Source organism: Panthera uncia, chromosome F1, assembly GCF_023721935.1.
Source record: "Panthera uncia isolate 11264 chromosome F1, Puncia_PCG_1.0, whole genome shotgun sequence".
NCBI lineage: Eukaryota > Metazoa > Chordata > Mammalia > Carnivora > Felidae > Panthera > Panthera uncia.
Window position 1 is genome coordinate 35,144,131 of NC_064813.1, and position 72,089 is coordinate 35,216,219.

At 34.5% G+C, this 72,089-nt stretch overlaps 1 protein-coding gene across 1 annotated transcript; it reads right to left on the minus strand.

Annotated features, from left to right (window-relative positions):
- Positions 1–271: 271 nt before the first annotated feature.
- Positions 272–47,214, minus strand: ZBTB41 (zinc finger and BTB domain containing 41). The gene is made up of 11 exons (XM_049634296.1): positions 47,129–47,214; positions 45,233–46,486; positions 36,774–36,981; positions 35,982–36,051; positions 33,759–33,906; positions 30,151–30,280; positions 26,118–26,213; positions 24,346–24,452; positions 22,560–22,665; positions 16,745–16,833; positions 272–4,873 (listed from the first exon to the last, which is right to left on the minus strand). The coding sequence occupies exons 2-11, from the start codon at positions 46,353–46,355 to the stop codon at positions 4,218–4,220; spliced, it is 2,733 nt and encodes a 910-aa protein (XP_049490253.1). The 5' UTR covers positions 46,356–46,486; positions 47,129–47,214; the 3' UTR covers positions 272–4,217.
- Positions 47,215–72,089: the final 24,875 nt, after the last annotated feature.

The window sequence follows — 72,089 nt, forward strand, 5'->3', positions numbered from 1 at the left end:
GGAGGAGAAGACAGAGAGGCAGACACACTAATCATTTTATTTTATTTGTCAGATTCCTCTAATAAGCATCTAGAGACAGGCCCTGGAGTGGCTTCACAGTAACTATAAAGGCCACAAAAGAGTTAAAAAAACAAAAACAAAAACAAAAATAAATGTTCACACTATTACTTAGTGCCATTTTCCTAATCATAAAGTAATCTAAAAAAAGTATTGCCTGACCAGCAGGCAGCACAAACATAAAACCCATAACAACAACAACAACAACAACAACAACAACAAAATCAAAATCATTTATTAACCAGTACAATCTAGCCAGCAGAATCAATTTTAAGCAACTACAACACATTGAAAAGGCACAAAGTATTCAATTCAGAAAAGACTGGGTATAAAAAGGACACTGTCGAAGAGCTAAGCTTTAAATCTGACTTTTCATCAGCGATATGTTAGAATGATCTGGTAGGAAGAGAACTCAAACTTATAAACATACCAGTTTAACTGTGTTTTTGTTTGCGATTAAAGACTGAAAAGCAATGAATGATATTTAATTACTTATTAGCCCTTAACAGTTACAGTCACTCTGCAAAGATGTTTGACACTTTTAAAGTTGACAGAAATTAGTGTACCTATATCATGACCTACAATCACTTAAAAGGAAGTCACTTAATAAAGCACCAGTTTAAAACCCTATTTTTGCTACTCTTTTTCTCCCAGCAAAAACAACTAAATTACTTAAAAGTATGCAAAGATCATTACCTTTACAGTTTGTTGGTTAAATCTTGCTGGCATGAAGAACAAACCCTAACCTTAAATGGTATTTTAGGCTGCAAAATATAGGTGGGGTTTCTTATAAAAATAACTTCAACTTGTCTTAAAAAAAAATTCTAAGGCAAAATTATTTTAATAGTGTAGTGTAAAAAATAAGCTTATTATTTAGCATTTAATAGTGTCCACTTAAAACATAACATTCAATTAACTGAACTGAGGAAAACTGAGTATTCTTACTTGTAATTGGTTTGTCAGTATGACTATTCCCAGAGTATTTTCTTCTGTTTTTATTTTTATACATATAAACACAAACACTTAATCTTAGTATTCAAACTAATGATTTTTCTTTTTAAATCCATAATCCTAGGACTTCAACTGTGCTTCTTTGGACAAATATTTATTCGAACAACAAAGAATTTTAATTCTTTTAAACTATTTTAATACCTACTAAAAATCTTTGGTGCATTTAAGGAAAAACTGATTAGGTTAACACATTTCTACACTTGATAAATTATTCAATTTACATATTAAGTGCTAACTGCTATCAGCTAAAAAATTAATTTAAAACAATAAATTATGCTCATAAAATAAAAAATTCTGAATGAGGCTAAACTTAGTTGCAAGATTCAAAAATTTAAGTACAGTTACAAAATTAATGGATTTTAGAGTTAATGGAACACTTGTCCAAATACTCCAAATTAAATATTACAAAAGTTTAACTGAAAAGAGTAGGCCTCATTTCATATTTTTTGTGCCAACTTCAACAACTTATATACATTCAGTTTGCCCAAATCCATGAGGTTTTCACAATTTAAAATGTCCTATATTCTAATTTTGGAAATTAGAGGCAGCAGATTTGTTTGTCCACCCACTGAGATAATTTCTTCACAAGAATTATACTATCTACTTCTCAGACTGTTTAAAATTACATGAGAAAATGTAGTGCCTGGCACACAGTAAGCATTTATTAATGCTAGCTTTCTTTCCCTATTAGTAGCTCTGCCATTTTTAATGCTGAGAGCTTAAGTGAGTCCTTTGTCTTAACCTCGGATTCTTTATCTCTAAAATGGGAACACAGCATGTCTTTTCTCTTTCAGATTTGGTTATGAGGTTAAACGAGAGAACTGTGAAAGCATTTTATAAAAGAGTAAACCAGTATTCAAGTTTATCTACAATAATAACTAAATATAGTTCTATTTCACTTTATGTAAGAGATGTATTCCAGAAAAGTTTCGTTCTGTAAACCAACTCCTATGATCAAATTATGTATTTATAGAATTAGGAAATTATTATTAAAAGAATCCTAAATACCTTCAAAAAAGCAAAGTATTCTTTTCAATGTGAAAATGCAACACCCTATTTCTTTCTTGCTACCAAGCATATAATATACCATACACAGACACATATATACCATTGCCTTTTTAGAAGTCCAAACTTTTCTACAACGGTTTATATGTAAGGCAGGGCATACTTTTAGGTATTACTTCATTTCACTATAGTAAGTTTTTGAGTTGAAGGTCTTGTTTTCATGAGAGGAATCAAAAAACATAAAGACATATTTTTAAAAGTCAATTTGAAAGACTAACAGACTAATAGTACCTCATACAGTCAAGTTTTATCACATAAGTACCCCAGATATAACATTTTCACACAAAAGTAAAAGTGTTTTGAAAAGAATACATTAATTATATCTACTGGTCCTAGACTAATTACAACCAAACCTTGATAACTGAGGCAAAACTCGGGTTGGTTTTGTTACTTATATGAGCTACTTTGGTTAACTGCCTCAATCTCAACATTTTTTTCTTTTATTTCCACTAATATGATGTGAGTGTTCCTGTAAAGTACCTTCATTTCTTAAGTGCTTCAGCAAACAAGTTTCCCCATTAGTAAGTGGTTAAATTTTATTCATTAAAACTTCATTATTTTATTTGTGATTTTTTTCACAAGGGCTGGGCCAGACTTTACAGTTTACACAAAAAAAGTGCTTAAAGCAATTAGGAGTGTAAACAAAACTGAAATAGAAAAATCTTAAAATTGCTATTTTCCAGTAGTTTACATACAAATGACATGCTAATAATAAATCAACCCTGCCTATTCTAATCATTCAAGCAGCTCCTAGGAAATATCATCCTAGTTTAAGTTTAAATGGACTTGAAAATATGGAAAGTGCACATCTTGAAAGGTATTTTGTAATTTTGACTGACTTTTTCCTCAATTTTTATCAGTGAGGTTTTTGCTCTAACTGCTATTTCCTCTCACCAAGTCCTCAACTTTTGTCTCCTAGAAAAATAAAAATCAAGGATAATTACAGGCCTTAGGCTTATTGAAAAGCAAAATAAAGATCTAGATTACATGTAAATCTGTATACAAGTAGTGGTTCCCTTTAATTAAAGTAAACATGGAGTTTAGTTGGGACATAAATTTTATAATTTGGCACCTTTCCTAACAGTTACATACGTAATACGTAGGTTCTGTTTCCCAGAATTTCACTTAGCCAAAGTAAATGAGACCAAAAGTAGCTTATAAATTAAATTTCACTGATTAGTTATAATTGCCCCTCCTTTAGTGAAATGAAGATATATGCTATTATGTGCTGTTATTGTTTCTAAATAAATGACAAAATATAAAAGGTGAACTTACCTTGAAAGTTATCTAGTTAAAACGGTCATAATTTGCTTTCAATACCTTTTCAACTTTGTATAATATAACACCTGCACATATGTTTGCATTTTGTATTCATGGTAACTGAAGCACTGGCAAAAACCAATCCTTTGAATAATTATTTCAATTCTGCGTTTCATTTAACAAGCTAATCTTACATTAAGTTAGCTTTCTGGCTTTGAGTTTATCAAAAGACCAAAGGATTAATAATAACCTGAAATTACGGCCAGATAAAAAAACAACACAAAAATATCCAAGATTTCCCTACAAATTTAGATCTAACTTCAAATTTTAAAAATGCAGAAGAAATGATAATGAATCTTAAGTTAGGATAAGAAGAGTTGCAATTATCAGTGTACTCTTATAGTCTTTCTGAAAGGCTACATGGTCCTTAAGCTTCTCTGGAAGATGTGGAAGGGAGAAAAGAGGATTGAAACTAAAGAAGAATAAAAACGTCCACTGATGATTAAAAACAAAAACAAAAACAAAACCATAAAGTCAACAGCTAGTAATATTGAAAAGTTTGAGGAACCATTAAAAATTAAGCACTAAGTTATCTTTAAAAATCACAAAAATGTTCATTTCAAATATTATACCTCAAAATGTGTCCAAATATTCGTATGTTCAGTAAACAGAAATACATATTTTTCTTGATTTGAAATGGTTCTGAGGACTTGAGAAACTAGAGAAAAATGAAAAAATAGCAGCCTTACTAATTTAAAAGCCATCAGTCTAGGCTACCATTAGCACATAACAATCAAGAAAGTCTGTGGAATGTTTAGATTTACTCATGAATGATGCTCATTATTAGAAATACTTTGTACAGCAGTAGCATTATCAAGGCCTAGTAGTGTTCCAAGATAAGACTGTTCTCTAGGGTCTAGCATTTGTTCAGGTCGTACTGGATGAACGATATTTGCAGGTTGAGGAGTAAGAGTATATTTTTCCAGAAAAGCTAAATCAGCTGCTCGGGGATAATCAGTTGATTGTGGCTGTGGTGACAAGATCTCATGAGAAGATGGTGGGAGCGTGGTTGTATGACGCACCAGATCACTCTGAGTGTCAGGCATCTGAACTGGAACCAATGTTACTGGAACACACACTTCAGCAGACACATTCTGTAACATAGTCTTGGCTTCTGACTGATAAACTTTGGGCTGGTCCATATATTGTTTTGTTTCTGTTTGAAAGATTTTATCATCAGATGAGTACTCTACTGGCAAGGATACAAGTTTTTCCTCAGAAGTACTTAGAGGATCGTCTGGAGATTTTATGCCATGAACATGGTCAATGTGGTATTTCAGCTTGTCTTTCCGCTTAAATGTTGCATTACAGTGCTGACAGTTGAAAGGTCGGGCATCAGAATGGATAACCAGGTGTTTTGTTAAAGTTTTCTTAATTCTAAAAGATTGATTGCAAATTTGACACTTGTATGGTTTTTCACCTGTTATGAACAAAAATGAAATTAAGGTAAAATGCATTCAGTTGGGAAGACAATGATTTAAAGTAGCAAATTTTCCACACGAATACTTACAAGAACTTAACAAAAGCAGTGATATTATATGCTATCACAAAATGGAGACAGTACAGGAAGCCAGTAAAGACAATGGGCTCAAACATTAAAAAGATCCAGGTTTGAATTCTAGCTGTACACACACTTACCAGCCAAACCTTGAGCAAGACACCCAACTTCTAAGCATAGTTTCTTCACCAGTAATATGCAACAATAGTGCCTACCTCAGAGATGGTGAATGGATTGAACAAGAAAACAAATAGTGCTGAGAACTGTAGCTGGCATAAGATAAGTACATGATGGACTCACAGACTATTATTATTGCTTGTTTTTATTCCCACTATAGCCCCTAAAAAAGGTATAAAACAGAAACATCCGATTTCCTCCCACCCAAGAAGGATTAAAATTAAAACAGCAACTCTGATTAACTGAGTTCTTAGAATCAAACTAAGAAGTAGTGATACTTAATGTCTGGCCTGAGGTCAACGTAAGGAGAGTTGATCAGGATAAAGAACAAGGAACCCGAACTAGTTTTCAGTCCCTCCTGATCAGGTTTCTACGCTGTAGTTTTGTTGTTTTCCTTTTTGTTTTTAATATGAAACATCATAAATTCCTAGGTTAGCCAGTGTGGTAGGCAGAATAATGACCTCCCAAAGAGGAAGTCTAGGAAGCTGTAAATATGTTACTTTCCATAGCAACAGGGACTTTGCAGATTAAAGATCTAGAAATGGGGAGATTAGCTGGATTATCCAGCATGGCCCAATTTAAACACAGGAGTCTTCAAAAGCAGAAGATAACGGAAGAAGAATGCATCAGAGAGATGCAACAAGAGGAGAACTCAACCCCTTCACTGTTGGCTTTGAAAATGGGAAAAGGCGCCAGGACCCAAGAAATGTGGTGGCCTCTAGAAGCTGGGAAAGGCTCTCAGCTTACCACAAGTAATAAAACTAGAACCTGGGTCCTGGTCCTACAGCTCAAAGACGGTTTTATCATAACCCAACTGAGCAGGAAAGAGATTCTTCTATAGAACCTCCAGAAAGAAACGCAGCCCTACCAACATCTAGATTTTAGCCCATGTCAGATTTCTCACGAACAGAGATCTAAGATCATACACAATTGTATTACTTAAGCCACTAAGGTTATGGTAATTTACTACAGCAGCAAGAGAAAACAAACCCAGACATACAATTGCACAACAAACACAAGGCATATATTTTAAAACTAAATGGAAAGATTTTATATTAATTGTTACATGGGTTTGTTGATATCACTGTTTTATCTTTCCATTTAAAAGAAAGCCAGTTCTCCTAGAAAATTAAGAGAATTGCACCTTCAAGTTGAGCCACTAATACCAAACAATTAACTATTCATTAAATATTATTAATTGTTATTTTGTGGCCCACAGGAACTTTCAAATCCCAGTACAGAAAATGTATACAGGCTGGGATGCTGGTTCCTGGACTATTACATTTCTACTTGTTTTTGAACTAGTATCATGACTGATGTCACTAAAGAGGAAGTAAAACATGAAGTAAAACATTTATAAAGGGTTAAAATTCTTGAAAAGATAGTATTTGCAACTGTGTGTAGAACACACTGTATCCAACATTTGATTTCACCTGAAATGCCTACAATGAGGGACAATATGAAAAAGGTTATAAAAGAATGTTCTGAAAAAAAATTACACTTCTAAAATGCAAGAACTTTCTATAATTCCTGGCATTAAAACCAGTCATGCCAGGAGTGTTCTATAATTAAAAAAAAAAAAAAAAAAAAAAAAGAAACTCTAGCATAGCATTACGAACACCACCAACAAGCACAGAATTTAGTTTTAAAGATAAAAGTATTGGTTTTAAGTATTCTCCTTTGGCACAGCATTAGCCATGATAGTTTCTTAAGCACATTCATTAAAAGCTTTTATAGATGATGTAAAGTCATAGTCAATCAGTTCCAGTGTCCCACAAATACTGTTAGGAAGCTGGGACTCAGGCATATTTCTCTGAGAAGTTTCTGTGATCATTTTAAACAAATTTCATTTTTCCACAGAAAAAATCAATTTATGTTTATAAGACAAAGATCCACAAAGGAAATGTTGATATTATTATATTTAAAAAGTAAATATGGGGTGCTTATAGATACACAGTGAGAAGGGTCAATACTGTGGACTTAATGAAAAGAGGAATACTTATTGAAGAAACATTCTACAGCAAGGCAAGGCTTTCTGTAGCAAAATTATCTATTTGATAACAATGAACTCAAGTTGGGTGAATCTCAGGATCACAAATCAGAGACCTAAGGAAACAAAGGAAAGGTCTCCTGCAAGATGCACAGAAAGGAGTCTATTTTTTAAGAGTGGAAATAGATAAAACAATGCTCAAAGAAATGTAATCTCTTTCTCAGCTAAAATCATAGTAACCTATGAGTCTTTAGAATTAAAAAATGTCTTCCAATAGATGAGTTATGTTTAGATATTAAAAATTAGTATATGAAAATATAACGAGAACTTGCATTCAAATTTGATGGAGTAGTTTATATCATAACTATGTCTCTTGCTAGTGAAGAGGAAAAGATAAAAGATTTTTTAAAATTCAAAGAATCTACTCTTTGGAGGCACTGAAGCACAAACAAGGCAGCCAGGACATAAGGGGCCAAGATTCTGGAGGCACAGGAAGGTATGGACATGTGCTCTTTCCTCAGTGTACTTTCAGATTTAGTGACAATTAATAAATAAAGAAATTCTCTGGGTATGGGGAAAAATAAATAAAATAAATTCCCTGGGTAGGGGAAATAAGAGGTCAAGTGGCAGCCGAGGGCCTGATGGCATTCCACTGGAATGGGAAGATAAAAGCTAGAGTTTGGGACTACCCAGGATTTAAGGGGTCAAGAGCCTGGAAAGGAAAGAACAACAGAGAAATGAACAAAAATACTGACATTTGCCAGCTCTCAAGATGAACATCTGCTGGATAAGACAGCTAGAAACCAGAGGCTGGATACTGAAGGGATGAAAAGATATTTTAGCAAACCCAAGGATACTGGGGAGATGAAGATTAGAGTTTAAGTCTCACCACAATAATGATGAACTAGGAGAAAGGTAGATCAGAAATAGATAAGAGGTGACCCATGCCATCTCATTCTATCTGCTTGTGAGAAGAAAATTAAATACATCTGAGAAAGAATACAACTTCAAGAACCTCTACAATTTTTCATTCACAAAATCGAAGGTTCATTTCAAAACGATCAGGCATGTCAAGAAACAGAACCAAATGACCAAATGTTGAGAGATGGGGGGAAAAAGATAATAGATAGCCCTAAAGGTGAAGAGAAATTACATAAGACTGAAATATTAACATGAATATGATTAATATATTCAAGAAAACACAGGAAAAGAGAATTTCACCATGGAATTGGAACTATGGGAAAAAGAAAATTCTGGAACAGATAACTGAATAATTCAGTAGATTGATTTAATAGCATATTAGACACCACAGAAGAAATAATTAGTACAATGGAAAATAGATTAATAGGAATTATCTATGTAGAAGCACAAAGAGAAATAGATTGAAAATATACAAAAGCATGATATTCATATGTATATATATATATACACACACAGACACATATATATATGACAAAGTAACATACCTAACATAAATAAACTGGAATCCTAGAAAGAGGAGAGTTTTAAGATTTACCCTATACAAAAGAAAAGACATCTCAAGTCACAGACCCAGTAAGTTCTACAAACCTCACAAAATACAAAAAAAACAAAGCAAAAAAACCACACATCTGTGCACACTATAATAAAACTACTAAAAATTAAAGAGAAAAAAGCAGCCAATTAAAAAGAGACATTTCATTTAAATGAGCAACAATAAGACTAACAGTATACTTTTCAACAACAAAAGAGGTTCAAGGAGGAAAAAAATCACATATTTACAATGTTGAAAGAAAATTAGCTGCTAATATAAATTACATAGTCAGGAAAAATATTCTCCATAAAGTAAAATAAAAACATTTTCAGACAGTTGAAACCTAAGAGAACCTGGTGCTTGCAGATACGCTCGAAAGGAGTCCGCAAGTGGAAGGAAAATGATTCCAGGAGGAACAATGTGAATGCAGGAAGCAGTAAACAGTAAAGGGCACATATATGGTTAAAAATAAATAATATGGGTTTTTTTAAAATTTTTTTTTTTTTAACGTTTATTTATTTTTGAGACAGAGGGAGACAGAGCATGAATGGGGGGAGGGTCAGAGAGAGGGAGACACAGAATCCGAAACAGGCTCCAGGCTCTGAGCTGTCAGCACAGAGCCCGATGCAGGGCTCGGACTCACGAACTGTGAGATCATGACCTGAGCCGAAGTTGGCCACTTAACCGACTGAGCCACCCAGGTGCCCTAATAATATGGGTTATTTAAAACAAACCAAAAAATAATGTCTTATGTGGTTTAAAGTATATGTAAAATTAAAATACATACAATGCATAAAAGGTGAGAGGTAAGGGTGTTGTAAGGTTTTTTTGCGTTGTCTAGAAATTGATAAAGAATTAACTTAAGGTCGACTAATAATTTATGGATACACATAGCAATCTTTAGGGTGATTACTAACGAACAATGAAAGAACATACAACTGACAAGCACCGAGGTGAAAATGTGTAATAAAAATCCTTTGTGATTTCAAGGAATTGAAGACAAGAGAAAGAAAGCATCAAGGAAGAGATGGGACGAATAGCATGATGATAGATTTAAATCCAAATAAATGAGATATCACGTAAAATTTAAATGACTAAGTATCTCAGTTAAAAGAGATTATCATAATAGATGATAAAATGATGCTCCAAAGACATACATCTTAAATACAAGTCCACGGAAGGACTGAAAGTAAAAAGATAGAAAAAACATATATAAACATTATCCAAAAGAGACCTGGTAAATCTTTATCCCAACATAAAGAGGAATATTTTGACCACGGGACAGAAAGATACGACAATCCGTACATATCTAATAACACAGCCTCAAAATATATACAGCAAAAAATTAAAGAACTCAAGATGAAAAAGTATAATTTTCAATCAATAGGTTAATAGATTTTAACATAGATCTCTCAGTAACTTATAGAATAAGCACACACAAAAAAAATCAGTAAGAATGTAGAATATTCGAATAATAAAACATGTTCTCTGGCAAAAGTAGAATTAAGCTAGACATGAGTAACATACAAATAGTTAGAAAACCCTCGAATATTTAGGAATTCAGCAATACAATTTGAAATAAGCCATAAATGAGAGAATTAATCTGAACAGACATTAGGAAATATTTTTAACTTATTTATAATGGAAACATGAAACATAAAGTGTGGGACTGAAAGCAATGTTTGGAAGGCAACTTAGGACATTAAAGTACATAAATAAAAAAAAGAAATGCTACAATTTAATAAGTTAGGCATCGATATAAAAAAACTAGGGAAAGAGCAATTTAACCCAAATAAAATAGAAATACAAAAAAAGCAGAAATGAAATAAAAAACATGTCTAAACAAAGGAAATATCAAAAAATCCTATAGTCATTGAAAAGATACATAATATGATACCTTGAATTCGGTGGATAGATTTCATATTTTAGATTAAATAGAGTTCTTTAAAAATAAAAAAAAATGACAGATCTGTAACTATTAAAGAATCTTTTTTTTTTTTTTTTTTTTTTAGTTTTATTTATTTTAAGAGACAGAGTGAGAGCAGGGGAGGGGCAGAAAAAGAGGGAGAGAGAAAATCCCAAGCAGGCTTCATACCATCAGTCTGGAGCCCAATGCGGACTTGACCTCATGAATCATGAGATCATGATCTGAGCTGAAATCAAGAGTCGAACGCTTAACCAACTGAGCCACCCAGGCACCCCAAGAATCTCTGACTTAAATCTCTTCATAGAAAATAAGTTCAGAGGGATTTATCAGTGAATTCCTCCAAATACTAATGAGGAAATAATGCCAACTTTACATAAACTCATCCACTTCATTTAAAAAGATGTATTATTTCTCAAATTATTTTTTTAATGCCAGCAGAGTCATAATAACGAAACCTGTCAGCGATATTATGAGGGGAAAAAAAGGAGTATGTCTAAACAACATAGCCAAAAAGAAAAAAAGAAACAAAATATAAGCAAATTAAATTCAACTATATAGTAACAGGATAATACACGACCAATCTGTGTTTATTTCAGGAATGTAAGATTTAATATTAAAAAAATCAATCAATGTAATTTGTCACATTAACAAAGGAAAAAGATCTGATCACCTCAATAAATATAGGAAAAAATCTAACACCTATCCATGACACTGTAAATAAATCAGGAATAGATGGTAATTTCTTTTTTTAACATTTATCTATTTGGGGGAAAGCCTACACAGGGGAGAGGCACAGAGAAGGGGACAGTGGATCCAAAGTGGGCTCTGCACTGACAGGCTGACAGCAGTGAGCCCGATGTGGGGCTCAAATTCATGAACCCCAAGATCATGACCTGAGCCAGTCGGACCCTTAACCGACTGAGCCACCCTGGTGCCCGTGGATAGATGATAATTTGTTTACCTGTTAAACAGTATCTACAAAATATACAGAAAACATCATATTTAATTATGAAATACTGAAAGCTTTTCCCTGGAGATTGAGAATAAGACAAGGACGTCCACTATCAGTATTTCTATTCATACACCACTGATGTCAACCAAAGCAATAAGGCAGAGAGGGAGAGAAAAGGATTCAGAAAGGGAGAAATTAAATTGTCACTATTCACAGATGGCCAGCTTGTATCCTTGGAAAATCCAAAGAACTTAAACTATAGCAAAGTCATTGCATAAAAAGTCAATATACCAACTCAACTGCATTTCTATACATCAAAAACAAATACAAATAAATACAATTTATAATTTTGTACAAAAACATCAAACATCTATATATAAATCTCATGAAGATGTTTAAGATATCTGCACTAAAAACTGTAACATCTTTTTTTTTTTTTTTTTTTTAAAGTAGGCTCCACGCTCAATGTGGGGCTTGAAGTCATGACCCCGAGATCAAGAGTTGATGCTCCACCGGCTGAGCCAGCCAGGTACCCCCCAAAACTACAATATCAAGAAAAGTAAAAGGACTTAAGTTAGGGTAGGGATTGTTCATGGATTGATGATTCAATATAATAGAGATAATCAATTAGGAAAAAACTGACTATGTATTCACTGACATTCCAATAAAATTCCCAGCAGATTTTTATGTTTAGAAATTAATTAAGTTGTTTCAAAATCTATCTAAAAACATAAAGGAACAAGACTAACAAAGACACCAAAACAGAACAAAGTTGGGTAAGTTACATCACCATATATCAAAAGCCATAACAATTTAAGTGGTACAGCAACAATGGAGCAAGGATATACAGACAATGCAGTATAAAGAACAGAGCCCAGAGACAAACCACACACACAGCATCATTTAATTTAAAACAAATATGCCAATGAAATGCTATAAAGAATGGATAATCTTTCCAATAAATGGTTCTTGGTTATAGAAAGCCACATGTAAAAAGAAAAAAATAAATAAAAGGAAAACAAGTGAAAAAAGAACTTTGATCTTTACCTAACAACCTAAGAAGAAACAAGTAAATTAGAGAAGGTTCATAATCTAAATATGTAAGTTAAAATAGAAGGCAACAGAAATATTAACGACCTGGGAATAGGCAAAAGTTTCTTAAAAAGGATATAGCAAGAACCTAACCAGAAGGAAAAAAAAACCCAAAAACGAAAAAACAAAAACAACCTGATATGTGACTTACATAAAACTCAGAAACTTCAGTCACTGAAAGACACCATTACTAGAGCTCAGAGGCAAGTCACAGAGCGTAATATATCTGAAATTTAGATATCCAACAACGGACTCATCTCCAGAATATAGCTAGAACTCTTATAATAAATCAATTAGAAAAAGACAGGAGCGCCTGGATGGCTCAGTCAGTTAAATGTCCGACTTTGTCTCAGGTCATGATCTCACAGTTTGTGAGTTCAAGCCCTGTGTCGGGCTCTGTGCTGACAGCTCAGAGACTGGAGCCTGCTTCAGATTCTGTAACTCCCTCTCTCTCTGCTCCTTCCCTGCTCACGCTCTGTGTCTCTCTCTCAAAAATAAACAAACATTAAAAAAAAAAGACAGACAATCCAGTTTAAGAAAATCAGCAAAATAATTAATCAGGTGCTCCACGAAAGAGGATATTCAAATGACCAATAAGTATATGGGAAGGTGCTTAATATCATTACTTACCACAAAGATGCAAATTAAATTAAAGCCACATTGAGATAGTGCTACATATTCATCAGAATAACTTTTAAAAAAAGGCAGTATCAAGTGTTGGTGAAAACCTGGAGCAACTGGAATTCTCATAAGCCACATACTTACTGGTAGGACTGCAAATTGGCACAATTACCTTGGAAAACTGTTCGGTAGTGTCTACTAAGTAGAACATACGCATCCTATCGGCTAACAATCCCATGGCCGGGCATATACACAAGAGAAATAAATGCATTTGTGTATGAAAAATCATGAACAGGAATTTCCAAAGCAGCTTTATTCATAATAGATCCAAGTAAATACAAACCAAATGTCCATTAAAGTTCAAGGGATAAATAAATTGTGTGGTATATTCATATGAAAATGAAAAGAAACAAACCACTTCCATGGATGAATCTCATGGACATCATACTGAGTGAAATAAACCAGACAAAAAAGAGTACATACTATATGATTCCATTCATATGAAGTTCAAACAGGCAAAACTAATTAGTGGTGATATAAGTCACAATAATGATTATTTTGCAAGGAGGTTACTCCTTGCAGCCAGAGAGGATACTTCTGCAATTCTGGTACTGTCCTATATACCAATCTGAGTGGTGGTTACGTGGATGTATTCATTTACAAAAATTCATTGAGCAGTTCATTAAATTTTGGATACTTTACATACAGCGTAAACAATTCTGCCAAGTCTAGGGGCACCTGGGTGGCTCAGTCGGTTAAGCGTCCAACTTTGGCTCAGGTCCTGATCTCACGGTTCATGGGCTCAAGCCCCGTGCTGGGCTTTGTGCTGACAGCTGGAGTCTGGAGCCTGCTTCAGATTCTGTATCCCCCCCCACCTCTGTCCCTCCCATGCTCACACTCTCTCTCTCAAAAATGAACATTAAAAAAAAAAAATTCTGCCAACTCTAAAGTCAAGTCCTAAATTTATCAGCCTTAATGCCTGTTTAAAATAAATGCACTACATTTCAACAAGACTACTGCTGAAGCACAGATGTTATCACTACTCTGAGAATTACAACAAACAAAACACATAATGGATGAGAATAAGCCCTTTACAGAAGAAAATCTTACATCTGTATTCCAACCAATTTCTCTAATTCATTCAACAAATATTTATTAAGCATCTACTATTTGCAAGTTTGGGAATAGGCACTAATCATATCTACTCATTTGAACCAATTAAATATACTGACCTGTTGAAAACTGGAACCAATCCATTAGTTACACCTTGTCTAGAGAAAGAATATACTAATACAAAAATGTCTACATGGAGTCTAGTTAAGGGGATTCGAAAAATAAGAATTTAGCAATTTAGATAATGTACTAAAGGCATCCCGGCTAGAGAAAAATAATCTGGGGAGCAAAATTATTCTGGTCCCAAAAGAGATACCCATCTTTACATGGGTAAAGATGACTCAGTATCCCTCACCATTTCCTTGAGAATCTATTCCATAAAGTTACTACCTTAGTCTAGAACTACATTTAGTAGTTTTTCTAATCAACAAATTTAGCAACTCTACTTCCTTGATTAGAGAAAAAGGATACCGTGGCCAGTACACTCTTCATTTTCTACAGGGTGAATAATAAGCTGACATTCTGGTGAATCTATTTCCAATGGTAATTATGAAGAACTCCTAAGAATACTTATAATCTTTGTGTACAGATGTAAAAATGATTTTCTGGACCTATAAATCTCAGGAATGGACTTGGGAACATGGCAACCAGTTCATGGAACAGCCACACTGTGAAGTCCTGTCTGGGTAGCCTTCTGATCACTTTAGATTAAGAGCTAGCAAACTACAGCCCAAAAGCCAAACATAGCCTCTTGCCTGTTTCTGCAAATAAAATTTTATTGGAATGCGGTCATGTTAATTTGAACCTACATGGCTATAGTTGCTTCCATGCAACAAAAGCACAGTTGAGTGGTTATGAGAGAGACTGTCTGGCCCACAAAGCCTTAAATATTTATTATCTAGCCCTCTACCAAAAAAGTTTGCTGACCTCTGCTTTAGGTGATTTCTCATTCTCATTTCATAACTGCCATAATCTTCGTCTTATTCTATAATAGAGCTCATACTCTATTTAAAAAGTGAAAATCCCAAGCAGTCTTCATACTATTTTTGAAAGAGAGACAGCGCGAGCAGAGTAGGGGCAGAGAGACAGAGGCAGACACAGACTCTGAAACAGGCTCCAGGCTCTGAGCTGTCAGCACAGAGCCCGACGCGGGGCTCAAACTCACAAAACTGTGAGATCATGACCTGAGGCGAAGTTGACGCTTAACCGACTGAACCACCCAGGCGCCCCTCACGTCCTCAGTTTTCAACGTGAGAACGACTTGTCCCAAATTCCAACCAAGATATTCAGAAATGGAAATTCTACATTATCATTGGTCATCGACAAATTACTATAAGTGGATGTTTTCAAAAAACTTCATGCAACTATAAAGCCAGTCCTTATTATATAAGTTTCTCCTCTAAAATAATTCCTGCAGTTTTATAATTCTTAAATCATCAATGGTTGAATTAACTTTCTGTAAGTTCATCATTTCTTTTAAATCATGAGTTTATTAAGTTTGTTATTTATAACTAATATGGAAGGTATCATTAGTATAGTTTCCTCATTTTGTCCTACTTATGTATCCCCAAATTGTGACTTTTTCTTTTGTAGGGAGCCGTAAATTTTTTTAACAGCAGCACTTTATAAGTAATAAATTCTTTACTGCAATTCTTTGCTATTGAAATTGCCCAAATTGTTATTTCTCATTCTGATATTTATGAAATCAGTTATTTTTCTCTTCTACAACAGTAGCTTGACAAAATCCAAATAAATATAAAACAAAGCAGCCATAAATGCATAAGTAAGTTCCTTTTTTAAAAAGGAAAGCTTTAAAAATTGTCAATTTATGTGGGAAGTCAAACAAGGAGTAAGATAACGTATAAGAAAGAATCCAACATAGTCTGTATTTCAAAATATGGTAGCATTACCAAGGGGGAAAAAAGATTTAGGAAATGATATCTTCTGGGAAGCAGCTGAAGCAAATCATTCTACTATAACTACCTATAAATCACAACTCACTAAGTGAAAAGGAAAGTATACAACAGTAACTTGGTAAGCAAGACAATCAAATCATACCGATTTTTTGTTTTAAAAGACAAAAAAAAAGAAATGTCTTCTGAGAGTTACACAGATATAGAAGAACCAAAAACCTCCAGAAAAGGGGAAAATTAGAGCTAGAAGTTGAGTAAATTCCCTATGGGAAAAAATTTTCCCAAATTCTACAAAATAATATTCAAAAGTACTGAAGCTTACAGAGAATCAAAGTGCAGAATATTGTTCATTCATGACATCACCTTTAACATAATAAATAAAAATCGTACGGGGAAAAGGCAAAAAATTTAACCAAGAACAACAAAATTTAAATGTCCATATTTTATCCTGAATAATTACACAAAGATATATGTAAAGTACCTATTAACTTTTACCTGAATGCGTCCGAAAATGCATTTCCAGACTTGATTTGCCTTTAAAAATTTTCTTACAAACATCACATTGATGAAACGTTGCTTTGTATCTAAGAAAAATAAAAAGGGTTGAGTTTTCAATATAACTTTAATAACACAATAAAAATATGTTACATCATGTACAAAAATTATACATAGAATTCTCACATTAATAAAGCATAGAACTCCAAAGGAATGTGGAATTACTTTTAAAGTACCAAACTGGTGGCTCAGTCGGTTAAGTGTCTGACTTCGGCTCAGGTCATGATCTCAGGGTCTGTGAGTTTGAGCCCATTAGGCTCCGTGCGGTCAGTGCAGAGCCTGCTCAGATCCTGTCTCCCTCTTTCTCTGCCCCTCCCCACTCGTTCATTTTCTCTTTCTCAAAAATAAGTAAACATTAAAATTAAATTAAAAAAAAAATGTACCAACCTTACCTCTGGTTCTTCCTCCTCCAGTTATATTCAGTGAATGAATCTATACAAAGAGGTCCTTCGACTTTTAACTTTAAAACCCTTTCTTTTAAGATTTAAATCACTGAACTTCTGTATTATTATTATTTGCTATTAAAAATATCAAAGGAAAAATTACTAGGACAGAAACAGATCAATGATGAGCTAAAGGAAGAAAAAAGGAGTTGAACAAAGTGGTGTAGTGGTAATTTAGGGGTGATAGAACTATTCCGTATCTTGACTGTGGTAATGATTACATGACTGCATGCATTTATCAAAATGTGCAAAACTACAGACTAAAAAAAACCATTTTTCTGTCTGTAAAGCATACCTTAATTTAAAAAATAGACGCTAAGTCTGACTGAAAAAAAACTGCAGTACTCTCAAAAATGTTCATTCATCAAAAAGGTGACACTGCTCTAAACTGGTTCACTTTATAACAAATATAATAAGTATCATAAACTTGAACTTAAAAATAAATTTTATACCTAAATCAAAAAAGAATGAGATACCAGTACTTTTATTTTTATTACGAATTAATAGACATAAAAAGCTGCAAATTACTCAAAACCTAACTTATCAGGCAGTAAAGTGTAGTGCCTAAGAATACGCTTTGTGAGTTAAACAATCCTAGACTCCAATTTAATTGTGAGGATTAAGATATGTGTAAAATGATTAGCATTTAAGTTATAGTTATTAAAAGTCTATCATCTCACCCTGGAAGTAATTTATATCTAATTGAACACATGGCAAAATAATTAACTCAAACAGAGGCTACTATAATGTTCTGTAAGACAGTTTGCTCTTAACATCTGGGTTTTACTGGAATATTTAGCATATTGTTACAATATTCAATAGCAATAGTATGCCTAACATTTCAAATGCTATTCACACTTTTCAATTCATTCAACTCAACATTTAAAGAGTGGCTACAAAAACTCTATGCAAGGTCCTGTCTTCTAGAAACTTACTTCTACCTGATGAAACAAACATTTAGAAAGATAATGGGAGGGGTGCCTGGGTGGCTCAGTCAGTTGAACATCCAACTTTGGCTCAGGTCACGATCTCGCGTTCATGGGTTCGAGCCCTGCACTGGGCTCTGTGCTGACAGCTCAGAGCCTGGAGCCTGCTTTGGATTCTGTGTCTCCCTCTCTCTCTGCCCCCACCCCTGCTCGCACTTTGTCTCTCTGTGTGTCCCAAAAAACAAAAACAAAACAACACAAAAAGTTTAAAAAAAAATTTTTTTTTTAAAGATAACAGAGTGTCACTGATAAACTTAGCAAAAGACCTGTAATCAACATACTTGGTTTGTCCTATTCCATTGATATCCCTGGTAAATACAAATAGAGATATAAACAGGATCACCATAGGCACATACAGAAAGAAGCAGTGGTACCCAACCTGGGGCAATTTTGTCCCCGTGGGGCATTTAGTAATGTCGGAAGACATTTTCGTTTTTTCACAACTGGAGGTAAGTCGGTGCTACTGCCAGCTAGTGGATAGAAGCCAGGAATACTGATGAATAAACCTACACTACACAGGGCAGCTCCCCAACAAAGATAATTATCTGGCCCCAAATGCCTATAGTGTTGTGGCTAAGAAATTTAGATCTATAAAAGGGAAGAAGAAACATTATAAAATAATGGGTGGGAGGAGGGGTGCTAACCTTCATCACTCCCCACATTCTTTCCTTGGATAATCTGCTTTTATATATTCACATATAAATCTTGATAAACGCTCAGACTTCACTTCTGAGATTTAGACTTCTATTTACCTGTCACATTTTATGTTTGAGTTTCTATTAGGCATCTCAAACTCAATACACACCAAACAATTCATTGTCTCCTTCTGTAAATTTAATCCAACTTCTGTATTCTCTATCTCAATGGCTGGTTTATCAACCACCCACTTGAAAACAGGAATTCCTTGAAAACAGGAATTATCCATGACTGCTACCATTCTTTCAATTAAAAAAACTAAGTATTTTTCAAATAAGTATCTGCTACTGTTTATTACTAATTCTATTCCCTAGTTTAGGCCCTCACCATCTTTTTCCTAAATTCTAACAGCCTTCTAACTGGCTGATTTACTTGTCTTAATTTATCCACCACAAATCCAGCCTCCACCCATCAATAAGAGTAATCTACCCCAAAAGAAATCCAACTGTGTCACCTTCTTGTTTAAAATTTTCCTTTATTTAAAAAAGTTTTTTTTTAATGTGTATTTATTTTTGAGAGAGAGAGGGAAAAACAGAGCACGAGCAGTGGAGGGTCAGAGAGAGGAGACACAGACTCCAAAGCAGGCTCCAGGCTCTGAGCTGTCAGCACAGAGCCCGAGGTAGGGCTCGAACCCATGAACCAATGAGATCATGACCTGAGTTGAAGTCGAACACTCAATCGACTGAGCCACCCAGGTGCCCCTCATTTAAAATTTTCAATGGCTTTTTATCACATAGGAATAAGTATTGGTTCCATAAAATGATATGGAAGGCTCCGTATTCTAGATCCACCATTAGCCAGCCCTCGTAGAAAGTGGAGCCTACAGGTTCTGGTTCCATAATTATCTAGGCCAGCAGACAGGTCCGCAGGCTCTTGTGGCAGGGAGGGAATCCCAAAACTCTTTCATAGGGTTTATAAGATCAAAGTTATTTTCAAAATAATACCTTAACATTTATGTTCCTTTCTCATTATGTAGACATTTACACTAATGACACATACAAAAGAAATGGTGGATAAAAGTGCTGGTACCTCAGTTCCAAACAAGGGAGTGGTACCAAAATGTACTAACAGTCATTGTGCTCTTTACCACCATGCGATCACAGGAAAAAAAAAAAAAAAAGTGGGAAAGGGGCTAAATTATAATTTTACTAACTTTCAACCTTTCTGAGTGTGGCCTTTTTAATGTTTTTTGTGATGAAATGGGAAGGACACAAGAAGCACTTCTACGGCATACCAAAGCATAATGGTTGTCTCAAAGCAAAGCACTTGTGAATCCGAGTTGTGAGCTGAAGTAGCCACTTTCTTCATGAAATACCATTTTACTTGAAAGAATGAAAGACAAACCACAGTTACAGACTTGAGTTTTTGCCAGATATTTTCATGAAAATTAAAGGAAGGAAACCTGTCACATCAAGGGAAAAAATGACAATATTTGTCAGCAATGATAAAGTCTGAGCTTTCAAGCTAGTATAAAAATTTTGGAAAACTTGCACCTGCCCTTGTGATCTTGACAGCTTCCCAATACTCCTTTCTGAGAGATTGGAGGCAATATTAACACATGTGATTTGTTGATCCTGTACTGTGAAATGTGCTTACATTTAGAAAATTGCCATAATTTAGTGAACCCATGTTTTCCAAAGGACAAATGTATTACAATTTGTGCGTAGGTACAAAAAAATCATTCAAGTACAAGACCAATAGGCTGAGTGTAACAGAGTACAAAAACTTCATTAATTTTGTTTCAGATTTCACCTTGCAACTACCTTTAAGAAACTACCACTTGCTTAGTTTGGGTATAGTAGCAAAGACTAATATCCACAATTATCTAAGATTACTGCTATCACAGTACTCCTCCTTTTACCAACGATGTATAGAGTGAGGTTAGATTTTCTTCATTTACTTCAAACAAAATAACACATGGCAGCAGATACAATACTCCAGCTATCTTCTATTAAAGCATTAGAGAGATACACAAAAATGCCAAACATGCCCCTCCTTTAATATTTTTAATTTGTTTTGTAAAGTTGCTATTTTTCACAGAATTGCTTTTTATGTGAGCATGTGATGGGTATATTACGATTTTCAAGTGAATTAATGAACAAGGTCTTCATTTTTATCAACTGAATTTCTAATATGATTTGTAGAGTTTACTTAAACAATAATAATTTTTTATATTATTATTTCTATAACAAGAGCTCCTGAGATACTGAATAATTTTTAAGGGTATAAAGGGGTTGAGAAAAAGTTAACAGAATTTCTGGAGCAAGTGAGTATGCAGTTCAGTCTACTTTCTACCTATTCAAACAATATGTGGAAATTCTTATTTTCTTTTCTATACAGAATCATGTATCTCTTTCTATCCCAGCCCTTGGCAGCATTCCTATTATCTAATGAATACAAGAATTCAATGACTACCATGAATACATTGATTCAGTGAGTGAATCACTGAACAAAATCAGTGAAAGAAACAATAAACCAGTATATGAAAATGTAAGAAAATGGACAGAAATCAACACTTCCTACTTTCCTTCAAAGTGTTCTGTCACTTACTACATTTAAAGGTACTATATATATTTTGTTGATCACGATCAGTGCTATTAAACTACAACTACAGTTTCTTGGCACCTTAGACCATGTGCATTATTTAGCATTTGTGTCAAACACCTAGTCCAAGAACATGGATTCTCTGAACATAACACACTCAACAACTAATCTCAGTTAACCCTGAATATCTAAATTGCTTAAAAAGCTGGTGTTCTAAAGAAAAAAGGAGACAAGCGAAAAAAGACTTTTAGGAAATAAACTAAGTTACCTGAGAGAAGTGGGCAGGGGGTAGGTAAAATAGATGAAGGGATTTAAGAGTACAGTTATCGTGATGAGCATTGAGTAATGTACAGAATTGTTGAATACATCTGAAACTACTATAATACTGTATGTTAAGTATATTGAAATTTTTTTTTAAAAGTTGGTGTTCAGGACAGCACATGCCTCCTTCAAATAAAATACCATTTAATTTAATTTATTTATTTTTTAAATTTCTTTATTTTGAGAGGAGGGGGACAGGTAGAGAGAGAAGGAGAGAAAGAATCCCAAGCAGACTTCACACAGCCAGCACAGAGTCCAACACGGGGCTCAATCCCACGAACCGTGAAATCATGACCTGAGCCAAAACCTAGAGTCGGAAGTTCAACTGACTGAGCCACCCAGGCACCCCCCCCCCCACAAAGAAAATACCATTTTAACTGCTTGGTGTGATTAGAAATCTAAATTCTGACTAGAAACATTTCCAGCAGTAACTCTTTTTAAGTATAGTATATAGGCAGCACATTTCTATTTTTTGCTAAGAGCCACAGCAACCAAAGATAAATGAAATGCCCAAAGAATGCCAAGACTGTATTAGTTATTAACTTCAATATCTACTACCTCCTAGCCTTGAGTCAACTGAAAACAAGTAAACAACAATATTTCCTTCAATTTCTTTGGGTCAACAGAGAAGCTACAGAAGCTAGAAAAAAAGAGCTAGTTAACCTATCCTCAATTAAACAAAATAAACTATGAGACCAGTTATAACTCTCACCCAAACTACACTTATCCAATGCAGTAATTATGAGAAATTGCTTTTTCACTTACTTTTGCCACACTTTCTCTCCCAGGTGTACACTTTTGTAATGAACAGTGAGATGATCCCTACGACCAAAACATTTTCCACATTCTTCACACTGATGAGCCTTCTCACCTTAAAGACCCAAATAGTTTGATTATAATATGCACTTCAGTGTTCCCCCCAGAAACAGATGATCAAACAACAGGATAATATGATAGGAAATCAACCAGAAAAGTAAAGCCACCCTTTATTCTGGGCTATCTGCTTTATATTCCTTACTAAAGTACCTTTCTTCAATGAATCTATGCTTTTTTTCACGGATGTGAACCCTTTTCCCAACCTGGAGAAGGAATGAATAGCCTTTTTGCTGAAGACTTCAAATCTTACCTCTCAATGTAACGGAGCAAGATAAATGAAATGACTTCAAAACTCAGGAATTTTTTAGGAATATATAAGTCTAGATGTCAAACACTTCAAATGAAAACACACTGAATCAAGATAAGGCTGTTTTACTGTTTATAAAAAGGACCTGAACATTTTCAGATTTTTGTACTTTTTTAAAAAAATATTTTTCATCTGTGGGGATTTCACACATTTGCAATGAGCTAAAATGCAAATATGAAGGAAAATTCTAGATGAGTCCCATTTCTCATCTCTAATATTCAGTTATAAAGGCTTGCACTTTAAAAATCACTCTTAACTTAATCCAGTATGCAATTAAGGCATGTGATCTCTAGAATTAGGAGTTAGAATCTTCCTCCTAAAAATGAAAATGCATAATTCCAGTGAAAAAGTCATCAAACTGTTAGCATCTCTTAAAAGTTGATAACAGTTGATAACAACTGCAACTTGTAACCTCATTGGGATTTTTTTTTTAATTTTTTTTTTTTAACGTTTATTTTTGAGACAGAGAGACAGAGCATGAACGGGGGAGGATCAGAGACAGAGGGAGACGCAGAATCTGAAACAGGCTCCAGGCTCTGAGCTGTCAGCACAGAGCCCGACGCGGGGCTCGAACTCACGAGCAGTAGATCATGACCTGAGCCGAAGTCAGACGTTTAACAGACCGAGCCACCCAGGTGCCCCTGATTGGGATCATTTAAGAAAGTAATTACATGTGTTGCATACTTCATATTTAGATTGTTTAAAATAATAATAAGCACCTGTTCTACTGTGCTTATAGAGATGGCTCTTTCCAATTATTGTACTCACAGAGTTGGCTCTCTTAGCTCTTTCTGAACATCAATCAGAGAAGAAAATATGAAAGAAAGCCCCAGAATATAAAAATTATAAATACAGTATAAAGATCTGAAATTGATCAGGACTATTAAGGTACTCTTTTCCAAAGACAGGGTTTCAAAAATTCACTATTACATTAATGTTAACACCCAATTATAATCATTTCTCTTCAACCATCTGTTTTGCTAACTTCTTTCAAATCCAATAAAAATGAAAAATGTTATCTTGGCATCTCTCTTTATAGAAATGCCAATACCAATTATTGCACATATCCACATAATATGCATTGTGCAAATTTTGAGAACTTGATTAAAACAAATTTCAAAATATAGTCTGTAGGCATAAAAGGCAACTGGATTATTAAAATTGCAGTGAACAAAAACATGTCATAAAATTATGTCCCTTTCAGATGTTTTAAAAGAAAGTTTTCAGAACCAGCATTATTGATGGGGTGACCAGCATATATATTACTAAAACTATTAAAATTATAGCCAACATAAACGTGATGTAGTATGTCCTATTCAGGTGCTTTTTTAAAGGATTTTGTAACCATCATTACAAAATACACCTTACCCGAATGTATTTTTTTGTGCTTTGTAAGGTGGTCGTGACGAATAAATGTTTTCCCGCATTCGTCACACTCATATCGTTTATCATCATGATGTACTCGTAAATGAAGTCTATAAAGAAAAAAATTGAAGAGCATAAAAGCTGGTGCCACCAAAGGGAAAATCTTGATTAAGTAAGGGAAATTGGGCTGTTTACTCAGCCACCCTCATACATTATGTGCTCTACATCTATGACGTTCCGTCTTTCCCACTCTTTTCACTACCTTACTCCAGGGTTGCTACTCACCTCTTTCACAAAAGCACTTCAACGTGTGCATATACACTATGTCTGGATGGCATTCCTTCCTGACTTTTTAGAATGTACTAAATGTCTAGGGTTGTTATCTGTCTGCTGGTGGAGTTTCAGAGATAGCAAAAGTAGGAATGAGTCGGAAGGAATTAGACAAATAAGGTAAGTGACTTAAACATATGATACATGTATGGAAACCAATTTGACAATAAATTTCATGAAAAAAAAAAAGAAAAAAACATATGATACAGCAAATAATTAAGAATCCTGTCCTGGATGATGGATACCACTTCTAAATTGATGTATGAGAATTAAGTAAATTTTATAAGTAATCAACTTGCTGACAGTTACATTTGCTACTTTTCTTCACACTAACCAAAGTCCGGTTCGTTTTATAGTCACCCAAAGACAGATTATAAAGGTTTAAACTATTCAAATTCATTTAACTTGAATTATTCGTATCCCCATAATCCTCCATCTATATATACCCTAGTGAAATGAATAGCTTTCCCATTCAAGTTGCCGAAACACGATGTGAGGGCGATCTGGCTGCGACATCTGTCACCCCACTGATCGCCAGGGTTGATTCGGCTGATCTGCCTGGCCAGGCGGGTGTCCCCTTCCTCCCTCACTGCTCCATGTGCGTCTCTCCCGAAGCTGCGCGATCAGTCGAAGAGGACGACCTTCCCCGATAGAGGAGGACCGTTCTTCGGTCAAGGGTATACAAGTAGCTGCGCTCCCCTGCTAGAACCTCCAAACAAGCTCTCAAGTTGCCAAAACAGGTGTTGATTCCATAACTATAACCAGCAAAATTGACTGAACTACATCTAAAGGGGGCACATTCTGTTTAAAATGAAAAAGAGGTAAATAATAAATGGAAGTATAAAAATTAAAGCCTTATGATTAAAAATCTTAGGAACATTAATAAAAATTTAAAATGTACATATATCTCACAGTAGGTAGTCACCTATTATTTATTCAGGAAAAAGCCAACTTTTCACAAACTGCAAATGTGGTCAGGAATTCAGCTATAAAAACAATTATACAGGTTACAAATAATACACAAAAGACTTTCCAAAACTGATAATCCTACAGTTTTCAATTTTGCCATATTTCACACCATTTCTTTGATAGCCAAGAGTGACAAAATGCATTGAGATTAGAACATCAGAGCTTTAATGAATTTAATTCAAAGATTAAGTAATGAAATAAACATTTAAATGACAGCGACTCAGACAGTAAAGCATCTCGCAAACTTGGTGATGAAGAAATTATTTAATATTTTGTACTACAGAATGAAAACAATATTAAAAGCTGTAAGGTAGAGGGAAAAGTTTGTAAGTAGAGTTTTTTGCATAATTTTGTTTACCACGAGTACTAGAAAATGTTTTAATTCACCAATGAACTAATGCAGTGATAAGAAAATAGAGAATTAAAAGAGACATAATTTATCTTACTTAATACAGAGAAAAAATGGCTTGACTTACCTGTATGAACTTCCATGACGAAAACTTTGTCCACAAATACTACAAAGATGAGGTTTTTCTCCACTATGGATTCTCAAATGTTCTTTCAAAGTAGTCCTGTATTTTAAAAATACACATTTATCTTAAGTTTTTTTAACACCAATATTTATATTAAACATAGATTTCTAGAAAGCTTACTAGAAAGATGTTCAAGCTAAAGATATATGGCAATTCTCCCTTTCTCCAACAGTATTTTTGCTTTTTATTGAATTAGTCTCACGAACACATAATCATGCTTGTTTTGTCTCTCTTCTTTAAAAAAAAAAAATTAACTTTGCCTTCCTTTGCCATTGGTTTGCTCAAAGATTTAACTATATAGCTTAAGCAACTTTCAAGAAGTAGAATGGAAAATGCTCAACTGTCACTACTAAATTAAGTAAAACTGATGTGAATTTTAGTGGAGAGAATTTAATAATATAGAAGGAATCCAGTTTATCAGTACTATTCCTTTCAAATTGTGCTCAGTATCTATTAAAAGAACGTTTTAAGCCAAGGAAATCTTCACAGGTGTTTGTGACTTCCAGATGCCAATGTGAAGAAGGGAAATAATATAAAGAAGACAATTATTGCCAGTTCTAAAGCCTCCAGCCCTACTGACACGATATGGGTTTGTTAAAATAAAAAACAGAGACCAGCCTTGAAAATTCCCTGAGCAGACAAAACTAGTTTAGTCATAAAAACAAAGCCTAATGTAGCTTATTTTGCAAGGATAACTTGACCTGGCTCATTTGTTAATGCCTCATCTATGCCAGTAGATGGTGCTCTTCTACAAGGCCCAGCAACACTTGACCCCGGGGCTTGCAGGTGTACCCAGCTTTGGGGAAAACATTCCTAAAACTATCCTCACACCCCTATGTATTAAGTAATTGAAAGTAAAAAGATGGAAGGTTGTTTTAGTTTTTGGTTTGTCTGCTTTTTGTTTTTATAGAAAGACCTTTAAGATAAAAATAATATATAAGGCATAAAATAAAGTATAATTTACCAGTCTATAAATACAAGTTTTCATATAAATATAGCATACTGATTTTCCTATTTTACCATGATATCAGTTTGTTATTTTAAGAAAGTGGCATTTCTAATGTTTTTAAATTATGGAACTTTTATATGCTGAAGGATATAAAATATGAATAGTGTTTAAAGAACAGTATTATTACATCTACATGCAGAGTAAGACATAGAATATTGCTATACCTTAGAATGCCTCCACGTTACTCTGTTCTCTCAGGGATAACCACGTATGTCAACCATTCCCGCTCTTCTTTGTTTTACTACCTAGTAGTATATATCACTAAACAATATACTGTATATTTTTGAAAAACTGAGTAGCAAGTACAAATCTAGTAATATTGCCACTATTAGTTAAAGGGCCCACGAGATAAAATGAATAGGGTCTCTGTATCAAAGTCTGGCTGTAGCTTGCTTGAGCACTAGCAAAAGCCCTTTCCAGCATGTCAGTGGGTAAAGTCATGAATAAATACCGGAAAACGTAAGGTTCACCACAATCAGGGCATCTGACAATCTAGAGTGGATCAAGTACGAGAAGTCTGACAGAAATACATACAGTCAAAGTAAATAGGCTACTGTATACACTTTGCTTCCAAACTTACTATGAACTATCTCTAATTCCCATGGACAGGTCAAAAAAACATTTCTGTGAAATCAAACAAATATCCTCAGTCAAATCAAGCAGCAAGGTGTAAATATAATCATAGGAACTTCACTGGCATACACGTGCCATACAGTGGCAGAGTATAGATAAGAATTTGAATCAGAATCAGGGAGAAGGAGATGGGGAGTTGCTACTCAATAGGTATGAAGTTTCAGTTATGCAAGATGAGTAAATTCTAGAGGTCTGCCGCACAACATCGTGCCTACAGTTAACAATACTGTATCATGCACTTAAACACTTATTAAGAGGGTAGATCTCATGTTAAAAGTTCTTACCACATTAAATTAAAAGAAAAATATTTTGGGTTGGACCTGCTCTAGCATTCTGACTCCCAGTTCTTAAAAGAGGAAACATGCTATCAGGGATCTCAGCAATGACCAGCCCCAACGTGTCATGGGTCACTACTACCACTAGTGTGGGCTAACTACCCATTGCACACACATGTTGCACAACTGACAACTTGGAAACCTCATTCACCATCCTCCTATGAATTCCTGTTGCCTCCCCCCAGTATTAGAATTCCTATTTCCCGTAGCCCTCATCTTCCTCTTCATCAGTTTACCTTCTCATTCTGGTGAAGCATACCTTTTAGTTGCTTCATGAGAAAGAGTACATCAAAGACTACCTTTTTGGTATCGTGAAAAATGTCTTTATGATCCTTAGGTCTGATTGTTAGTTTAACTAAGAACTGAATTCTAAGCTGGAAATACTTTTCTTTCAGAATTTTGAAAGTACAACTGCATCATCTTATTTCTAGTGTTGCCGTTCAGAGAGAGGTCCAAGTACTTCTAATTCATAATTCAGCATATGTAACTTTTTTTCCCTGAAAATTAGAAGCATATAGAAGCTTCTCTTTGTCCCCAGTGTTCTGAAATATCACAGCAATATATCTTGGAGTAGGTTTATTTTCATCTAATGTCCTAAGCATTTGATGAGTAATTTCAGTCTGGCAACTCATGTGCTTCAGTTCTGGGAAATTATTTTGAATTATTCAGTGATGATTTTTTTTTCCCTTGCTATTTTCGCTGTTCGTTCTTTCTTTCTAGATCTCTTGACTGGTTCCCTAATGCTCTAATCCTTATTTTACATTTCTGTATCTTTTTGCTCTACCTTTTGGGAGATTCCCTCAACTTCATTCTTCAATCCTTCCATTAGGCTGTTTATTTTGTCTATCATACTTTGAATGTGATTTGTTATGTGACTCTTTTATATAGCATCCTGTTCTTGCGTAATGGATTCTTTATCTTCAACTTTATCTTCAATGGAATATCCATAACAGTTGTTTATCTTCTTTTTTTTGGAAGTTTTCATCTTTCTGGATAATCTGTTTCCTTCAAGTTTTTTTTTCCCCTTCCTGATTGTGTTGGAATCTAGCTTTTACATTAAAGGTTTTCTTTCTCTGTTTTTTAATTCTTCTATCTGTCCATGATTAAGTGTGGTAGACTAAAAAGTGGATGGGATGGTCAAAGAGCATGAGGGGGCCCTGATGACTTCACAGCAGGTGATCTAGGTGTACTATTTGTTAGGGAATATATTTGCACTTTGGTTGTTCAGATTTTCAGAGAATTGTTTTCTAACTACTGCTGGGGGAATAAAATCTAAAACCCAAGAGGTCAGAAGGGATAAGGCCTGGGGCTCACTGCTTCCAGAATTCAGAAAGCATTCATCATAGGACAACATGGTATAGTCCAGTCCAGATATCTGCTGAATTGGGAGAGGGGTCGGTGCCCACCGGCAATGACCTGTGTGGGTGTCAGAAGAAAATCCAAAGAATAGAACTTCTAAAGAAGTTTTTACTCCAGTGCTCCTTGTTCTGCCTCCCCTTCACTCTAGTTCCAGAGGCATCTGATACTGCCTACTCCTATTCCTTCTGTGGATTCTCTGATGTAAACTATGTTCTCAATTTCTCCATCACCACCTTGGGATTTGTGTTTCTTAGACCTGCTAAGTCAGTTACCACTGATTCATCTGCTTTCCAGTTTCCAAATCTGTGTTGTTCTTGTCATCTTTCTGTTCTCCCTGTCTCTGTAGCTTACTATCTTTTAAATCAGTCAATCAATAACTTTTAATGTAGTTTTATTAGAGTTCCAGAAAGAAATAAAATGTGACCTGTGTTAAATTCACTATCTAAACCTGAAAATCCTGATTTCATATCATCTTCTATAACATTTTATACAATTTCTTCGCATATCCTTAAATTTCAAATTAAAGCATAAATTCAAATATCTCACATCTGGCATTACCCTAATCCTTCTAAACTATATTTGTTAATTATTTGTATATAACAGTACCAGGGTTTTTCTGGGTGCGTAGATAATTCCTCACCTTTCTCGTACTGATTTTCCACAGATAAAGCAAGTCCATTTTCTCTTTCCACCATGGGTACATTCTATATGGCGTTTCAAATTTCCAGTGTCATTAAACTGGCGACCACATATATCACATGGAAAAGGACCTACAAAGGAAAGAAAGTGTACATTTAAAGTTTAAAGAATCGATACTAAGTTAAATTTAATGGGCATGTTGTCAATGTATACCTACCACTGTAAGTACATATATTATAACACAATAAAGTTATTTATTTATAGTTTTCTCTTCTCTTCTGGACTGTTCATTCCTAGAAGGCAAGTTACAATCACCTCTATATGGTTAGAGCTGAGTTTAGGGTGTGGCATCTAACATAATAAATGTTGAATAGTGTAATGGGTTAATAAATTGAAATGGCCAATTCTTAGTTTGAAATCAGACTAGAATAAAGTAAAAAATGTTATATACCAGATTTCTGGAGAGAAGAGGTACCGAGAAACTCTGGTCGAATAAACAAAGGACTTCAAAGAGTTCATAATCTGGAAATATATTGTCATTCCTCAAAACCACACATTTTTAACGACGTTGCCTAGACTGAAAATACTGTGGACTCTACTGTGAACTCTAATGAGAAATTAATCATGGCAGAACAATGGAAAGAAAATGGCATTTGGACACTGGAATTCAGAAACATCTATAAGCAAAACAGTTCAGTAGCCACAGTAGTTTTGGAGGGAATTTCAACATGTTTTTGAGAGACGACCTCAAAATGTATTAAGTATCTTCAACATATTTTTGTTTCATCTTCCATGAGATCTGAGTCTTTTATTCATTTATTAACTCATTCAACAAGTATTTATTGATTCTTAATTCATATTTAGCACTGGGTTAAGCAAAGCAGTGCTATGGAAAATCTCTGCCTTCTCTTACATCCCTCTTCACCAAAAAAGGCTCCAAGAAAGTGGGGAAAAAAAGATTCAGCATAAACACAAAGATAAAGAAATGAAGTAAGTAAAGTGCTAAGATGAGCAGATTACAGCAAGAGTAAGTTAGGCAGAGAGTGAAATAACTTTATGTGCTACTGAAGGCTCCAATTGGGGGAAGAAAGAAAGCAGCTTTCTCTTTCATGCTCAGTTACTTATCAGAGTTTTTCAAATGAAATACCTACATTCTTTCCCCTCTATTAGATATCCAGTTTTGCATACAGTTAAACTTACTTGAACTTCTATTTATGAAGCTACACTGGGAAGTTAGTAAAGCAGATTTTCATTCCAACTCTCTACATAGGATAAAATTAGAAGATTTGACTTTAAAGCCTACTGTAACTTTTACACTTATACATGGAGATGCATTAAAAATTCTTCTACCCTGGGGCGCCTGGGTGGCTCACTCGGTTAAGCTTCCGACTCTTTATTTCGGCTCAGGTCATGATCTGGCAGTTCGCGAGACTGAGCTCCATGTCGTGCTCTGTGCTGGCAGGGCAGAGCCTGCTTGGGATTCTCTACCTCCCTGTCTCTCTGTCCCTCTCTTGCTTGCATCTTCTCTCGAAAATAAATAAATAAACATTAAAAAAATTCTTCTGCCCTAACTGTTCAGATTGTATTCCTTAGATATCACCCCCTCTGATTTACAGAATATATAATCCTAATGTAGGCGGTGTGAATATGACCCAGAATAGCCTAAAGCAGTAATACTCATGTGTGTGGTATCTGGACCATCAGCATCAGCATCACCTAGGAACTTGTTAGAAATACAAATTCTTGGGCCGCACCTCAGACCTGAACCACTAACCTAACATACAGTGATTCAAGTAAACAGAAACAGAGATGGGATGCAAAAGAATTTGTGTGTGTGTGTATACAAAACATACATATGTCATATATATTTATATATGCAATATATACATGTACATATATAAAACATATGCACACTTGGTTCTAATTCAACCATCTTTTCAAGAATGCTTTCTTTAACAACTCTGTTGTCAGTTCAAGAATCTGCTTGTACACTTTTACTGATAGAAAAATAACTATTGTGCAAGACAACTTACTTCAATGTATAAGTTCCAATACTTTAAAAGATTTCTAAATTGAAACTAAATCTATACCTTAGGATTTCCACTCAATGTTCTTAGAATGCCTATTTATTTACTAAATGATATACTTAACAAAAGCTGAAATAGAAAATCAGGAACAGAAAAAGGAAGTGGAAACAAATATGTTCACCATAAAAATTATTATATTTTGCTATGATGTTTCTATAACATGGGACAAAAAGGGATTACCTATGATTTTCACCTCAAAAAGGAAGAAGCCCACCAATTCCCCAAGAGAAACTCTTTTTCCTGGAACTAATGTATAAAGAAACTTGTCACATGCAACATGCAATCATGAACGTGTCTCCAACTATATTTCTGATAATTATAAAACTTGCTTCATATGATGGTATCTTAGAAATGCCAAGATGAAATCCTATGATAGATCAACTTACTAAGGACAATTCAAAAAAGGACTCAGCTAAAAAATAATCTTCCAGCATACACTAGTCTTATATACAATTATAAAGGTTTAAGTGTTCCTTATTGAACAATAAAGTCTCAAAAGTTTTTGAAGATAGGTGCTCTACCTTTCCCAAACAAAATTTCAAAGTCCTTCAAAAGTGTTTCACATGACATAATTTTAAGACCTTATGTCACCATAATTACCCACCTCTTGAGAATGTGCTTGTCAATATCTATCTTGAATGCAGTATCCAGAAATGAATTCAGTATTCCAGATGAATTTAAAATCAGTGAGATAATTACCTCCCTGATTCTGAACAATACATTTTTATTAATACAGTTTAAAACTACAGTAGTTTTTGTCAGTCATATGACATTACTGGTTCAAATTGTGCCTAAAAAGCTTCTGCTTTTAAGCCCATCTATAAATAAAGGAGTTTGGATTCTATACCATTTCATAGTTCTGTAATCCCCAATGACCAAAGGTCAGATAATTCCCATGTTTATGACTTTGTATTTACTCTCAATTACTTTTAACTTCATTTATTTTAACCTTTTGTATAGCACAAAGATTTTTTTTTTTTTAATCTTTATTTTCTGGTGTATTAGCTACACACGCCTATAATTTGGAAGGCAGCCATACTCACCACTACACCACCAATGCTGCACAGCAAACAGCCTCTACTATGGATGACGACAATTCCCTAGCAGTATTGACTGTCATAAATGTACCTAACTGTACTACCATCTGGCACACAGGTTTCCACCTTGGCCGTAAGCATTAGACAGAGGATTCATCAAATACAATGCTAAATTCCACATATACTAAGTTAATTTTATTCCCTTAAAAAAAGAGTTTTTTCCAACAAAAATGCCTTATTCAAGCACCCAGAGATCTATCCACCAATTAACTATGAATAAATGCTGTTTATGACTACAGACACATCTGCCACCAAAACAAAACATCAACATATTTACTCATCTCTAGGAACAGCAGCAAATCCAGTATTCCTCCCAATTTATCTGACTTCCTTCCCCTAAGTGGTTCAACAGCAGCAGGCTCCTCTAGCATGATGTGATAATCAATAATTACTATGACTGCTTTTAGAAAAAGTAATTTGCTTACCCAGATGGAACTTTTCTTGATGCTTTAACCGTGCAAATCGTGATTTGAAATGTTCTTCGCAATAGGTACACTTAAAAGGTTTATCTTGAGAATGCAGAATCATATGTTCCTCCAAGTGTGGTCTTCGAGTAAAAGATTTCTTACAAATCTAAGAGAAATGTATGCAAAACATAAGGAAACCTGAATTAAAAATAAAATACAAAGCTCATGATGAGAAATAAACTCATGAATTCAAGCAGTTAAAGGAAAATTTCTCCCAACAGAAAAGTTACCCAAAATAGAATCAAATTTTAATTATGCAGAAAAAAGCCTTGGAGGAATTATAGTAAGGAATTCTTTTAAATTCATACTAAAGGTTGCTGAATTTCCACTCCTTACATTTCTAATAGGCTAATTTCTAGGATTACACAGTAACCTTAATACCTTAATTCTAGCCAAGATTTCTAAAATCCATTAAATTTATATTTTTAAATCACTTATATATCATAAATAGGTTTTATTATTGTTGCCATATACGTAATTAGGAATAGGAGCAAGAAACTGCAGAAAAATAATTTTAGAATTTATCTCTTAAAGTAGTCAAAAGGAAGAGATACAGCTTTTTAGAGAAATCTGGCAGACACAAGATTTAAAAAGGGGGAGGTCAATGAAGGTTCATCACTGTAACAGATATACCACTTCAGGGGGATGCTGTTAATGGGGGAGAACAGGCATTTGTGGGGGCAGTGGGGTATGGGAAATCAATATACTTTCCTCTCAATTATATTGTAAAACTTAAACTGCTCTGAAAAATAAAGTCTCAATTTTCTTTTATTAAAAAAAGGCGGGGGCTGTTAACAATGACAACAGTAACAACAACAATAATAATATAGCATGTACTATATACCAGGCACATGCTAAATAATTCATGGTTTATTTTACTTAATTCTCACAATAATCCTACGAGGTAGATATAATTATTATCACCATTTTACAGCTGAGTATAATTAAGCTTATTAAGGAGAAGAAACCAACTTATGTAGACCCAAATAATTAATAACTAACTTCAATTCCTGCAAGCTGAAATCAGAGAGACAGTGAAAATTTTGCTGTATAAATACACTGAAGCCTGAAAATAAGGAAGACAAATGACAGCTTGTGACTCCTTTAAACAATATTTACCTAAATAATGAAAAAGATGTTAGTGAATGTGGTACAACAGGTATCTAAAAATTCTTTGCTACTACTGGAAAAACAGAAACGAATTCCCTTCCCCTTAAATCTGACCTGACTGTAGGGACTTGTTTGACCAACAGAATGTGTTAAAAGTGATGCTCAGTGACTTCTGAGGCCTAGGCCTTAAAAACTCCTATCATTTTTACCTAGGCTTCTTAGAGTTTAGCTGCCATGCTAGAAAAAAGATCAAGTAGCCTCATGAAAAGACCAAAGGGGAAAAGAACCAAGGTCCCCAGCCAACTGTCCTTGCTAAGCTCCTCGCTGTCAGCCAACATCAAGTTCCAGCCATGAGTGGCCCCAAAACACACCAGACCATCTGTGTCAGCTGAAAACAACTGAGTGACTTCAGATGACAACATGTGGAACCGAATTACCTAGCAAAGCTGTCCTCCAAATTTAGACGACTGACCGACAAAATGGTGGAATATAATAAGACAGTTGTTAAAGGCCCCTGAATTTTGAGACAGATAACTAGAAATGGAGGGAAAATTCTAAACACTTTACACTCCTGTTAGTATAATAATGTCAGTTTATATACACAACATAAGTACACGGTATGGTAGTTTCACTAAAAAACTGGGGCCGCTGGGTGGCTCAGTCGGTTGAGCCGTTTGACTCTTGGTTTTGGTTCAGGTCATGATCTCACAGTTCATGAGTTGGAGCCCTGCACAGGGCTCCGGCTCCATACTGACAGTGCAGAGCCTGCTTGGGATTCTCTCTCCCCTGCTCTCTCTGCCCCTCCCCTGCTCTCTCTCCCTCTGTCTCTCTCTCAAAATAAATAAGAAAAAAAAATTTTTTTTAAATAAGAAATAAAAACTAAGATTTCCATCAGGTCCACCATCTAAACACTAACCCTTATGGGGTTTAATTTATAAATATTAAGATAACTTTGTGTAAGATTCTAAAAGTGAGATAAGCTAAGTTTATATTTTTTTAACCTCTAATTACTTTCCCCAAAGGTAACATTATATTTATTTTGGTTTTTTACTACAAATTAAAAGGTCTTACATCACATTTCCAACTTTCACTCTTCGTCTTCTTAATGGAGATAAATTCTTGTGCATTTTCAGGATGAAATCTATAAGGAAAAAAAAAGACTGTTAGGAAAAGATTACATTAGTTAAGTCAGTATTCCATATGATCTGTCAACAGTGACTGTAAGAATCGGGCACTGATTTCTTTCATTAAGAGACAGACACATGTAAATACCTTAAGAATATAGGTATCATTAACATTTAATAAATGAATGTATATGCCTAAATTTATGCAGAAATAGTCAAAGACAATGTAATCATATTTTAAATACATTCAGAAACCTAGCTATTCACAGATAATCTTCAAGGTAATTCACTTGATTTTTTTTAGTCCAAATTTCAGTAAATTTCCTTTCTTAAAGTTAAATATGGAACACTGACTAAACATGCTTTCTCTCACAAATTTTTATACACTAAAGACAAAGTTGAGCATGAGGAATAAGTTTCCTAGGTCTAAAAACATAGATTTTGAAAATATACTTGCCAAAACCCAAAATAAAAAACAGGATGACCAAAATGCTATCTTAAACTTCTATAGTTCTTGTTTCAACATTAAAAAACTTCATCTCAATAGCATCAATAAAAAATATAAACATTTGCTGCTCTTAATATATCTGTAATCAAATATATTTGCAATCAAAAATGTTTGCAAAATACTAAGCAACGAAAGAATTGGAGACAAGCACTCCATAAATGTTTTTAGCTTACTCCATATTTAAATTAGAAGGCACAATAAAGTATATTATGGAAGCAAGATAATACTTGCCTCTTAACATGCTTGGCTAAAGTCTTCTTGCTTGCATGAAGTTTATTACAATAAGGGCACTTGTGCTCCTTCTTATGAAATTCTGTTTCATTACTGTGCTTCTTTCTGTGAACAGTTAGATTAGACTTTGTCGAATAGCGCTGGTGACAAATATCACACTCAAAGGGCTTCTCACCTGTGTGAACACGTGTGTGGCTCTCATATTTCCCTATAAGAAGAGAGAAACTAAAATTAAATTCATTGTATTTGGTACAAAGTGACTGAAATTTGACAGCGCAATAAAATCTCATGACTAGTAACATTTAATACACACACACCTACACACAAGTTTATACCTAAAATACGGTATATATCTCTGATAAACCTCAACACTTATTACTTTGACCTCACTGCCTTCCTTGAAAACTTGGGTCATTAGAAAAAATTATTCATGTTTACAATTTTTTTAATGCTTATTTATTTTTGAGAGAGAGACACACACACAGTGTGAGCAGGGGAGGGGCAGAGAGAGGGAGACAGAATGCAAAGCAGGCTCCAGGCTCTGAGTTGTCAACACAGAGCCCGATGCCGGGCTGGAACCTGAGATCATGACCTGAGCCAAAGTCGGATGCTCAACTGACTGAGCTACTCAGGTGCCCCTCGTGTTTACACATTTTAAAAAACAAGACTTTGGGTAAATTTGCTTAACATTCTGTTGGCAAATTGTCGGAACTTAAAACTTTAAAATATATAGATGTATTTTAAATGTTATTTATTTTGACAGAGAGGGAGAGTGAGCATGAGCAGGGGAGGGGCAGAGAGAGGGAGAGAGAGAATCCCAAGCAGACTCCACACTGCCAGCGCAGAGCCCAGTGCAGGTCTTGATCTCGTGAACTGTGAGACCATGAACTGAGTCAAAACCAAGAGTCGGACCCTTAACCAACCGAGCCACCCAGGCGCCCCATAAAATATATATTTTTTTTTCATTTAAAATTGACCTTCAGCAAAGATCTATTCTTCATTTAACACTTAGTGTTTTTATATTTTACTTTTACTATGTATATCCATGAACTGAAATTTTCAGATTTGATAGTCCTTTTAAAAACATCTTAAAAAGGAAAAATAATATGCTTATGTATCTTATAATATATGATAGTTTTATCTCTCTTCCCATAGAAGGTAATCTGGAAAGGGTATGACAAATCTAGAATTCTCAACAAAACCTATACTTCACTACAACATATTCATATAATATCTCTCCAACTCCTAAGATATTAGAAAACAAGTAAATCACCTGTACTTTGATGCATGTGTAACGCTAAAGTGCTGAAGCCAACGTATATGGGCAGTATCAGGGAAAGCAGGAAAAGGAAAAAATAAACTGGTATCAATGCACAGATACCAGGAATCATACTAACGTGAGATTTGTATTATCTGAATACACACCTAAATTCTGTACAATGTTATAGGTTTCTCCAACAGGGGAAAAAAAAAAAAAATCAAGAAATTTTAACATAGACTTTCCAGGAGAAAAAGTTACAATAAAAAATGAAATACAAAGATATTTTTTGGCTTAATGTTTATTTATATTCCTACTTAGACTAAAATTTTTTCACATCGTTATTTAGAACAGAAATTTCTAAAGTCCAGAGACGGAACAGCATCACAGGTAAGGGCACAGATCCTGGATACATGTACCTAGATATGAATGCTGGCTCTTTAAATAGCAGACTATGTGACCTTGAACAAATAACGTCTCTATGCCTCAAATCTTGCTCAGCTGAAAAAAATGGAATGAAAGTATTTACCTCAAACGACTGTCACAGGCATAAATGAATACACATTAAAGCACTTCTAACGGTGTCTAAGTTATCAATTAACGTTGGCTATTATTATTCTGTAATAGAAGTTGTGAATGTGCACATCTAGTAGCTTAAAATAGAAATTTCAAGGATTCTTTTGAGCAAAAAGCAATAAAAATAAGAAAAAATACTATTGGTAAGAGAAGCAGTTTTCAATTAAAAGCTAGCTTTGCTTTGTCCTGCAAAATAAATGTGTAAATTTTTCTTCAGGCCAAAGCTAATGTAAAAGTATGGTATTTCAGTCATATACTTAAAAAATATTCTCTGTAGATCACAGAAATTAGAAAAAACCCAAAATATTCTATGACACTGAGGAAAAAAGATAATCATAATTATTATGTTTTTAAGTTTATTTATTTTTGAGAGAGAGAGAGCAGAGGAGGGGCAGAGAGAGAGAGGTGGACAGAGGAGCTGAAGTGGGCTCTGTGCTGACAGCAGAGAGCCGGATGCAGGGCTCAAACTCATGAACCGTAAGATCATGACCTGAGCCGAAGGCGGACTTAACAGATTGAGCCACCCAGGCACCCCAATCATAATTATTTTTCTACTTAATAAAATAAATGAGTTCACCAATCTATTATATATATTTATGTATGATTAAGTTTAATAAACACATAGTATATTACCTAAAAATTAATTACATTGCACTTACATAAAAATACCCAGGGAAGGGAACCAAAGTATTTTCCTCGAGGCTGAGAGGGAAGGCTGACAATTATGGGCCAAGAAAAACAAAAGTATGATAAAAAATCCATTAGGTATTTATATATAGACCATATAGATAATGGTTGATGCATTTTTTACATATACATAGTTAGAAAATTTAGTGTTTGGTCATCTGCTAAATTAGCTGTGTGATCTTAATTAGGCTAATATTTAACTTCTCTGTACCTGCGTTTATTAATACTGCATGGGGCTCTGAGAAGTACATGAGTTAATATAGACACAATGCTTAAAACATTCCTGCACATAGTGAGCACTAATAAAAATCAGTCATTTATTACTATTATTATATGGATTACTAGTCACAGTGCAGACATGTAGGTATACCTCAAATATAAATACGGATAGAGCTGACATATGAATATACATTATAACAGATCAAAGTGGGGTTTCAGCTCTCTGAGAACACTGGAAGAACTTGAATTTTTCCCCCTGCCATTGTTAAAATGGCCTATCACCTCTGTTCTCTGTCTGCCACCTCTAGGACGTACTCTCCATTTACACGTGCATATACACACTCTACCACGAATACTTCTGCTGTGTTCAAGGGATGAGATTTAATACTGGAATTTATTGGGGGAAATGTTCTTGTGTGCCACAAGGTGAAATCTGAAATGACTTTTGATAAATGTTACAGATAAGTAGGTTTTATAGAACAAGAGTTGAACTATGTTATGGTTTAAGTCAGTGTTTTACAAACTAAAGTTCATTAGTGTTCATGAAATAAATTACTTGAGTTGTGACTAGCAATGGGGAGAAAAAGGAATAGAGTAGAAAATATCAGAGTGTACTAACACTAGTTATGTGCATTTTTTTTTGCTTCAATTTATGTATAAGCACATGTGTAAATATGCATATTGTATAATAATATACGTATCTCTGACCTTGAACTATCCCAAACACAGATTTATCTTGTTTTTTTCAGGGTGTAATCAGACCATTACTGCTATAATATCTTTGGGAAAATGTCTTCTGAGTTGATCTTATTCTTTTTCTATCATAATATGGCATGCATGATTAGATCCTTAACCTTTATTACACATCAATTAGATAAAAAGTACAGAATCCAAACATTATCAATATGTACTAAAATCCCACAATTTTAATTTTGAAAAGATTGAGGTCATTGCATGGAATTAAAAAGTTTTCCTTGACTATGAAAGTTTTCACATTTCATTTTTATTAAACTTGTTTTTTAAAATTATATAAATGACACATACTTATGGAAAAAAATGTAAACAAGAGTATACTGTGTAATTTTTAAACGATTAATTTAATGATTAAGTTACATGTAGTTGAATATTAAAACCATCAAAATGACAGTTAACTTAAAAATCAAAAGCACCTTTAACTATTAAACTTCCATTTTTCTACAGACCAGAATTAAGATTTAACCAAGAAAAAAAAAAATTTAAACCAAAAGAGCCAAAATTTTAAAAAATTCATTTAAATAAATTCATGAGTCCAAGGAGACCAATGAAAATATATAAACTTGAATGATTCATTATGACATTAAGAATATCTAAAGTGAAAAAACTTTTTTGTTAAGTTATTAATTCAATTTTATGCATATTGGCATTGCAAGGCCAGTTATCTCTATGGATTTGCATTTCTGAACAATAGAAAGACATAACTTCTGAGGAAACACTGACCCCATGAGAGTCAGGTAGATCTCCAGGGGCCAGTGGGGAAAAATTTTAATTAGATATTAAATTGCATATTTAAGAAAATTGGTAGCAGTGTGGGAGGCACTCAGCATAAATATAGTCATCTATATCCACTTCTTTTTTTATGGGGTGGGGAAAATTCAACAATAAATCAAAGTGTGCATTTCAAATAAATTTTCAATAAAACATTGTATTCCTTCAGAGAATAATCTACTATGTCGACCATTCTTGATTACCAAAACACATAACATTAACAAATTTCATCCACAGAATTTTTTTCTGAAAGAAAAGACACTTCTAAAGAAATTTTCACATGAAAAACTTGACCTTGTGCTTAAGAATTTATTATTCCCCCATATAGGTCATGCAAAATTACCTTTGTCAGGTTTTGTGAGCAGTTTTTACAAAGAGAAACATCGCCAAATTAGCTCATTATATATCTGATATTGCTAAATCTTCTATTATTCTTTGAATTTATTCATATGGCGTACTCTAAAGAATACATAACTAAGATATTTAACCTTAAAGTATTGTGTCACTGTTATAACTCTTCTCTATTAAGAACAAATTGGAATCTCTGTCAGGATGGTCTAGAGAGTCACATTTTTTAAAAAGCTATAAAACATTTTCTACCTCTAGAAGAGATTGTAAATTTAATCCAAGGAAAGATTTTAGTTCCCACTAGGAACAATAAAAAAGATAAATTATCCAAATTTTCTCTCTCATCCCATCTGTCATCTTTTCCCTATTTTTGCCTTTTCACCCACTAGGTTTTTTCACCCACTTTAACCTTAAGGGGGAAAGGTCAAAGGACTCTTATTTGCATGAGAATAGACTGAGGAAGACAGCTGGTAGCCTAAGGAAAAATACAACTGGATCAGAAGTCCCACTCCAAGCAACTATTAAATGCATCAGAAAGGATAAAAGATCCAAAGTAATGGAATCAAATTAGTGGACTACATATTGTGGAGCTAATGGTTCCAGCAGGTCCCACAGCTTATTCATTAATTATCATAACCCACTCCAAGACAGCAAAGTCAGAACCCGATAAAGAAGCCCAACTGGCTTCTTCCAAGTCCAAAGTTAAGTCAGACACTCACCTTTCAATTCAGTTCAGCTAAATAGGAGCTTACTGAAAACTTGTTATTTGAAACGACCCTGGGTATCAAGAAAGGGCAATAACCAAAAGATACAAAAATTTCAGGCTTAACATCTCATGAGAAATAAATAACAACCAAAAATCGAGGTAGACATCTTTAAATCATATGATAGGAATGTGGATGACACCAGGCTTCAACAGTCCTCGAACTGTTTTTTTCTTTTTGTTTTTGTTTTTAAGAATAAACGGGATTTCTGGTGGACATGAGAATGGAGGGAGGACATTTAAGAAACACAAGTCTTCTCCTAATTCACAATTAAATTCTATCCATCACCCAGTCCACTTAATCTATTTTCAGTGCAACTCTCTGATCTACCCTCATCCAACAGCCCATTCTCAACGCTACTCATCTTCCTAGTCCAAGCCCACAATATACTTCTGGTCCTTTCAAATTTCATTCCCTGTACTGAAGCCAGCAAGACCTTCCTAAAACTTCAACAGGCTCTCATTTCCTTTGTCAAAGTTTTTTCAAGTTTCGGTCACTCATTGGATAAAATCTAAACTCTTCTGTTACAGCATAAAAACCATGCAAAATTTAACCTCTGCTTATGTGCCAATCTTCATCTCTTTCATTTACAATATGCCTCCTCACCCACCGTGAGATCACCCACCCTTCAGCAATTTCCAGAACACAATATACCTCAACGTATTCACATATGTTGGTCCTTCTGCCCTATAAATCCTTCCCTATTCTCTAGTTCTCAGCTCAAATGCCACCTGCTCTATGAAATCTTCCCTGTTTCCTTTAGTCTTCTGAATTTTTCCTGATGAGATTATCTTCACTACAGTATGACTGTGTTTTTGCATGTATTCATTACTTTAACCTTCTTGAGAACACAGAGTACATCATTTCATAGCTGTTTAGCAGTAGTAGGCACATTAGACATAGTCAATAACTATATTAAACTAATGAACAATAAGAGTAGCTAGTATTCCTTGAACACCTAAATTTCACACAGTATTCTGAATGATTCAAGACTATCTCATTTAATCCTCATAATACTCTCCATGAGAAGGTACCATTTGCATTATATTAGCACCATCCCACTCCACTATGAGGAAACAAGAATGCAGACAGGTTAAGTAACTTGCCCAAGACCTGGACTCAAAAGTGCAGGCAGTTTGACAACCATATAACTCCTGCTTTTTTAACTAGTATGACAGAATTTCAATCCCAATCTTTCTCTCTCTCTTAATCTTGGGGGAAGGCAAGCAGCCCCAAGGAGGCTTAAGCAAAAGAGAAGCGTGGATAAAAGAGGAGTATAAGGTCCAATATGTTCAGAAAAGGAGGCTACAAGTAAGTCTACAATGTGACCTATTGATTCTCACAGTTATCTAGGCTGCCCTTGGTAAAAAAAGCTGCAAAACATCCTCCTCTTAGTACATCAGCAACTTAATCCTGAGCAGTGTTTTCCCAAACCGTGTGCAAAGAACTGTAGGGGTTTTTTTTGTTGTTTGTTTGTTTTTTGGAAATTACAAGAAGTACCACAAAAGTGTCTTACAGTAAAATTTGAGGAAATGCCAGGCTAAATAAAATTACCAGGTTTCTTTACCAGAGAATTTGACGGAGTTAATACTGACCATGAATTATACAATATAGTTTTTTTTCAATCTTACTTGAACATAGAACTCCTCTCTCTTAAAGAATCTCACAGTGCTGTGTTTGAGATGTAAGTATTGGGCCTACAATGCCATTTGGGAACTGACCCCTGCTTACTCATCTCAAGTCAAATCAGGTCAAATTAAGGCAGAACAGAGGGAGGCATGCACTAAGAATACAAAGTCCAAGAAGTAGAATCCATTGAAAAGATAACATGTTCTTAGTGTCCCAATCAAAAATTATTCTCTTCTCTATACTCCTCATAGCACTTGTTTATAACCGTAAGAGAACATTTATCCAGGCTGAGTTTAGCAAGTTCCTTATATGCCTATGCTCTTCCAATAGAGTTACCCAAGAAAAGTTATTTTATCCACCTTTATACAGAGCCTCAAACACAGTAAAAACAGTAATAACTAATTATTAAACTGGATTGTCAAAAATATTCTGATTTGGAGATTCAAAGGCATAATAAAAAGCCAAAAAAGGTTACCACTTATGCCACGGTGTGTACTGTCCCATATCTTGAGAGCAAATGATTACTAATACCTTATAAAATCAATTTCCACCTAACCCAATAACATAAGTACTCAAAACTGCAAGATACATGGGCATATACTAAACCGTAGAAGTAATTTTACAAGGTCAAACTGAACTTAAATGTTCCTTTTATCATTGTATGTGGTGGAATATATTTCACAATTTCATAACTATGATTTATACAGAAATAATTGTTGCACTTTAAAAGTTCACATTTGAACAGTTCCTGTACGACATCTCCAAATATTAGACCTCTTGAAATTAAATGTTCACGGACGTATTTTTAACTTAAGGTTAGAGATCACATTTCCTGCATATACTTTTCTAATAAAGGAAAAGTTGATTTGTTATTGTAATAACCAAAGACTACTACTAATCAAGACATTTCCAAAAGTCTCTACCAACAGAATTAAATTATATCCAGTTCAGTTTTATTCTTAACTATAAGCCTACACTGAGAAGGGACTACATTTCTAATTCAGATATTGCCATGTTCAAGGGGAAATAGCAGACAAACTACTAAATTTACTCGAATATAATCTAATTCAATTTTCTATGACTTGAAAACAGCACTTAGCTATGAAATTAACATATAAATCAAAGCACCACATTCATAATTATTAATACTCTGTGGAGTTTTTCCATACCAAATACTTGAACTAATGATCTGTCACCTTTTAGTGGGGCATGAGGAAGAGAAAATAAGGCTAAAAAGACTTAAATTCCTTCAAAAACAAACCCACAAAAACCCCCAAAACCTTAAATTCCTGAATCGAAAGAAATTTAAAACAGTATAAAATATGTAATGCCTATCAAATACCCATCTTCATTAAATATTCCTTTTAAAAGTTACCTTCAAAGTTTATTTTTAACTATCACCTTTAAAATATCTAGAAAAGTAAGTTATTAGAGACAGAAAAAAGTTTCCTTACCTATGCGGTCAAATGTCTTATCACATTTAGGACACTGCAGTATTTTTTTGTTACTGTTCTGAATGACTACAGGAGTTAACCCCTCATGAATATTTCCTACAGAATCACCAGCCTCAGGTTCCTCTTCTGCATCATTCTGATCTTTTTCACTGTGTTCTTCAATGTCAGAGTATTCATCTGACATTTCCTCCTCTAGCTCATCTTCCTCAGCATTATATTCACTTCCAGGGTCCTCAGAATCATTTCTATCGGACTTTTCCTTATCAAAATGTTCTGGATTCAAATTGTCTGACCCATCGCCACTGTCTTGTTCATCATCACTGGTGTCGTCAAACTTAACAGGACACTTCCGATTCCTTTTTGATCTTCTCGTGGAAAAACTTCTCTCCAGCATTTTTAACCCATGTTTTTTCCCTAATAAAAGGGACCTATGGGTTTTAGCCAAATGATTCTCTAAAGACTTTTTGTAACAAAAATGTCTACTACAGAATTTACACTGATGATTATTTGATAGTCTTCCAGTTAATTCACTTAGTGTTTCTTCTGGTGATGACTTTTCAGACAGCTCAGACTGAAAAGTGGCAACATTTTCATTATTTAGCAATTTAACTGCATCTATAATGTCCAGAAATTTTGCTGCCTCTAAAACAAGAGGTATTTCGTATTTGTACACAAAAAATTCTGATGTGTAAAGAAATTCAAGCAAATGCTGAAAAACTGAGTGTGTTACGTGATCCAGGGTGACAACATCAGTGCTTGGATTTTTGCTCAAACACGCATGAAAGTAACTACTGCCAACAGCAACAACAACTTTATGTGCACTAAATTCTTTTCCTTCTACTATGATAAGTAAGTCACAGAAAGATGGTTGCTTCTGCCTGTCATCATTTAAATACTTCAGCAAATTCTTGTTATACTGCAAAGAACTCAGAAGTTTTCTCTGATCTGGCGAGGGAGGAAGTTCCTGGTAACAGTGAAGAGCTTCAGGAGTCGGTCTTTCTGTGGAATGAGTGTAGGTTACTTCGTCACACTCCACTGCAACATCTCCTTCTGAAGAATCTTTATGGTAGCCTAGGTGGATCTTCTCGTCAAGATTTGAAGTAACCTTTCTCCTTTTCTTCATTGCAGTACAACAATTTCAGAACAAGAAACTTCATAAGTGTCTTAAGGGATTTATTTAAAAAAAAAAAAAAAAAACAACTAGATTGTCTTGGTTAATAGCTTCTGGAGGGGCGTGCCCGAGGGTTTCATGGTCTGCAAAAGAGTAAGAACCACGTAAAATAACTCTATGGCAAAGCAATCCTAAATCGTTCAAGGCATTCGTCTACTAATCGTTTCCAAATCAGAACTAAATTATGATAAAGTCACAGCTTCCACTCATTCGAGGCTAAGGTTTTAGGGTGGAGAACAAGGAGGGCCGGGTTATAAAAGACAGCCAACAAAAGAATAATTTTAAAGGAAGCCAGAGCACACCTTTCGTGCCTAAATTCACGAACAGGGTGGAGACAAGGAGGGCGAAAAGGGAACGATCCTTCCAAGAACACTGAGGGTGCAGGTTGAGGCGCGCTACATTCATGGTTTTAGGGACGCTGGGTGGGTGACAATAAGGCCGTCGCGGCCGCGAAATCCAGGTCTCTCCATTAACATGCCTTTTCCCAGGGCGGGCAAGGCACACCTCCTCGGGGACAGACAGCGTCCCGCGGCCAAAATCACCCGGCAGGAGACGGCCCCAGGAGGGGCGCAGAGCAGGAGGAGTAGGGTCAACCAGAGGGACGACTAAAGGAAACAGAAGAGCCTTCCCAGGCCCTGCCCAGGAGGGGACTGCGCTCGCCGACGGCGAACCCGCTACCCTTCCCACCCCAGTTTCCCTGGGCAAAATCCCCACAGATCCATTACCGGGAACCCAGGGCTCCCCCGCTGGCTCCCAGCCGCTGAGCTCCACTCTCGGCGCGCTCTCTCCAGCGCCTACCCACTTCCGGGTTCAGCCCCCACCTCACCCTCCCTCCCTCCGCTCCTTCCCCTCCCAGAGCCTCGCCGCCTCCGCAGCCACGGAACACGTCAACCGCGCGCGCAGCCTCCAAGCCTCCCGGAGCGACCGGCGCGCGGCCCAGCACCGACCACTGCGCATGTGCGCGCTCCCGTCTTTGCGCAGGCTCCGTAAATTCTCCTTGCTCCCCGGAGGACCCTAGCTACGCCCCAAATCCGTTACTCCGGGTTTTCGCGGTGGTTTGGTGGCCTACTGTGATTGAACCAGTCGAAGCTTTGCGGGAAGCCTCGCTGGGTAGTAGGGGGTGTGGGGGGACACTGATGAGTTTAGTAGAAATTGGCAGAGGCACCATGGCACAAATCTTCGCTAATAGCTTTAATAGTGTGCGATCGCTCACGCAGCAACGGACAGAAGCTAGTCTTAGCAAACACACTAAAGAACAGACGTTGCGATTTCGTGGGTTTTTTTTTTTTTTCTGCTTTAAACAGCTAACGCTGTTGATCCTAAAATTATTATGCAACTTCTTAATGAACACAGAAAGCATTGAAAAATGTACATATAAGTGTACGGCTGTTAGGGCAGGCAACGAAGCCAAAATAGAAAAATACTTAACAACTTTTTGAAACCAGTACCTAAGATTTTGCATTTCTAACAGAGTGATGCTGATATTTGTGGTCGGAGGGCCACATTTTTAGTAGCAAAGTCCTAGATCATGTGATTTTACAGACGCAAGGAAAATAAGGCAGAGGCTGAGGCTAAGTGGGATAACCAGATTGGTGACCCCACTCTACCTATCACCCCACCACAGAGCATAGCTGGAACCTAGAAGGGCCACCGCTGTCAGTGGAAGAACTGAGGGAAGTGGAGGGGAGTTTCTCCTACGAAAAGACAGAAACTGTGAGGAAACCGACCGACTCAAATTGTCTTGTGATTTGAAAATAGTTAAAACTTTTAATGAAAATTCCTAGCAAAAACACACATGAATTATGGATAAGGATTCCTATCACCTGGGTGACTCATCCCACAAAAACCAGTCATCTAAAATGAGTAAAAGAACTATAAAGAGTAAACTATAAAAGAGTAAAAGAACTATAAAAACAGTATCTGTAGGCTTTGGATGCACGAAGCCTGAAGATACGGGATTCCTCAAAAACAGAAAATAAAATAAATATATTAAAAATACTTTTTAAATGAAAGAATTGAAAGGAAAATGAAAAAACAAGAAATTATTAAAAATACCCAAGCAGATTAGTAATTTACAGATGAAAGTTATCATTATATTAGTACTTAGTACCCTGAATATAGATTGAAATGTATAGATATGAATTCTTTTATTAAAACAGAAGAAAGGTTAAAACAAGATAGAAAATGAATATATCCAAAGAAATGGAAAAAGAAAAGTGAAATGTAAGAGAAACAATAGAGCAAAAATCTGTATATTAGAATACTTAAAAAGTTGAGAAATTTCTGGCAAGAAAAAGAGAAAATGCAAATATAAACCCAAGAGTTTATTTTCTTAACAGTTTTCTAAATCCTGTTGAATGCATATGCTGTTACTGTTAACAGGGTGACATTCAGATGAGTTCTTTAGAATTTACCTTAAAAATTTCCAAAAACATTCCACCATTAATAATGTCTGTATACACAAAACAGTTTAGTTGTTCTAATGGAATTTGCTAGTCTTCCCTGCATGCTTAATTGAATGAGTGGTAATTAAATCTGTCTGATGGACTGTCAAATCTTAGAAATGTAGAAAATATAACTGAATGCTATAGTGATTAAAAGGATGGATATAATCTTCTAACAAAATAATACAAACCTGCACTTTAAAAATTGACAAAACTGAAATGAGAAAGACAAATCTAGATTCACATAGTAACTTACAGTAACTGATTAGATCAGAAGATAGTTACTCAGAAGTATACCATTTCTTTAAAAATTGACATAAATGACCCACATGAAATAGTGCATCTAACAGCTACAGTATACATATGGAGCACTTATAAAAATTGATCAGGCTAAAAAAAATTGATCAGGTTAAAAAAGTTGATCAGAGATTACACCATAAAGCAATATCAACGTATTTCAAAGAAATGTAACAAGACTATCAGTGAATAGCAACAATAATAATAATTTAAAATTTTCCATATGGTGGAAACTAATATAAATTCCAAGTAACCTATGGTTCAAAGAAGGAATCACAATGGAAATTACCACATAATTTGAACTGAATGATATTAAAAATGCAGCATAGCAAAATTGTGAGATATATATATATCTAAAGACATGTATTAAGGGTAGTTTATATCTTTAAGTTCACATGATACCAAAAAAAAAAAAAAAAGCTAAAAATGAATGAGCATCTAAATTCTCAAGAAGTTAGAAGAGTAAATTGAAAATAAAGAAAAGCAAGAAAAAGGGTACGATAGGAATTAATGAAATAGAAAAGAAGCATATTTACAGATCAGCAAAACCAAATGTTGGCTCTTTCAGGGAAAAAACAACATTGATAAGCCTGTAGCAAAAATGACTAAGAAAAAATATAGACCTATATCAAAAAGAAGGAAGACATTACACATTCTACAATTATTAAAAGTTGATAGGACAATCTTATTCCAATAAATCCAATAATATAAAATGGACAAACTATTCAAAAACCAAAACTTAATTATTTTAACAGAAATGAAATTGATATGTCACCAGCAAGAATATAAACAACAAAGGAACAAATAACATGAGGTATAAAGAAAGGGATTATTACAGATTCTTCTAGTCACACTAAAAAGATAAGAAGAAGGTACTATAAGCAATTATAACAATAAATTTCAAAATTGACATAAAATAGACAAATTCCTAGGAAATCATAAATTATCACAATTGAATAAAAGGTTTAACAGTCTTATTCTTAGTAAATTCATTTAAAAAGTCTTCCTACAGATAAGAACCTAGATAGTGAATTCCATCATTTAAGGAAGAAAAATTACCAATTTTATACAATTCTTCCAAAAAATGTATTTAAAAAGAGGAAGGGAATAATTTCTACCTTGTATTATGAGGCCAGCATGATCATAATATCAAAACCTGAGAATGACATTGCAGGAAATGATAATTACAGGTCAAATTCACTCAAAAACTTAGGTGCAAATATCTTAAAACCAAATCCAAGTGTTGTATATGTGTGTTGTGTGTATATGTGTGTGTATATGTGTGTTGTATGTATGTGTGTTGTGAGAGTGAGGGAGGGAGAAAGGGTTATAATGCAACCAAATTGGATTTAATACAGGAATGCAACAATCGTTTAACTTTGGAAATAAACTAATGTAATTCTTATTAATAATAAAAGATAAAAACTATTGGCCATCTCAATAGCTGCGGAAATATATTTGATAAATTTAACACATAGTCATGACCTAAAAAAAATCTTGGGGTGCCTGGGTGGCTTAGTCAGTTAAGCATCTAACTCTTAATTTCAGCTAAGTCATGATCTCATGGTCCTGGGATTGAGCCCTGGGTTGTGGGCACAGAGCCTGCTTGGGATTCTCTCTTTCCCTCTCTCTCTGCCCCATTCCCCTAAAAAAATATGTGTAATACTAATACTAATACTAATACTAACAAAAAAATAAAAACTCTTAACCTGAAAATGAAAATATCTTCTTAGTAAGATAAAGGGAATCTACAAAAAAAAACCAAAACACAAAAAACAAACAAAAAAACCCCAAACAAACAGCAAATACCGTACTTGACCAAAAACTGCTGAAGATTTCCACGGAGATTGAGAATGCATGAAGAACGCCATTTGTCATTACTTTAACTTGCTATGTTAACGGAGACCATTATCATGGATAAAAAATAAAAGGTATAAGGCTTGGAATGGAAGAATAAAATTATTGTTTGCTGAAGACATGATTAGACATTTACGGGAAAAAACTATGGATACACTGTTAGTTCATACAATAAGACTGTAGAACACAAAGTTAACATGCAAATCAAATACTACACCATTGTGATGGATGATTGTATCAGTCAACATGGTCAAATGTTGATCAACCCTCTAGATGTTGCTGTGCGGGTATTTTTTAGATGTGATTAACATTCCTATCTGTAGTCTTTAAGTAAAGTAAATATCCTCCATAATATGGATGAAACTGTCAAAGAAAAATTATTCCTCACATTTGTTAAAGAATGGTAAGGCTGACTGTATTCAGGGCGTCTACCACAAAGAGGTTTTGTGGTAGGGAGAGAGATTGTCCTCAATTCCAAATACAAGGAAAAGTGGGAATTTATAGCCCAGGAGCAGACTAGGGGAGGAGGCGTGTCAGTAGATAGGAAATTATTAAAAGGAAACATCAGGGTTAAGTGGGGGATTCTGGCTAACCTGACCTAATAGGATTCTTGCTAAAGGCAAGCCATCATGTTTAGTCATTGTCTAGGGTTTGATGAAGGATGTGGAACAAGATATTAGATAGTAAGGTTGGGAGATTCTGGCTAAACTGAGTTTGTGGGTTCTTGTTAAAATTGAACAAAGAGAAGACAGACACAGAAGCTCAAAAGTCAGGACCTAGTTGAGAAAGAGCTTAGAGGAGTCCGATTAAAGTTTGGTCAAAAAGGGAATCTTTGTTAGACCTCATGTAATCAGTTGAAGGCCTTAGGCACAGACTGGGCTTTCCTAAAGAAGCAATTCTCCCTAAGACTTCAACATAGAAATTCTGCCTGATTTTCCAGCCTACTGCCCTGAGGTATTTGGACTCAAGACTGGAACATCAACTATTACCTGACTTTCTAGTCTACAGGCCTGCCCTATGGATTTCAGACTTACCAGCCCCCGCAATCAAACATGTAAACCAATTTCTTAAAACATCTATATTTCTATCTATCCACCTTATTGGTTCTGTTTCTCTGGAGGACTCTGACTAATATACCAGCAATGAACAATAAGGGATTAAAAAATTAAAAATAATGCCTTTTAAATTTCCTCACTTATATAGCATCAACTGCCATCTCTCCAAGATGTCAGAAGTTTTTGCCAGAGGAAGTATCTGGTGGGGCAAGGGCCCATGAGGAAAGAGCAGAGACAGAAAGCCACAGAAGAAATGAAACCTACCCTCTCCAGAATCTCTTTCCAGTGTTTTCCTTTTGCTGATCTGTCATGGTCTTAAATCAACATCCTTTAGCAGACTGTTTCACAAATTTTTTGAGAAAGTGAACGTGTTGTTCTTCATTTATTCATTGAATATCCATTGAACAACAAATATGTACCAAGAATGTAACATTTTAAATAAACTTAATCATAAAAAGAAGTTTTCAACAGCATTAAAAATGTAAAATATCAGGGCACCTGGGTGGTTCAGTCAGTTAAGTGTATGACTCTTGATATCAGCTCAGGCCATGCTCTCATGGTTCATGAGATTGAGCCCCATGTCAGGCTCTGCACTGACAGTGTGCAGCCTGCTTGGGATTCTCTGTCTCTCCCCCTCTCTCTCTGTCCTTCCCCTGCTTGCTCTCTCTCTTTTTCTCTCAAAATAAATAAATTAATTAAAAAAATATAAAATACCTGTGAACTAATCTAATGAGATGTTCAAGACGTTTATACACAATTCTCTACAACAGGGCTGACACACTTTCTTCTGTATAGGCCACATATTAAATATTTTAGGCTTCTGAGCTACAGATAGTCTCTATCCCATTTTATTCTCCATTTTCTTGACAACTCTTTAAAATGTAAAATTTAGGGGTGCCTAGGTGGCTCAGTTGGTTAAGCGTCCAATTTTTTATTTCAGCTCAGGTCATGATCTCACAGTTCATGGGATCGAGCCCTGCATCAAGCTCTGCGCTGATAGCATGAAGCCTCCTTGTGATTCTCTCTCTTTCTCTCTCTGCCCCTCCCCTGCTTGCTCATGCTTTTTCTCTCTCAAAATAAATAAATAAACTTAATAAAATAAAATAAAATAAAATAAAATAAAATGTAAAATTTAATCTTATCCCCTGGATGTACAAAAACAAGCCATGGGCTGGTTTTAACCTATTGGCCATTGTTTTCTGATCCCTTCTCCTAAAACACACCTCAGAGAAGTTAAAGACCTAATAATTGAAGAAAGATGTCTTATCCATAGATTGGAAGAATCAATATTGTAAAGATATCAATTTTCCAAAAATTGATCTATAGATTTAAAGACATCATTAAACTGGTTTCCATTAATATTAAATGCTTTTTTTTTCAAAAGATAATAAAGTAAAAAGGCAATTCAAAGATTAGGGGAAGATATTTAAAAACATACACCTGGCTAAGACTTATATCCAAAATATAAAAATAACTTCTATAACCAATGAGAAGGAAAAATATACATAAAATGAGCAAGTGAGCAAAACATTTGGACACTTCATGAAAGAAAATATGCATATGAAAGATCTTTATTATCTTTATATTGCATCTCAAAGAAGATCTAATTAAAATCACAGTGAAATCCCACTATATATCCATTAGAATAACTAACCTTATAAAGACTATTGATACCAAGTGTTGGTTATGATATGGATCAATCAGAAATATCCTACCCTTCTGGAAAACTGTTGAGCAATTTCAAAAAATGTTAAACTTACACACACCATACAAGCTGACCATTCCATCTTTATCCAAGGGAAACAAAGCATTATATCCACAAAGTCTAATATACAAAATTTCATGGCAACTTTATAATAGTAAAAATGGGACTCATCCAACAATACATTTAAAAAAATCCTTTACCACTATCAAGTGGGATTTATTTGTGAGAAGCAAGGGTGGTTCAATATTCACAAATCAATCAATGTGATAGATTATATCAATGAGAAAAAGGATAAAACCCACATGATCATTTCAATAGATGCATAAAAAGCAATGGACATAGTATAACATCCATTCAAGATAAAACCCTAAACAAAGTAGGTTTCGAGGGAACATACCTCCACATAATAAAGGTCATATGTGAAAAACCCACAGGAACATCATACTCAATTGGGAAAAACTGAGAGATTTTTGCCAAAGATCAGAAACAAGACAAGGATGTCCATTCTCACCACTTTTATTTAACATAGTACTGGAACTCGTAACCACAACAATCAGACAAGAAAAAGAAATAAAGGATCGAAATTGGTAAGGAAGAAGTAAAACTTTCACTATTTGCAGACGACATGATACTGTATATGAAAAACCCTAAAGACTCCATGAAAAAACTGCTAGAATTGATAAAAGAATTTAGTAAGGTCACAGGAAACAAAATCAACATAGATAAATCTGTTACATCTTTATACACAAAAAAATGAAGTAGAAGGAAGAGAAATTAAGTAAAGAATCTCATTTACAAATAGACCCAAAATAATGAAATATCTAGGAATAAACTTAACCAAAGAGGTGAAAGATCTGTACTCTGAAAACTATAAAACATTGGTGAAAGAAATTGAAGATGACACAAAGAAATGGAAAAACACTTCACACTCATGGATTGAAAGAACAAATATTGTTAAAATGGCCATACTACCAAAAACAATTTACATAGTCAATGCAATCCCTATTAAAATACCAACAGCGCTTTTCACAAAATCAGAACAAATAATCCTAAAATTTGTATGGAACCAAAAAAGACCTTGAACAGCTAAAACAATCTTGAAAAAGAACAAAACTGGAGGATCAGGATCCCAGGTATCAAGACACAGTGCAAAGCTATAGTCATCAAAACAGTATGATACTGGCACACAAAAAAGACACCTAGATCAATAGAACAGAAGAGAGCACACAGAGATAAATCCTCACTTATATGGTCAGTAAATCTTTGACAAAGAAGGCGAGAATATGCAATGGAAAAAGTCTCTTCAACAAATGGTGCTGGAAAAATTGGACAGCTGAATGCAAAAGAACGAAACTGGACCACCTTCTTACATCATACACAAAATTAAACTCAAAATAGATTAAGGACGTAAATGTGAGACATGAAACCATAAAAATAATAGAAGAGAATATAGGCAGTCATTTCTCTGACACTGGCTGTAGCAACCTTTTTCTAGAAATGTCTCCTGAGGCAAGGGAAACAAAAGCAAAAATAAACTATTCAGACTGCATCAAAGTAAAAAGCTTCTGCACAGCAAAGGAAACAATGAACAAAATAAAAGACAGCCTACTGAATGGGAGAAGATATTTGCAAATGACATATCCAATAAAGGATTAATACCCAAAATATAGAAAGAACGTCTACAACTCAACACCAGGAAAACCAAATAAATCCAATTTTAAAAAATGAGCAGAGCATATGTACAGACATTTCTCCAAAGAAGCATCCAGAGGGCCAACAGACACATGAAAAAAATGCTCCATATCACTCATCATCAGGGAAACACAAATCAAAGCCACAATGAGATATCACCTCACCAGTCAGAATGGCTAAAATAAAAAACACAAGAAACAGCAAGTGTTGATGAGGATGTGGAGAAAAAGGAACCCTCATATGCTGTTGGTGGGAACGTAAACTGATGCAGCCACTGTGGAAAACAGTATGAATGTTTCTCAAAAAATTAAAAACAGAACTACCATATGATCTAGTAATTCTACTACTAGGTATTTACCCCAAGAAAGTGAAAACATTAATTCCACAAGATATATGCCCTCTAAGTTTATTGCAGTATTATTTACAATTGCCAAATTATGGAAGCAGCCCAAATACCCATCAATAGATGAATGGATAAAGAAGAATGGTGTGTATATACAATGGAATATTTTTCAACCATAAAAAGAATGAGATCTTGCTATTCACAACAACATGGGTGGATCTAGAAAGTATAATGCTAAGTGAAATAAGTCAGTCAGAGAAAGACTGATTTCACTCATATGTGGAATTTAAGAAACAAATGTACAAAGAAAAAAGAGACAAACAAATAAAAGAACCATCTTAAACTGATGGTTACCAGAAGGGAGGTGGGCGGGAAGTGGGGTGAAATACATGAAGGAGATTTAGAGTATACTTATGATGGGCACGGAGTAGTACATATAATTGTTGAATTACCTAAAACTAATATAACACTATATGTTAACTATAGTGGAATTAAAAATTTAAAAAAAAACCTGGAATTAACCCAAAGGTCCAACAACAGGTGACTTCATAAACAAATTGTAAATCAAAATATAGAATACTATTACTTGACAATAAAAAAGAACAAACTAATGATAAAGGCAATAATATAGATGAGTCTGAAAACAATTATACTGAATAAAAGACAAAATGAGTATATTCTAACTAATTCTTTTATCAAAATCCTAGAAAATGCACATTATAAAGACAGAAAGCCAATCGGTTTGTTGCTTGGTTACAGCAGGTGGGGGTCAGTTTATGATAGATTAAAATAGGACACGAAAGAAAACTTTTGTTCATTCTTTTGATTGTAGTGATGGTTTCACTGGTGGATACATATGTTATAACTAATCAAATTATACACTTTAAATGCAAGCAGGATATTGCATGATAGTTAATCCAAAATAAAGTCATTAAAAAAAATGTCACACAGACACACGAATAGAGACATACACATAAACAACAGGAAAACAGAAAGCCCAGGGATTCAATTCAAAGATGAATTTAGTATGTAGAAAAATAAAATTCAAGTCTGTGAAAAAAGATAGACTGTTAAGTAAATTAGAATAGGTAAAGAGATGAGCATCAAAACTAAAAGTACGTTGTATATAAACCTCTCAGCAGATCAAGATAAATTCCAAACAGATAAAAATTTTCAACATAAAGATTGAAACCATAAAAATACCATAACAAAACACACATAAACTTCTATTAACAGTAAAATGGGGAAGGTCACTCTAACCATGAATCAGAATTCAGAAGCAATTCGGGGATAAAACTTTTAAATAAACTATGTAAACTTTAAAAAACTTGAATGGAGTTGTTCTAGTATTAATAATGGTGTATTAAGTAGCTCAAACCAATTCTCTCACCATGAACAGCTAGGACAAAACAGTTTTAACCAAAGCTTCTGTTTTGAATGCATGGGATAACTATCAAAGTTGTGTGTGAGGAACTGTGAGGTCACGATCTGCAGAAAAAGCTCAAAGAGATGATCCTGTCGTTTGTGGGAGCTTCTCCCTCAAAGCAGTTACTGACTGAAAAGTTGATATGCTGAGCAGAACTTGACAGACTCATGAAGCAAGGGATAAAAATTGAAATTTAAGGATCACTAAAAAAGCAAGTGCCCTAGTAAACACCCCAGGTTTTCAACTGGGCCCCTAAAAGGCCCAACCTAGGAGTAAAACTGTACCAGAGATAGACTAAATCACAGGACTAAAGACCTTAATATTTTTAAATTCCTTATTTAAGAAAGGCAATCTGGAATTTCTTCTTCTCTCAGCTTAGCTGTTGGCCAGAAGCAAAACTAAATTCTATTTCAGTTGAGATGACATCATCCAGACTCTTAATTTGTCAATTTTTAATACACAATATCCAGCATCAAATCAAACACATACACACAAAAGGATGTTTCCAAAAAAGGGAGAGACAAAACAGACAAGTAGACAAAACAGTTCCACAAGAGATCAAGAAAATGGACTTATTGGAAAGACAACAACAACAAAGAAACTATGAGTAATATGTTCAAGAAATTGATAGAGAATGTTGAAGATTTCAACAAAGAGAAGGAAATTAACTAGAAATTCTAAAATAGGAAAATACACGTGATGAAATTAAAAACAATGGATGGATTTAACCTGAGATAGAAAGAGCTAAAGAGAAACCACTGAACTAAAAGATAAATCAGAAGAAATCTCCAAAATAAAACACAGACACCAAGAATGAATAATACAGAAAAGAGAAAAGAACGTGAAACACATGAAAAGACTAATGTAAATCTGAATAGAATTGCAGAAGGAGAGGAAAATAAGAATGAAGAAGAGGCATTAAAAGATAATGGCTGAGAATTTCCCACTGATGGAAGAGATCAAGCTAGAGATTCAAGTAACACTTGGACTCATGCAGGATAAAAAAAAAATCAAATTGGATGTGTCACACTAAAAATGCTGAAAATCAGAAATAAGAAAAAAAATCTTGAGAGCATCCAGAACAACCACGAAAAAAGATGTTGGCATTATAGGAACAAAATTAGACCAAGAGCTGACTTCTCAATGGAAACCTTAGAATCCAAAAGACATCTTCAGGGGCGCCTGGGTGGCGCAGTCGGTTAAGCGTCCGACTTCAGCCAGGTCACGATCTCGCGGTCCATGAGTTCGAGCCCCGCGTCAGGCTCTGGGCTGATGGCTCGGAGCCTGGAGCCTGTTTCCGATTCTGTGTCTCCCTCTCTCTCTGCCCCTCCCCCGTTCATGCTGTGTCTCTCTCTGTCCCAAAAATAAATAAAAAACATTGAAAAAAAAAATAACAAAAGACATCTTCATAATATCTTAATGATGCTAAAATGAAATAACTGTCAAGTTAGAATTAGATATCCAGTGAACAAATCCTTCGTATAAGAAGTGAACCAAAAACTGGTTAGAGTACACCAATCTTGAATTTGCTAGCTGCACACTTATAGTTACAGAAATACCAAATGGAGACTTTTAGGCAAAGAAAACAATGATAACAGAGGAGACAATGTAATAAAAGAAAGAATAAAGAACAACATGAGTAAATGTAAATTAATATTGACTCTGAAAACAATAATGACAATAATAATAATTTGGGATTAACAAAATAATAACATAAAAGGCAAGATACATTGAATGAAATTAAGAGTTTCTCAAGTTCTGAGTTGTCCAGCATATATTAAAAGTTCTAATTTATATACAACTTTAATAACTCAAGGATGTTTGTTGTAATCTCTGGGGTAACTACTAAAATCAAAATTAAAAGAATATTTGATAAACAAGCTAATAGAGGAGGGAAATTGAACACTGAAAAAAGAATTCAGAAGAAGAAAAGAAAGGAGAGAAAAAGAAACAGAGCATGTGGAAAAATAGAGAAATATAGTAAGGTGATAGATTACAAACCAAATGTAATAATTAATTATTTAACTGTGTAATGACCAAATCATCATATTTAAAAAGACAATGATTGACAGACTGAATTTAAAAAGACCAAACCTTGCTACATGATGATTACTAGAGACAAATTTAAATATAAATTTAAAGAAAAGTTAAAAATAAATATTTGGAAAATGAAAATTTTGTTATGTATGAAACTACTAACCAAGACAGACTAACATATTAAGTGTACATATATTAATATACTATATTAATATAAAATATTAATATCAGACAGAGTAAACTTTAACACAAGATGAGTTACTTGAGACAGGACATTTCATAATCATACAATTTACAATCCACAGAGAAGACATAGCAATTCCAAATATGTATGCCTGTATGAAATTATCTATATATTTTATATATTCATTCATTTTTATTTCTCTATCCTCATGTGTATATATAATTACTTCATATATACTGACATAAAAAGATAAGTATACTCTTATATAATATTTTATATATTAATTATTATATATAACATTATAAATGTATTAATGGCAAAAAGGAAACTTAAAAACCCCAAATATTTGGAAATGCATTAATACATGGGTAGCCCACAGGTGAAAAGGTCATAGATAAAAGAAAATAATCAAAATGAATATTAGAAAATATTTTGAACTGAATAATAATAAAAAATACATATCAAAACAAGTGAGATACAGCTAAAATCATATTTAGAGGGCAATTTTAACTTTTTTTGTTTTGCTATTTTCATTTTAAACGCATACACTAGAAATAAAAAAATGGAAAATTCTTGACTTATGCATTTATTTCAAGAAAGTACAAAAAGAAAACCCCCCCACAAATTTCAAAGAAATTATAAGATTGGAAACACCAAAGAACAGATATCAATGAAATGGAAAACAACCATTTAATAGAAAGGCTCAACAATATTAAAAGCTTGTGGGGTTTTTTGTGAACAACAAAATATCGTACAATTGCTAACCCCACAGGAAGATTGACTTTCTTGCGTGCTATTTATTAAGCTATTGTCTACTGACTTCAAGTCCACCCTTCAATACTCTGCATTGTGATGCTGGGGCTGGAACTCAGCTTTGCAGGCTGGCTCCCTTTAGTCTCTACCAATAGAAAACAATAGATGAGATTTAGAGGATATAAGAAAAGCAGAGTTGGAAAGTGACATTCAAGCCCTCCAAAGGACACTCTCAAGAAAGTAAAAAGGCCACTCCCTAGAAGAGAAGAAAATATTTTATATGATAAATTTGATAAGGATCTAGTATACAGAATATATTTTATAAAACTTATGAATCAAAAATAAAACATAATTCAAGTTTAAAAATGAACATTGGATTTGAATAGACATTTCTATAAAGAAAATATATAAAGGCCAAGAAACATAAAAAGATGATCAACATCATAGTCTTTATGGAAATGCAAATCAAAACCACAATTTGGTACCTACCACTTCACCTCCACCAGGCTGGTCTTAATTAAAAAAGACTGATAACAACAAGCATTGGCACGGATGTGGAAAAGTTCGAACACTCAAACATTGCTGGTGGAAACATAAAATGGGGCACCTGCTTTGGAAAACATTCTCAAAGGTCAGTTCCTCAAAAAGTTAATCATGAAGTTACCAGGTGACTCAACAGTTCCACCCATAGGAGAACTGAAAGCTCATGTTCACATAAAAACTTGTGCATGAATATTCATAGAAGCATTATTCATAATAGTCAAAAAGTGGTAAACACCCAATGTCCATCATCTGATGAATGGATAAACAAAATGTGGTATATTCATGCATTAAATATTCTGTTACAGAAAGGAATAACTCACACATGCTACAGCATGCCTAAACATTGAAAAATAATGCTAAGTGTAAGAAGTGAAACACAGACGACCACATATTCTATGATTCTGTTTCTATGAATTATATAGGGGAATTCACAAAGACAATGATTAGTTAGTTGTTAGGTGCTAGGGAGAGGGGCAAATGGGGAGTGACCGCTAATAGGTACAGGTTTCTTTTGGGGCTGATGAAACTCTTCTAAAACTAGATTGCAGTAATTGTTGTACAGCTGTACAAATATCCTGAGACCCATTGGACTGTATACTCTAAAAGGGTAAACTTTATGGTATATGAATTATATTTCAATAAAAATGATATACTCATGTTTGTAATTGTAATAGCGTGTAATAATTTTTATGTGTAAAAAAGAATAATTGTTATTTGTATGGTAAGGTCACATGTGTAGAAAAAAAATTTACTGAATGAAGACTAGAAGGCCCTGCACCAAAATATTAACAGAAATTCTCTCTAGGTGGTAGGGTGATGTAAGATTTTCTTTCTTTTAATTAAAAAAATGTCAACTTTTCTATTGTAAACATGGACTTTTATAACAAAAAATAAATTTAAAAAATACCATAAAGAAAAAGTGTCAGATAAGGTCATAGTACTTGCAGGCTCATATAGACTATGGACTCCAAAGTCAGAGCTTTGTCACATATGCTGGGCAAGGAATAAGAAAGGTTTGTCACCTTATTATGAAAACATCATGACCATAAAAACTTCAAGTGGTCTTAGGGATTCCGCTGCTAACTAGAGGGAAAACATTTTCGTGTCCAACTTTATTGAGGTATAATTGACAATTAAATTGTAAGATTTACTGTACAACATGATGATTTGATCCACACATACATTGTGGAAGGATTCCAACCATTGAGTTAATAAACACATACATCACTTCATGTATTTACTTACTTTTATTTTTTTTGTAAGAATATTTAAGTTCTATCCTTCAAGGAAATGTCAGTTACATAGTACAGAGTTACCAACTATCGTCACCATGCTATATATTAGATTCTCAGACCATATTGATCTGTTAACTGAAAGTTTGTGCCTTTTACTAATCTCTCCCTATTTCCCCTGCTTCTGAGTCCCTGGCAACCACTTTACTACTCTCTGTTTCTATGACTTCAAGGGTTTTGTTTGCTTATTTGTTTGGTTTTCAGATTCCACATGTTAGTGATACCATGCAGTATTTGTCTTTTTCTGACTTACTTCATCTAGCATAATGTCCTCCATGGTTTTGCAAAGGACAGGACTTTCTTTTTTTAGGCTGAGTAATGTTCTATTATATATATATATATATATACACACACACACACACACATATATATGTATATATATAATGTATATATATCATATATACACATAATGTATATATAACATATACATTATGTATATATTTTATATATAATAGATATTATTTATATATAATATATTAATATTATATAAATGCATTATATATCATATATATCAATATATACATAACATATAAAATGTTCTTTATCCTTTCATGTGTCTACATTCATCAAGTTGTTTTCAAACATTTGCTATTGTGAATAATGCTGTAATAAACATGGGAGTGCATATATTTTTTTGAAACAATAGGTTTATTTCCTTTGGATATATTCCCAGAATTGGGATTGTTCAATCATATGATAGTTCTGTTGTGAATTTCTTGAGGAACCTCCATACTGTTTTCTATAGTAGCTATATTCATTTCCACCACCACTGTGCATATCCTCACCAGCATTTATCTCTTGTCTTTTGATAATAAACATTGTAATAAACATAACAAGTATGAGGTAATATCTTATAAATTTGGTATGCATTTCCCCGAGGATGAGTGATTTTGAACACGTTTTCATGTACTCATTGGCTATTTGTATGTCTTCTTTGGAAAAATGTATATTTAGATCTTTTGTCCATTTTTAAATTGGGTTACTTGGAGGGTTTGTTTGTTTTTGCTATTGAGTTGTATTCATTTCTTGAATATTTTGGATATGAACTCCTTTTTGGATATGTGGTTTGCAAATATTTTCTCCCTTTGAAGATTGCTTTTCATTTTTGCTGAATGTTTGCTGTGTAGAAGGTTTCTAGTTTGATGTAGTCCCACTTGTTAATTTTTATTTTTGTTGTCAAATGCAAAAAAGTCATTGCCATGACCAATGTTAAAGAGCTTACTCTCTGTTTTCTTCTAGAAGTTTCATGGTTTCAGGTCTTACATTCAAATCTTTAATCCAATTTGAGTTAGTTTTTTGTGTATAGTGGAATATCAGGGTCCAGTTTCATTCTTTTGCACGTGGTTGTCCAGTTTTCCCAAAATCATTATTGAAGAGACAATTTTTTCTGTATTGTATATACTTAGCTTTTTTGTAAAAAATTAACTGACCATATATGCATGGGTTTATTTTTGGGTTTTCTGTTCTGTTCCATTTAGCATTGTGTCTGTTTTTATGCCAATACTATACTACTTTGATTGCTATAGTTTTGTAACATAGCTTGAAATCAGTAAGTTTGGTGCTTCCAGCTTTGTTTTTTTTCTCAAGATTGCTTTGGCTACTTGGGGTTTTGGTGGCTCCATACAAATTTTAGGACTTCTTAAAAAAAATTTCTATGGAGAATGCTATTATACTGCTGATACGATCTATCGCTTTGCATAGCATGAATATTTTAACAATATTAATTTTTCCAGCCCATGAACACAGAGTATATTTCCATTTATTTGTATACTCTTTAATTTCTTTCATCAAAGTCTTATAATCTTCAATGCACAGATATTTCCCCTACTTGGTTAAATTTATGTTTAAGTATTTTATTCTTTTGATGCTATTATAAATCAAATTGTTTTAATAATTTATTTCTTTTGATAGTTTGTCGTTGGTGCATAGAAGTGCAACTGATTTTTGTATGTTGATTTTGTATCCTATAATTTACTGACTTAGTTTATTAGGTTCTAAAAGTTTTTTGGTGGAGGCTTTAAGATTTTCTGTATTTAATGACATGACATTTGCAAATAAAGACAATTTTACTTGTTTCTTTCTGATTTGGATGCCTTTCATTTCTTTTACTTGCCTCATTACTCTAAATCCTCCCGTACTGAAAGTGGTGAGAATAGAACATTCTTGTCTTGTTCCTGGTCTTAGAGGAAAAGCTTTGGCTTTTCACATTAACTATGTTAGCTGTGGGTTTGTCATGTTAGATGTGGTCTTTCCTTATTATGTTGAGGTACATTCCCTATATACCCAGTTTGTTGAGAGTTTTATTCACGAAAGGATATCAAATTTTTTCAAGTGCCTTTCTTCATTTATTGAAGTAGTCATATGATTTTTAACCTTCATTTTGTTAATGTGATATTTCACATTTACTGATTTGCAGATGTTCTACTACCCTTATATTCCTGGAATACACCCCACTGGATCGTGGTGTATGGCCCACTTAATGCACTGTTGAATTTAGTTTTCCAATATGTTGTTGAGAATTTTTGCATCTGAGTTGATCAGGGAAACATTAGACTTAAACTATATATTAAATCAGATGAGCCTAACAGATAAATACAGAACAGTCTGTCCAACAGCAGAATACACGTTCTTCTCTAGTACACATGGAACATTCTCCAGGATAGATTCAACAAAACAAGTCTCAATAAATTTAAGAAGACCGAACTCATATCAAGCATCTTTTCCAATTACCACAGTATGAAACTAGAAATCAATTACAAGGAAAAAATTGAAAAAAATAAAAATAAAACCCACAAACACATGGAGGCTAAACATGTTGCTAAATGACCAGTAAGTCAACAAAAAAATTAAAGAGAAATTTTAAAAATACCCGAGACAAATGAAAATGAGACTGCAATATTCCAAAATCTATGGGATGTAGCAAAAGCAGTTGTTTGAGAAGAATTTATAGCAATGTCGGCCTACTTCATAAAACAAACAAACAAATCTCAAATAAACAATGTAACTTTACATCTAAAGGAACAAGAAAAAGAGCTACAGAGCCCAAATATAGTAAAAGGAAGGGAATATGAAACATCAGAGTGGAAATAAATGAACTGGAGCCTTAAAAAACACATACACAGGAGCGCCAGGGTGGCTAAGTGGGTTGAGCGTCCGACTTTGGCTCAGGTCATGATCTTGCAGTTCGTGGGTTCAAGCCCTGCATTGGGCTCTGTGCTGACAGCTCAGAGCCTGGAGCCTGCTTCGGATTCTGTGTCTCCCTCTCTCTTTGCCCCTTCCCTGCTTGCACTGGTCTCTCAAAAATGAACACTAAAAAAATAAAAATTAAAAAAAAAAAAACAACAACCACACATATACAAAAAAACAAAGATCAATGGAACTTCAAAGAGCCAGTACTTTGAAAAGAGAAACAAAATTGAGAAATCTTTGGCAAGACACATCAAGTGAAAAAGGAGAGAGGGCCCAAATAAAATCAGAAATGACAAGCAATACCACAGAAATACAAAGTACCGTAAGAGGCTACTACAGATAATTATGTGTCAACAAATGGCACAATCTAGAAAAAACAGATAAATTCCTAGAAACATACACTCTTCCAAGACTGAGAAAGGAAGAAGTAGAAACTCTGAACAGTTTTGTTACTAGTAATTAAATTGATTACTAGTAATGAAATTGAATCAGCAATCAAAAAATTACCCATAAACAAAAGCCCAGGACCAAATGGCTTCACAAGTAAAATATACCAAATAGTTAAATAAGAATTAATACTTATTCTTCTCAAGCTATTAAAAAATTGAAGAGGAAGGAATATTTTCAAACTCATTTCTTTGTAGCTGGTATTACCCTGATACCAAAACCAGATAAAGACACCACAAAAAAGAAAATACAGGCCAATATCCTTGATGAATATAGATGATGCAAAAATCCTCAACAAAATATTGGCAAACCTAATTTAACAGCACATTAAAAGGATCATATATCACAATCAAGTGATATTTATTCTAGGTATGCAAGTTTGGTTCAATATCCACAAATCAATGTGATATATCACACTAGCAAAAAGGATAAAAATCAAAAGATCACCTCAGTAGATGAAGAAAAAGCACTCAATAAAATTCAACATCCATTTATGTTAAAAACTCTCAAAAAGTGGGAGTAGAGGAAAGTATGTTAACATAATAAAGGTTATATAGAACAAACCCCTAACTAATATCATACTCAACAGTAAAAAGCCTAAAGCTTTTTCTCTATGATCATGAAAAAGACATGAATGCTCACTCTCACCACTTTTGTTCAACACAGTATTGGAAGTTCTAGCCATCGCAATAAGACCAAAATTGTACATATATACATACATACATACATACATACATACATTAAAGCCATCCAAATTGGAAAAAAAAAAGTAAAATTCTTCCCATTTCTAGGTGACACAATATTATACATAGAAAACCCTAATGATTCCACCAAAAAACTATTGGAACTAATAAATAAATTCAGTAAGGTTGTCAGATACAAAATTAATATACAAACATCTGTTGCATTTCTATACAGTAATAATAAACAATCAAAAAGAGCACTGAAGGAAGCAATCCCATTTACAGTTGCATGAAAAAGAATAAAATACCTAGAAATATATTTAACCAACAAAGTGAAAGACCTAGACATTGAAAACTACAGACATTGGTGAAAGAAATTGGTGTTGACACCAATAAATAGAAAGATATACTGTGCTCATGGACTGGAAGAATTAATATTGTTTAAAGTTGCATAATCTCCAAAAATATTTACAAATTCTATGCAATTCCTATAAAAAATACCAATGGCATTTTTCACAGAACTAGAACAAATAATCCTAACATTTGTATGGAACCACAAAGACACAGAATAGCCAAAGAAATCATGAGAAAGAAGAACATAGCTGGAGGTATCACACTCCCTGATTTCAAATTATACTACAAAGCTATAGTAATCAAAACATTATGGGTGTGGTACGAAAACAGACACAGAAAATAATAGAACAGTATAGGAAGTCCAGAAATAAACCCACATCTTTATGGTCAATCTTTGACAAAGGATACAAGAATATACAATGGGGGAAAAGACAGTCTCCCTGATAAATGGTACTGGAAACCTGGATATTTACATGCAAAAGAATAAAACAGGACTATTATTTTACCCCATATACAAAAATAAAGTGGAAATGGATTAAAGACTTAAATGTAAGACTGGAAAACATAAAACTCCTAGAAGAAAACATAAGCAATAAGCCCTTTGGTATCAATCATAGCAATATTTTTTTGAATCTGCTCCTCAGGCAATGACAACCAAAGCAAAAATAAATAAATGGAACTACATCATACCAAAAAGCTTTTGCACAGCAAAGGAAATCATCAATAAGACAAAAAGTCAACCTACTTAATGGAGAAGATATTTGCAAATGATATAACCAATAGGGGTTAAATATCTAAAATATGTAAAGAATTCAGACAAGTCAATATTAAAAAGCCTATTAAAAAATAATCAGAGGTCTTTTTTTTTCTGTGCTTTATTCTAAACTCCAAGCTTCTGCACGTTGGTGTGACTGCCCTTCTCAGACAAACCTACACCAGCCTCAGCACAGTGAGACCCTACTCCAGACAACCAGCATGGATCTGGGTCCCTAGAGTTTGGCAGCCTGTCTGGGATAGAACACAGGTGCACTATGCTTCTGTGTGGGCAGATGGCCTGGACACAGGATGAAGTCAGGGATCTGAGGGATACCTGGGACACAACAGAGGAGATTATTAGCTCTTCTGTGAGGGCTTCCCAAATAGCAGCAGGTGCAAACTCCCCTCTCTAAGGACAAGGGAGAGGGCTGGCACCAGTTTTCTCTCCCATTCATCAGCATCGACTGACTTCAGTGAGCAGCAGAGCACGAATAGCAGAGGCCTGGGCCACTGACACCAAGTCCGGCCACTTGTACTCTATGGGTGCTTCTTTATTAGGGCAAATGTACCTGAGAACCAGAGCAGCAGACCCCTCTTTCAGAAGACCAGCACAAACCTCTCACATACACCAAGTCCACTGACCATAGAATGCTGCAAAACTTCAACTCTTAGTGGAAATACCATCAGGCCTCTTTTAACAAGCAAACCAGGGCACACCTACTTAAAATTGTAACAATCTGGATAAAGTCCAAACACTTCCCACTGCAGGAGAAACTCTGCAGAGGACTGACCTAAGGGAAAGAGCAGCCAAGACACAACATTAAAGTACACACAGCATACACCAGAAACATTTCTGGAAGCACCAGGCCCTGGACAATATATGACCTCTTCATAATAAAGCCATTACTTTCAGGAGCAGAAAATATAACAGGCTTTCCTAACACAGAGAAGACAGAGACCTAGACAAAATTCCAAGTTGGAGGAATTTATCCCAAAAAAAGAACAAGAAAAGGTCATGGCCAGGGATCTAATTGAAACAAATATAAGTACTACACCTGATCCTGAATTTAAAACAACAATCATAAGGATACTAGCTGGGTTTGAGAAAAGCACAGAAGACATCAGGGAATCCCTTACTATAGAGATAAAAGACAAAAAAACTAGTCAGGCCAAAATAAAAAGTGCTATAACTGAGATGCAAAATCCACTGGAGGTAATGACCACAAGGATAGAAGAAACAGAGCAACAAATAAGTACTATAGAAGATAAAAGTATGGCAAATAGTGAAGCTGAATAGAAGAGGGGAAAAATGTTGAAGCATAATGTAGACTTAAGGAACTCAGTGATTCCATAAAGGCCATATATGAAAGATGCACAGTTAATATCATCTTCAATGGGGAAAAAAAAGAGATATTCCTCTATGGTCAGGAACAAGACAAGGATGTTTACTCTTACTATCATTATTTAACATAGAACTTGAAGTCTTGCCCTCAGCAATCAGAAACAAAAAGAAATAGGCAAAGAGGAAGTCAAGCTTTTACAATTTGCAGACAACAAGATATTCTATGTAGAAAACCCAAAAGACTTCACCAAAAAATTGCTAGAACTGATACACAAATTCAGTTAAGTACAAGATAAAAAATCAATGTACATAAATCTGTTGCATTTCTATACATCAGTAATGAAGAAGCAGAAAGAGAAATCAAGGAATTGATACCATTTATAAAGGCACTAAAACCCATAAGATACCTAGGAATAAACCTAACCAAAGGGTTAAAATACTTGTACTCTGACAACTATAAAATACTTATGAAAGAAATTAAAGATGACACAAAGAAATTGAAAAACATTCCATATTAATGGATTGGAAGAATATTGTTAAAATGTCTATACTACCCAAAAATATTTACACATTTAATGCAATCTTCATGAAATACCACCAGCATTTTTCACAGAGCTAGAATTAACAATCTAAAATTTGTATGGAACCACAAAAGACCCTGAATAGCCAAAGCAATCTTAGAAAAGCAAATCTGGGAGCATCACAATTCTAGACAAGCTGTATTACAAAGTTGAAGTCATCAAGACAATATGATACTGGTACAAAAACAGACACATAGATCAGTGGAACAGAATAGAAAACCCAGAAATGAACCCACAACTATATGGTCAATCAATCTTTAACAAAGCACAAAAGAATATCCAGTGGAAAAAAAAAAACCAGTCTCTTCAACAAATGGTGCTGGGAAAACTGGAGAGTGACATGCAGAAGAATGAACCTGGACCAATTTCTTACATCATACACAAAAATAAATTCAAAATGGATGAAAGACCTAAATGTGAGACAGGAAACCATCAAAATCCTAGAGGAGAACACAGACAGCAACCTCTTTGATTTTGGCCAGAACAACTTCTTGACACAATGCCGAAGGCAAAGGAAACAAAAGCAAACATGAACTTTGGGACTTCATCAAGATAAAAAACTTCTGCATGCTGAAGAAAACCATCATCAAAACTAAAAGACAGCTTATGGAATGGAGAAGACATTTGCAAATGATATATCTGATAAAGGGTTAGTATCCAAAATCTATAAGGAATTTATCCAATTTAACACCCCCAAACAAGAAATCTAGTTAACAAATGGGCAAAAGACATGAGTAGGCATTTTCCAAAGAAGACATCCAGATGGTTAACAGACACATGGAAATTTGCTCAGTATCACTCATCATGGAAATGCAAATCAAAATTCCAATGAGATATTACCTCACACCTGTCAGAATGGCTAAAATTAATAACACAGGAAACAACAGATGTTGGGCAGCATGTAGAAAAAGAGGAACCCTCTTATACTGGTGGTGGGAATGCAAACTGGGGCAGCCACTCTGGAAAACAGTATGGAGTTTCCTCAAAAAGTTACAAATACAACTACTGTACATCCCAGCAATTGCACTACTAGGTATTTGCCCAAAGGATACAAAAATACTGATTTGAAGGGGCACATGCACCCCAATGTTTACAGCAGCACTAGCCAAATTATGTAAAGAGCCGAAATTTCCATTGACTGATAAATGTAAAAAGAAGTGGTATACACACACACACACACACACACACACGCACACACACGATGGAATATTACTCAGCCATCAAAAAGAATGAAATCTTGCCATTTGCAATGACATGGATGGAGCTAAAATATATTATGCTAAGTGATGTAAGTCAGTCAGAGGAAGACAAATGCCATAGTATTCTGTTTATATGTGGAATTTAAGAAACAAAACAGATTAACGTAGAGGGAAAAGAAGAGAGAGGAGGCAAACCATAAAACAGACTCAACTACAGAGAAAAAATGGAAGATTTGGAAGGGAAGTGGGTGGGGGTGGGCTAAGTGGATGATGGGTATTAAAGAGAGAAAATTTATGGGGCGCCTGGGTGGCTCAGTCGGTTAGGCGTCTGACTTCGGCTCAGGTCACGATCTCGCAGTCCGCGGGTTCGAGCCCCGCGTCGGGCTCTGGGCTGATGGCTCAGAGCCTGGAGCCTGCTTCCCATTCTGTGTTTCCCTCTCTCTCTGCCCCTCCCCCGTTCATGCTGTGCCTCTCTCTGTCTGAAAAATAAATAAACGTTAAAAAAAAATTTAAAAAAAAAGAGAGAAAATTTACAAAACAATAATAATCAGAGGACATGAATAGACATTTCTCCAAAGAAGACGTGCAGATGAACAACAGACACACAAAGAGATGCTCAACATCTGTAATCATCAGAGAAATGCAAAGCCAAACTACAATGAGATACACCTCACACTTGTCAGAATGGCTATTACCAAAAAGGAAAAAAATAACAAGTATTGATGAAGACGTGTAAAAAAGGGCATCCTTGTGCACTGTTCGTGGGAACGTAAATTGGTGGAGCCATATGTAAAACACTATGGGGTTTCTCTGAAAAACTGAAAATAGAAGTAGCCTACAATCTAGCAATTCCGCTTTTGAATAGGAGTAAATGAAAACACTAATTTGAAAAGATATGTGTACTCCTATTGCTCATTGTAACCTTATTTATAGTAGCCAACATATAGAAGTAACTTAAGTGCCCATCAAAAGATGAATGAATAAAGAAGATGTGGGATATATATAATGGAATATTACTCAGCTATAAAAAGGATGATGTCCTCTCTTGGAACGACATGAATATACCTAAAGGGTATTATGCTAAGTAAAATAAGTCAGACAGAGAAAGACAAATACCACGTGATTCCACTTATATGTGGAATCTTAAAAAACAAAACAAGTGAACAAAACAGAAACAGATGCATAGATACAGAGAAGCCAGAGGGGAGAAGAACAGGGAAAGAGGTGAAACCCGAGAAGGGGTTAAAGTACAAACTTCTAGTTGTGAAATAAATAAGTCACAGGGATATAATGTACAGCGTATGAAATATAGTTAATAATATTGTAACAATTTTGTGTGGTGAGAGATGATAGCCAGATTTATCATGGTGATCAATTGATAATGTTTATAAATGTTGGCTCACTATGTTGTAAACCTGAGACTAATAATGTTGTTCACCAAATACACTTCAACAATAACAACAAAAGAAGTTGGAGGGAGTATTCAGTGAAGAAGTTAGAGAAGCGT

Coding starts and splice junctions, on each gene's coding strand:
- ZBTB41 (XM_049634296.1), bottom strand. CDS start 46,355: ATGAAGAAAAGGAGAAAGGTTACTTCAAATCTTGACGAGAAGATCCAC. Junction 33,907..35,981: donor GTGAAAGTTGGAAATGTGAT/GTAAGACCTTTT, acceptor CATTTCTCTTAG/ATTTGTAAGAAATCTTTTAC. Junction 30,281..33,758: donor TCAAGAAAAGTTCCATCTGG/GTAAGCAAATTA, acceptor TTTCCTTTGTAG/GTCCTTTTCCATGTGATATA.